General features: G+C 39.6%; 2 protein-coding genes across 4 annotated transcripts in view; one reads left to right on the top strand and one right to left on the bottom strand.

The window, feature by feature from the left end:
- CHMP4C (charged multivesicular body protein 4C) overlaps positions 1–1666 on the top strand; it is a gene marked incomplete at both ends in the record, with an annotated part of 14096 nt that extends 12430 nt beyond the window's left edge. The window contains one exon of the mRNA XM_080339141.1: positions 1602–1666. Within this exon, the coding sequence (XP_080195267.1) occupies positions 1602–1666 (65 nt within the window). The remainder of the gene's footprint in view (positions 1–1601) is intronic.
- Positions 1667–12483: 10817 nt separating this feature from the next.
- On the bottom strand, positions 12484–42235 carry SNX16 (sorting nexin 16). 3 transcript variants are annotated; one of them, XR_013921906.1, is made up of 9 exons: positions 42086–42235; positions 36828–37288; positions 32993–33079; positions 29590–29738; positions 24073–24142; positions 20327–20463; positions 17988–18104; positions 17464–17718; positions 12484–12666 (listed from the first exon to the last, which is right to left on the bottom strand). XR_013921906.1 is itself a non-coding variant. In XM_080340564.1 (8 exons), exons 2-8 carry the CDS (start codon positions 37197–37199, stop codon positions 17610–17612), a joined length of 1041 nt encoding a protein of 346 aa, XP_080196690.1. In that variant the 5' UTR covers positions 37200–37288; positions 42086–42235; the 3' UTR covers positions 15919–17609. The 3 variants fall into 3 exon arrangements, 2 of the variants coding, with proteins under 2 accessions (XP_080196690.1, XP_080196691.1); XM_080340564.1 differs by lacking the exon at positions 12484–12666 and having other exon boundaries at positions 15919–17718; XM_080340565.1 differs by lacking the exons at positions 12484–12666; positions 42086–42235 and adding an exon at positions 41333–41610 and having other exon boundaries at positions 15919–17718.
- Between the last annotated feature and the right edge of the window lie 29854 nt (positions 42236–72089).

The following is a 72089-nucleotide window of genomic DNA, read 5'->3' as shown; positions in this document are numbered from 1 at the left end:
TGTGTCCCTGTTGTCCTTTGTCAGCTGAAGAGACTTGTCCTGTACTAGTGCTCGTAGAAGAGTATAAATATTTGGTGGCAAGGAGAATGCACATGTGGCACAGGTTGTTTATGGTGTGTTCTGCTGCAGAATAGGTTGCCTAGACAAGCTCAGCTCAAAGACTCTTAGGTGTGTTTTGGGAGACAGCACTTAAATCCCTGAGAAGCAGTTTAAAATATCCAAACTGGTATTGTGGCCTCATCTACTTAAGTAAATTGCAGAACAGCTAGTAAAAAAATGGACTTAGGAAAACCCAGGGCAAACTGCAGTCTGGGCGTTTATGGCTTGTTCATACATCCTCCTCCAGATCCAGCTGTGCTAGCTGACATTTTTATGAAACCCAGGCCATCTCCATGTGCTTCTCACCATCTTAATTTGCTACTTCATCTCTCTGTGTGGCTGCTTCAGGCAAAATTAGCTGGTTATATAGTTTAAGGCCATGCAAAACTAGCTTATCTTTTCTGAAACTGGATGCTTACTGTTTCACAGCAACCACAAAATAAGAATGGTTAATGGTTCTATAATGCTTCTAATTGGTGATGTGTGTTACCCTCCTGATTTTAGAGAAGAGGAAGCTGAGATGGAGTAGGGACAGTGACCTTCCCAGTCGCACAAGGAGCCACTGACACTCGCCTCCAGAGGAAGGACTGGACCCCTGGTCTCCCATGTCCTTCTCCCAGCTTTAGTCCCTGAAGGTGGTAGTTGCAGCCCCTCTCAAGACAATGGCTCCCGGCCATACAGCTGCCCCAGGCGGGAGCCAGCGGCTGCTGTTGAATGCACACATGGGGTTGTTGTACCCAGGAACAGTGTCCACTGGTGTCTGGAGGATGCAAACCCTGACACGCACAACCTGAAGATGGAGGCAGCCTGAGGTTGAACTGGGGCTGTAGGGCATATAGTTTGTAGGTCGATGAATGAAGAGTGTTTGGATGAGATTTTAGTTCAGGGAATGCAAAAGATGTGTGATAGAAGATTTGGGTAAAATATGTGTGGGGCCTGGTAAGAGAGCTGGGAATTGGTGTTGCTGGGACCACAGCAGTTAACTGATGTTACCTTAGCAAAGATAAGTTCAGGAATTTCTTTCTCCCTTTTAATAAAGGACACCTCTCATTAAATGGGGTGAGTTCATTTGAAGGCTGGGCCTGCACATGCAGAACCTTTCAGTGCTATTTGGAAGGGGAGCAGGATGCACAGCTGGCCAGGGCAGGTCACTTGTGCCTGCTCAAGTGGCGGTGAGAGAACTTGTGGCATTCTGGTGCATGCTTGCTCTTTGTGACAGCTTTCAGAGGTTAAATGTATTTTCTGTGGGAGTCTTTCAGCAGGAGTTACATCAGATCTACATTGTAAACCTCAGGGTTATATGTGAGATAGTGGCGTGGCAAAAGAGTGGCATCTCTCGCCAGCTTCATTACTGCATTACCTTTGTTTAGCTCGCCACTCCGTAAATTGATCTGAGATCTTCACACTGAAAAGAACCATGCGGGTCCTAATGCTAACAAACAAATGGTTCTGACTGTTATATTTTTAGATGATGGTTATTGTTAATCTCTCTTTCTGTGCAGCATCGACCAGGAAGAGAGCGGAGGATGAAGATGAAATGAAGAAGCTGGCTGCCTGGGCTTCATAAGAGCATGGTCTTTTTATAACACGAAACATCATAGAGCAGATGTAAAGAGCTGTACTGCTGTTTTATAACCAAACCAATTTAGTGTGATTGCATTTCATACAGACTGATTTTTTTTTTTAATGGCCAATCTTGCTAAAATTAGTGTTACTGCGATATTACAAAACCAGTTTAAAAACAAAAACAAAGAAATGCAATTGTTGCCAAAACCTCTAAGCATCAAAGATTTTCAGCCTTGGCCAGAGACTTGTTTTGTTGTTAGTATCAGTTTTTATTAGGTAATGTCTCACTATATCTTTCCAGTTTGTTAAACCTGTGTGCCTCACTTATGAACACAGCTGGATTCATTATTGAAATGAAGAAGTTTAATACATCATCAGGGCCCTATCCTAGGGGGTTATTTGGTTCAGACTATTTGAACATTAGCAAAACAGCTTTATAAATGTCCCGCCTTACAAGTTCCTTTGAGCCCAAGAGCTAACAGCCATTCACTTGGGCTTGGAGATTTAAACATTCTGCCTGGAGCAACTTACGGTGTCCTAAATATTAAGAGGAGACTCTTCTGTAGATTTTTTGAAGTGGGATAAGTTGCTTGTTTTGTTTTAGCTTTGGCAAGAATATCCCATGCACTTCTGTAGGTCAACTTGAATTGTATTTTGAACTATTTTCAACTTGTTTAAAGAACAGTTTTACAGTGACTGGAGAAAAGAAGATTTCCAAGTTCTTATAGATTCCTGTCAAACAAAACTGATTGCAGCTAACCCTGTCAAAAAAACAGAAGAGATTTGACTTTCTTGTGTTTTACTCCATTGTGTCTTTCTAGGGTGAGTCTTTACTTCGTATGATAATATCCATTCTCAAAGGGGAATTAGTAATACATTTTTTGATTATACAATTTCAAAATAATTTTAATTTCTGAGTATTTGGTTATTTTCTCTTACTCAGTTTCTGAACAGAAATAATAACGTGTTGTATTTAAATGCCTTTTTAACCCTGGTTAAAAGGTGAATCTGAAGTACTTGTAAAGCTGATGTGTTATTGTCCTGCTGACAGCTTTTTAGCCTGAGGAAGAAATGCCACTCTGAGTGCTAAACTACTACATGTATAGAGAAATCACTGCACAAATAGAACACAAAATCTAAATAGGCTGCTTTGTGCTAACAAATTTTACTAAATAAGGCTTAAGCTGTATGCTAGTAGCCTGCTGTCAGTCACATGGAAATAGTAGAACACTGTGGAGCTCCTAGGGATGCGGGAAGCAGAGTCACATTGATCTACGTTTCTTGTTTTCAAGTTAGTTTAAATTTACTGATGATTGAACCACTTCGGCAATAGAGGGAGACTTGTTTTCTCTAGATCTACAGCAATGGAAGACTGATTCCTTCTCCTGCGGGTTTTAGCCTGTGATGTGCTGGGTGTTGAGCTTCGATAGGCTACAAAAGGCTTCAGCTTGTTGGGTTTAGATTGAGCATGAGCTAATGTGTGTTTGTGGACACAACATACTGGTGTGCTGACAAGCTTTCAAGTTGAGTTCCATTGATGAAACCCCAAATTTACAAACCCTGTGGAGAGATTTAGTTTTTCAGGACTTTTTAATTCTCTATAGTGGAATTGCTTTTGGTTTGCATCCATGTGAAAGGAGAATCAAGCCATGACACTTTACTTTGGATAAATTTCTAATTGGAAAGAATTAAATGTGTTAATTCTGTCCCAAAGTTTGGAGGTACCAAGCAAATTGTCCCTTTCTGTTGAGAGTAGAGAAAACTTGGAACTATTCAGTTTTTGTTTAAAAACAATTATGGTTCTGCCTTAAATTTAAAAATACATTTTGAACTCTCAGTAGGAAATGAAACACTGAAAAATGTTACTCAGTTCTAATGCTTGCTGAAATTTGGGATGAGATGCCAGCTGAAAGCAGGCTTATTTAATAAAATAACAAATATCCTGAGTTATTTAGAATCCCTTTGCTGATCCTTTGGGCTGGATTCCCGTTTTCAATATATGCAGTCTATACAAGTCTCTGAGTTGCGTACAGGAAGCGCTAGTGTACATGGATTGCATCACTGTGCAAGGCTGGCCATGTGATGGTGGACACATCTGGTATTTCTAAATGCAAGGCTGTGCCAATGTAGTCCTGTGCTTAGCTTGGAAAAGCTGGCTTCCAGTAGCTGTTCTTGCTCAAACTAGTAATTTTCCAATACTTGGCACTGACTTCCCCGTGACGGTAGCACCTAATGTATTTGAAGTGCTCTACAACCTAACCAAAATAGGTCTCTAAGCTTCCAGTTTGAAACTGAAGTCAATTTTAGTCTGTTTTAGAAAATCTGGACCTGCTGGTTTTGCAGAAGAACTTCCCGTGTGAACACCCTGCAGGGAGAAGAAATCCTAGGCAAGCTATTATCCTTTGCAAGCTGGTGTCTGGCTGTTCATCTCCAACAATGTTTTGGCCAAGTGTTGATCCTGGGAAGCTTCAGGTGTCTTCAGCTTATTAATTTCAGACCAAGCACTTAGGGCACAAAATTAGGGAAGAGTGAACAAAAGAAACTGTGGTCATTTGAGTGAGCTTCTCTAAAAGCTTTTGTGTAGTGACTGGTGATTCTGGAGGACAGTCACATAGCAGTTCACAGGCTGGGACATAGCTGGTTGGGGAAGTTGCACTGAGAGATACTGTAGTCATGTCTGCAAACCAAAATGCAGTGTGGACCTCCAGAGCTGGAGTGCTTGTTGCCATATTTGTTTGGGAAAGCAGAATTGCTGCCCTGGATTTCAGTAGGGCCAACTTTGGCCTGTTCAAGCAATTGGTAGGAGAAATCCTGTGGGACAGAGTACTTGAAGGTAAAGGAGCCCAAGGTAGTTGGCTGGCATTCAGGGACTGCTTCTTCCAAGCTCAAGATCAGAACATCCCAACAGGTAGGAAGTCAAGGAAGATAACCAGAAGACCTGCTTGGTTAAACAGGGAACCGCTGGGCAAGCTCAAGTGGAAGAGGAGAGTTTATAGATCACAGAAGGAGGGGCTGGCCACTTGGGAAGAATATAAGGCTGTTGTCAGATGGTGTAGGGAGGCAACTAGGAAAGCTAAGGCCTCCTTAGAATTAAACCTGGCGAGAGGGGTCAAGGACAACAGAAAGAGATTTTTCAAATATGTGGCAGATAAAACTAACACCAGAGGCAGTGTAGGCCCACTGATGAATGGGGTGGGTGCCCTGGTGACAGAAGATACAGAGAAGGCAGATTTACTGAATGCCTTCTTTGTCTCTGTCAACTCTGGTGGAGGCTGTGCTGAGGAGCCCCGTACTGCTGAGGCCCCAGAGGAAGTCAGGACAATGGAGGAGTTTGCCTCGGTTGATGAGGACTGGGTTAGGGAGCAGTTAGGCAATCTGGACATCCATAAATCCATGGGTCCGGATGGGATGCACCCATGGTTGCTGAGGGAGCTGGCTGAGGTCATTGCTGGACCACTCTCCATCATCTTTGCCAAGTCTTGGGAAACAGGAGAGGTGCCTGAGAATTGGAGGAAAGCAAATGTCACTCCAGTCTTCAAAAAGGGCAAGAAGGAGGACCCAGGTAACTATAGACCGGTCAGCCTCACCTCTATCCCTGGGAAAGTGATGGAACAACTTATCCGTGGTGCCATCTCAAGGCATATCAGGGATAAGAGGGTCATTAGGGGCAGTCAGCATGGCTTTACCAAGGGGAAGTCGTGCTTGACCAACCTCATTGACTTTTATGAGGACATAACAAGATGGATGGATGATGGCAGAGCAGTAGACGTGGTCTACCTTGACTTTAGTATTTGACACAGTCTCCCACAGCATCCTTATAGCTAAACTGAGGGAGTGCAGTCTGCATGATCGGCTAGTGAGGTGGACTGTGAACTGGCTGAAGGAAAGAAGCCAGAGAGTCGTGGTCAATGGGGCAGAGTCTAGTTGGAGGCCTGTATCTAGTGGAGTGCCTCAAGGGTCAGTACTGGGACCTGTATTATTCAGTATATTCATCAACAACTTAGATGAGGGAATAGAGTGCACTGTCAGCAAGTTTGCTGATGACACCAAGCTGGGAGGAGTGGCTGACACGCCAGAAGGCTGTGCCGCCATCCAGCGGGACCTGGACAGGCTGGAGAGCTGGGCGGCGAAAAATTTTATGAAATGTAGCAAGGCCAAGTGTAGAGTCTTGCATCTGGGCAGGAACAACCCCAGGTTCCAGTATAAGTTGGGGAATGACCTATTAGAGAGCAGTGTAGGGGAAAGGGACCGGGGGTCCTGATGGACAGCAGGATGACCATGAGCCAGCACTGTGCCCTTGTGGCCAGGAAGGCCAATGGCATCCTGGGGTGTATTAGAAGGGGGGTGGTTAGTAGGTTGAGAGAGGTTCTCCTTCCCCTCTACTCTGCCCTGGTGAGACCACACCTGGAATATTGTGCCCAGTTCTGAGCTCCTCAGTTCCAGAAGGACAGGGAACTGCTGGAGAGGGTCCAGCGCAGGGCAACAAAGATGATGAAGGGAGTGGAGCACCTCCCTTATGAGGAAAGGCTGAGGGAGCTGGGTCTCTTAAGTTTGCAGGAGACTGAGGGGTGACCTCATTAATGTTTACAAATATATAAAGGGTGAGTGTCATGAGGATGGAGCCGAGCTCTGCTTGGTGACAATCAATGATAAGACAAGGGGCAATGGGTATAAACTGGAAGGCAGGACATTCCATTTAAATTTAAGAAGAAACTTCTTTATGGTGAGGGTAACAGCACTGGAACAGGCTGCCCAGGGAGATTGTGGATTCTTCTTTGGAGACATTCAAAACCCACCTGGACACCTTCCTGTGTAACCTCATCTGGGTGTTCCTGCTCTGGCAGGGGGTTGGACTAGATGATCTTTTGAGGTCCCCTCCAATCCCAAACATTCTGCGCGTCTGTGAGAAAGTAGATGACTGGTTTTCTGCAAAAGCAAAGGGGTTTTACAGATTTAATTCAGTGGAGGAGGTGGCTCTTTCCCATGTAAATTCATGTGACACTGAGACAAACAGATCTTCCTTTTTGAACATGCCAAGGTGGTATTTGTTTGGTGTGTGAGCAGATGAGGGTGAATAGTGTCAATGCTTGATTGTAAACGTACTCTCTGTTAACTGGAACGTGTTTTACAAGAGGACTGTGGCAGCAGATGGTGCACTACAGCTGACTTCCTTTCTCGTTTCTTATTTATTTTGAGAATGTTTTCTTCTCTTAGCCGGCTTGGACATTTCTAATCTTGATAGCTTTAGAACGGGAAAAGTATTAATAAAAAGTGAAAAGAATTGATATATATGCTGTAAATAAATATTTTGGTGTCCTATGTGTTATATGATTGTATTAAATTTATTTTCCTATCAGGCAAAGCTGTAAACACTCTCTTTACACTGTCATTAAAATACAGTGCTCTTTAGAGGATGCGAGGATATTTTGAAACATGTTTTGATGTATTTTTTGATCTTTCAGCATCTGGTTAGAATTGAAGTATTCTTCAGAGGTTATTTGTTTTAAAAATACAAACAAACACACACCACCACCAAAACTCCAGTGTATGCTATGGTGTTTGGGCTGCATTCCTTGACACTTAACAGTTGTGTTGCAGGAGATTGTTATTTTAATGTGTCCAAAGTATCTGCCTCCTCTGCCCTGAGATATTTTCATTGTTTCAGAAATGTATTTTACTTTCCAGGCCTTAGTTTAAAGGAAGAATGGTGAGGTCTTTTAAATACGAAAAAGAGAAATTACTGGGGACAAGGATGAATTAAAACAATTAAAATAATGCATATTTTCACACTTCTCATGAGAATCTCCTTGTGTGTGTATAGTATCTCAGTATCTCACATTTTATGTATGCACATATGGATAAAGTGTTGGAGCAGAGATTTAAGGCCATCTAATCTTAAGTAGCAGTTGTATTTTCTCATGTATCCCCATTGCAGAGGCTGTTGCCAAACCCACCATTGTAGCACTGTCCAGTCAGATGTATATTGTAGGGCAAATCTTCCCGGTTCATGTACCTTTGATCATGGTTTATGTGGTTTATTGTTTAGTTATCAAAATGTAATTAACTGGCCGTTGCTGAACTATACGCTTGGGATCAATATCTGCAGTGCAACAGATAAAGCTGGACAATATAGTTAGGAAATGTTAATATGTGCCTGGAAACTTCTAAACATCATGTTTTGCTGGTATGTTTCCTTACCTGTTTGTTTTGGTGTGGTGGTGTGTATGGGCTTTGTTTGTTTTTCCCCCCAAATTGTCTCCTGGTAGTTCCTCAGTTGCTGTTTAACACAGTTGATCATTGTCTTGCTCTTTACCAAGATGAACTTCGAGCAAATGCCATCAGGACAGTGTATGCATCCCACTCCCCGACCCCTTGCACCCCTGTGCTGTCTCACCAGTGGTGTTACCCCGTTTTTAAGGCAGCCGGGCTGTGGAGGAACCAGCTCAGCTGGATTTCTCAAAAATGTAAGCATCTGATTCCTCTAGACTGGAATGGCAATGTGTTGTCTAAATTAAGGATCTGTGGTTTGTAAGTGAGCTAAATGTAATAAAACAGGTGGGAAACTACTTGGTCTGAGCCAGTGGTCTTATCCCATGTCTCGATCCCTCTCCTTGGTCCAACACCAGCTTTCAAAGATGTATGGCCTTGGTGGGCGAGGGGTGTTTTGTGGATTCCAACGATTTACGTGAATCCCCCTCCACCCTGAGTTTAGCACCCTTTCCACAGAGGAGAGAATGTGCACGTGAGGAGGAATGGAAGTCTTCAGATCTATTTAATTTGTAAATATATTCAGATGTATTATATGCACTTTTGTGATTGGATTTAACTTCCAAAGGGACCTCGGTGCAGCTGCTGAACTAACTGAAGTCAGCTAGGGCTGCCTATGTATAGGCATCTGTATGGTTACGATATTAACCCATATGTACCTATTGTACATACTCTATATGTATTTGGGGTTGCTGATGCTGTTTGTGCCAGGCAGCAGCGATGAGCTCTGTCAGTGGCAGGGCTTGGACTCTGCAGCCCTCCAGGAGGAGCCCTGGGCTCAGTCTACAGCAAGAAACTCCAGCAGGCTGGGAAGGCTGCGATTTTCACACAGGACCTGATTTCAGTCTTTCTTACTGCTCATGCTGGAGAGAAAAGGACATGCTTTGAAATGCTGCTCAAAAGCCAGGGGGAAACCCTTCCACCTTTCCCACTCTCCTCACAAACCCCCACTTTTTCAAAGCTAAAAGGCTCCTTTAAATACTAACCACCTTCTTGGCTGCTTTACTGGCCTTTTCTTTTACCTTCTCCTGTCCTCGGCAACCTTGGCGCCCAGCTCTGTTTCCTGCTCTGGACTTGCAAACATGCAGGACAGCAGGACCTCAGAAGCAGACCTTCCTCCAGAACTTTACCAGCCCCCTCCTTATGCACTCACACCATGACAAACTGGAGCTAAGACAAAGATTAAATCAGTTAAAAGTACCCATTTTTGAAGAGAAGTTCAGGCCAGCTCAATGAAGGGATTTAACCTCTTTAATGATGGTTCAGCTAATTGTGCTCTGCAGTGACCAGCTGCAAGCTGGAGGTCCTCGCAACATATTGAGGATACTGAACTCCAAAGAGGAATTTCTCGGTCAAGTCTCTGTCCTTCAGCCCTTGCTGGGGTTCAGCACGTCTGTAATTGTGTAGTAAAATGAGTGCTCCATTGAGTTATATAGGAACATATGGGACATAGCTATGGGAAGGTGTTGCAACTGTTGTCTTTGAGGCTGTTGAAGATGTCGTTGGACTAATCACTTTGAGTTACTGAGGATTTGCATCTTAAAGTAATTTTACCAAAAACTAGAAGTCTTATTCGTCAAAGGAAATTCAGCATGAACTGGCATGTTGAGCAGATTGGCCCCGTTTTCAGGACTGGCAACGCACTGGAGCTGAATTGGGTTTGGGCCACTTGTCCTCTAAGGAACAAACTCTGCAGCCCTGTTGGTTGTTCTAGTGCTGTGTGTATGTGCAACAGTGGCCGTTTACTGAGCTCTCTGGAATAATCATTATGACACTTAAAGAAATATTGCCGTACTCTGGAGCATCGCATGCCTCCTCCTTCAGGTATTGCAGTGTTCCTCCTGAAGGAAGATAATAGGCTGGAAAGAGAAAACAATAATAGGAGAATATAAAGAACAAGGAGAATAAATAATATAGAAAATACTTTGATTCTTTCACCATACCTTGCAAATGCAATTTTAACACTGCACAAGCAAGACCTTCAGAGAAAAAGTCCTTTGGATTTTCTGCAACAAGAGGTTGTTAAGAGTGTCTTGACTGAGCTAGAAATGGTGACAGTGGCAAATGCCAAATTTGGTCACAAGAGCAGCTGAAAAAAAAAACCCACTGCCTTTGGCTCAGGTAATTTCTGCTAAAACAAAACCAAATATAGTGCAAATTACATATGGATGCACAAATAAAGTGGATTATGTTGCTAATGACCTTCTTAGGGCTGTAATGCAAAGTTTTAGCAGTTAACAGCCAAATGTGGGTAACAGAGACCACCTCATGCTTTTCAGGGTAAAACCTTCAGCTTTGCAAGCTCTGTCAGCAAGATGCATCTAATCCATTTAGTGCCCAGAGCTAGGAAAAAAATCCTCCTGCTTAGACCAGGAAATTATGGGAAAGGTTTGTAACAGCATTAACCTGACAACAGATCTTATCTGTATGTTGTATCAGACACTTGTGGTTGAACACAAAAGGTTTCGTTTCACAAAGAAAACAAAGGGAGAAAAAAAGAAATGATGAGGGGAAATTATAAGTAGTTGAGATGTTAATTTATGTGCCTGAGAATCTGTCCAGAGCACACACTGTGTCTGAATAAACTGAAATATGAGCCAGCGGCTGCTGCACCAGAGCAAACAGAGCAGCCTCTTTGTTAGGGGAAGAGATCTTGAGCTCTGACCTTTGGACAATTATTGTGTGCAACTCACACATCATTTGAGAAGTGAAAGATGTTGGTCTTTCCGTGATTTTCTAGATTCAGAACTGACATGCATATCCCATGGAGGGTGCCAGTAGCGGGCTACAGCATGCTGACAGGAAAGACAGAGAAAAGTAATTATTTGCATGTGTTCTGTTTCTCAGGTTAACTCGCAGCAAGGTTGAGCTTAATTTTTCATTGTTTAATACTCCTTCATAACACATTACTTTGCACATTAATTTTGCAACACTCTCAACTTATTTTTTAATTGCCTATTTAAGTAGGGGTGATTGAGTCAGAGCTAATTGGTGTGAGATGAAAAAGCCGTGATCTCCACAAGAAGCTGGCTTATCTGGGCTCTTGTACACATAAGCAGAGATAACATCTCTAGAGGCACATCAACATCTTATTGAATGGCTGATTTTATTGTTTTTTTCCAAAAGATTTCATAGAGTGAGACAATTTTCTCATCTGCCTCTTCCCACTCAAGTTGTTATTCCCTTGCCCAATTCAAATCTAAGAGGAATCGCATGATGTTTGTTTTGTTAGGTTTACATTATCCCCCCCAAAAGGTATGTTGTAAGATTGCCAAGTTAACACTGCACATCAACACACAAAAAATAAACAATCCAGGGCAAGACTTTGTCTAAAAGTACAAAGTAGTGGCCACAGTGGGGTAGATCTCTTGCCTGATCTGCTTGTCCCTGTAATAGTAATTTTTCTACTACAGAATGAGGGGGAAAGGGAAGCCTCTCCACCCCATGACTCTGTCATCAGAAATGCTGAGCACATTTAGGAAAGAGCAGCAGGAAATTTGTGAGGAGAGACCCTGTAGGAAGTTTGCCACATGTTGCACCTGCTTCCTAAACTACATCCATCTAGCTATCTGTCTATTTATTTATTTTTCAAGCATGCAAAGCAGTAATGAGATCTTGAAAGGTCAATGTGCAAGCTTGTCCCCATCTTGCCAGATGAGCAATGCTTGACAAACCCACATTAACTGTCAAACAAACAAATGAGAAGCATTTCATAGTCATCCTCAACGTTTCCATCAAACAGCTGTGGCAGCTATCATTTCTTCCAGATGAAAAGCATTAATCCTCAGGGGGTTCAGAGAGCAGAGGCTTGTTTCTCCACATTAATGCAAATGACCTGGTGTTTTCAGTTTGAACTGGTAGAAGAAAGGAATATTATAGAATCTAGAAGATGATGCTAATAATTCATGAGCAAGGATATTTAGACCTACTTGAAACCCAGTTGAGATATCCCAAGTCACACTTCCTGTATCCAGACAGGAGTCTCACTGGATCAGCGAATCATCTAATTTTAACCTGCTGCCAGGTCTGTGGGATCAGCAGTAACACTCGGACCGCACCAACTCAGCTCGCAATTAGGGTGAATCACATAATTGCTTTCTTCCTCATTTCCCTTATTTGCAAAGCAGAGGGAAATACAATATGTATCACTCACATACAAAGTGGGGACAAAAATCATTATCTGAAGAGCACCGTGGTGATGGAGTCACAGGAGTGCCGAGTACAAAACAGCAAGCATTTAAGATCTCTGTGAAGAGCTTAAAAGGGATAAAAGGGGCAAAGATCTCCAAGAAGATTGCATTGAAAACCATGAAAACGTAAGTTAGAATACTACTCCTGAAGGCTTAACAAAGGGTTGTGCAGAACCTGCTCTAACTTCCCTTCAGACAAATGAGACTCAGCCAGTGCTGGGAGTGCAGAATCGCATTTATTAGGCCAGTGCTTTAATGAGATGAGGCACAGCGCACACTAGCAGGAAGACCCAGGCTGGTGTTGATGTTCCCTCATTGTGGAGTGAACCTCTTCTCTGATGACACATGTTCCTGTCCCTTGAAGCTGGAGGGTTCAGCTCTGGCCAGCAGTGACAGCACTTTGGAGGACTGAAATAATTTCTGAGGTTTACCACTTCCATGTCTCCTCCTCCAGAGCCACGCTGCTCTGCTTGCAGTTTGGGATCTCCACATGCAATACCAGCGCTCCAGCCTGGGCTGGACCCCGACCTGACTCTGTGGTACCCTTGATGAGACAGAAAAGGCACAAGTCACACAAACAGGGACAGGTGGAGGGTAAGGATCTGAAGAGACAACAGGAGACACAAGAGACACACAAAAATAAAAACAAAAAAAGAGAAACTTTTCCAGTTCAGCTAGAACACCATTAGCTTTCCTGAATCTCCATTTTAGCATCAGGTGCTGTTCTGCTGAAGAAAGACTTCATGCTAAAAATTTTCGGTGGATGTTAAGTAAGAATGACGTATATCAGGCTTTCTGATTTTTCCAGCTACACAGAATTATATTTGAGGACTCAGTTACTTTGACTATTTGCATAGCTCCTTTAGCCTTCTTATCACTTCTAAAAGATAGTGAAAAATACCTGTCTTTCAGAAAGAACCTGTCTGTGCACACACCCTGTGCTCTGGACATCCTCAATCTAACTCAGACTGACACTTGTTAAACAGAATTCTTTGATACCAGTATCACTTTATTTTGATGATGGTAGATAAAACTGCAGTTGGAGGTTCTAAAATGTGCCCATCAGAAGCAAAAGGATGCTTTGTATGCTTAGACATATCTCGTAGCAGCCTTTTCCTGACTCTGGAACATGCATCAGAATTCATCAACCCAAGGAGAAATTTCAGGAGAAACGTTGCCTGTTCCAGTGTAACACTCACGTTATCCAACTGGACAATAATCCATAAAGCAACAGCAGGATAACTATGGCCAACAGTCACTATTAATCTAAGTGGGGATGACATAAGTTTGTCATTTGTACTTATTGCAAGATAAGAATACATTAATATTTTATTGTTAGAATAAAGGGCTGTGTTTTCTCACCTTTGCACTCTTCCAACTTTGCATCAGATAACCAAAGATACATCAAACTTCGGGAGAGGATTGAAAACATTTAAGGAAAGCCCTGGCTCAATTTGTTTTCCTTGCAATGTACAACTGAGAAGGATCAAATACACACAGCTGCCCTTTGAAACAAGCTGAGGATAAAGGTCAGCACAAGGGATTGCAAAGAAACACCCGTGCTATGGAAGAAGAAACCTTAGAAAGAGGTTCCTGAATGGGTTAAGATAACACAAAACCTAAACCACTCCCAACACAGACACTAACATTTAGTGGAGAAGTGCTTCTGCTTAGCAACTGATGAAACAATTTTCACTTTGAAAGGGGAAAATGCTCAAGTGTAAACTATGGACAAGGCAATCCCCTCTTCCTCCTCTGCCTTTTCCACTCTTCTGCTCATAGGGTTGTTTGTGTTTTTTTTTCCTGCTATGAAGTTAAGGTCTTATGAAATAAGAATGTGATGAATACTCCAAATATAGAATGACAAACTGCACTGGTCAGTACACTGATCACCCGGACTACAAACTGTTCAAAAGAGGGGACAGCTGCACAATCAGTGCCCCAAGTTCAAACAAAGAAACAGGGATTCCAGGGCATAATTTGGTTACCCGCATCCCTTAAACCAAGCCTTCTATTTCACAGGAAAACCTTATATCCAGTTGTGAATGTTGGACCTCTCTATGCATCTTAATGTACTGATCTTTGGGACAAAATTTTAACTGAGATATAGAAAAGAATGATAGGAAGAAATACCCCTAGACCAGGTATTCCATAAAGGATGTACTCCCTACAGGATTCTTCCCTTCTTTGGTGATTCATGGCCTTGACTTGTGTCTACATTTCTTAAAAAAAACCTGATTGCAGCCACAGCTTCAGGGTATAACTCTTCAGAATCCCTGCCCCAATGTGTACGGGAGCCTGCTGTAGCACAGGAAAAAAACCCACAGACAAAACCACATAAAACTTTCTACAGAAAGTTGCATTTGTTACCAGTTTTACTAGAAATGCAAATTTCTGGCAGGACAAGCGCCAGTGCTTCATAGCTACGTTTCAATGAAGGGACAGAAACCACAGAGAGAAAAATCGAACTACTTAGTGGTCTAATGAGATACACAGAGTGAAAACAACCGGAGATTTCCATGTCCCTTTTCTCCACAACTATGACCTCTCAGAACAACAGGGAGATGCTGAACACAAAGAGATGCAGACAGCAGCCTCCTGGAAAACAGGCTGCGTAGGCTGCTCCCGCAACCGTCGGCACCAGTTTTGTTAATCACTGAGTTTGCTCCGTTCCTTGAGCTGGTTCAATGGGACTATTATAGTCACAGTAACTGATGGGGTCACAGTGGGAAAGGTATGAAGTGGGAGTTTTACATGGACTCGATTACCTACCAGTCAGCATTTTAGTTGATTTAGGAGTATACAAATCAAAAGCAGAGAAGTGGCGTGGGCAGACCGCAAATGCTTTGGAGGATAAAAAAAATCCTGCAGGATTATTAAATTTTATTATTTAAAAAACCAAACCAAAACTCCATTAATATGGAGGTGGGTACAATATATTAAAATCTAAAACTAAGGGAAAATAAAAACATTGTAAATCAGCGGCTGAAGTATTAAGAAAATTGCCTTTGGAATGATATAACTCCGACAGAAAATAAAGCGTTGCTGGTTGCAATTCCTGTAATTACAGTTCACTCTGTTACAATTCCAGTTTGAATACTTCTCTGCTCGCTGTGAAGAGCACAGAACTCCACTGTCAAACTCTCGTGAATGAAATAATTGAAAGCTGGCTTCTTCTGTACTAAAACTGCAGCAGTGAGTGAAATGAGAAGAAAATGGGTGGAAATAGTGCCAGAATGGAAGCAAGCACACTAGAAAAAAAAGTCAGTATAGGACAGACTTGAAAATGACCTTGATCAAGATTTCAAGGCCACCATGGGTCCTACACCTGAAACTTCACCTGTTCCTTGCAGGGGTAGCCATTCATTAACCGATAACTCAGGCTAAGGCCACATGGCCACTCAACAAATTCACATTTTTCAGCTCAGTTTAATTAAAAAAATCAAGGTCTCCCTAAACAAAACTGTCTATCCATGTGATACTAAATATTTGGGGTTAGCAACGTACCTTATAAACCTTAAAGACAGAGCACAACAAAATTTCTATTCCTTTGCCCTCTCATGACTAAATTGTAAATTATATTCACGCTTTCTTTAGTGACTAGATTTGCAGATTTACGTGAGAACTGCAGAAAGTATGACCCAAACACCTTTTCAAGATTTAAAAAACATTTATATAGATAGTTGTGAAGCTAACACTATTTTAATATACACAGTTCAACCTTCTCTTCAAATGTGACATCTGACAAAAGATCACATGAATTTTCAGTAAGGTGCCAAAATTTTATTGAGTTCACTCAACACCTATGAGGATTCACGTAGAATGTAAAAAGAAAATAGTTCCTTTATCTTCAACAGAAGTACAGTAAGTTTTCAGGCATCTTATTACACAATTCTCATTCATTTTCATGCAGACAATTTTTGGTACAAACAGAACTCAGACAATAAATTGAGTAACTGTAGGAAATCGCTGAGGTAAGAAATATCTCTTTCTAATAGTATTATTATCCTTTTACTAGACAAGGCATGGAACATTTTTTCTACAATGGAGAAGACAGGTGTTTTGTCCATAGTTTTATTTTACCAGGAAGGTTTATACAGTTCTGCATGAAGGTCATTGTATTCACAGTCTGAAGTACAAAGCTCCCTTTGAAAACTCCAGCACAAAGACACTGCATATTGACAACATTAAACAACGATGGGGGTGGTATAGGGGCGAAAAAAAAGATTAAAACAGAACAGCATTCTTCCTATTGGAAAAGCAGAATAAAACAAGGCACTTTCAGTAAATAACTGAAGAACAGAAACAAGCTGCATCAAAGATTCCACAGAGCTGACCCAGAGCACTGTAACAAAATTCTGCAGTAATGAACAAGTAAAATACAAAAAGGCACTACACAATCCTCTCCCTGCAACTCCCCTTTCTCAACCAATTAGCCAACTGAACTTGGCACAATGGGGTCTTAATTATAAAGTGCATCTCCTGTCTTAATACATTTTGAAAAATAGGCTATAGAACACATGCGGAAATATATCCCCATGTGTACAATATATTGAAACAAAAATACATTGCAACTAGATTCAATCTAGCTACGAACTGCACAGGAAAAAATATGGCTTCTTTACAAGTCTTTCACACATCTCCATACAATCAGGAGTATTTTTAAACAGACATGAATGTATGTTAGCAAGATGGTAAGAGGTAGTGTTCCAAGTAAAAGGCAAGCTCACCGATTTTATTGTTAACATGGGTATATGGCAAATGTATCCCAGATTTTAAAAGCAGCATTACCAAACAAAAAGTATTACAGCATGCTATCTTGGGATGAAAATACACAGTGTTTTGGGGGTCTCATATTAGTTCCTTCAGCAAATACGATCAGTTGTTTTTTTTTTTTAATGTCCAACTATAATCCCATTTTGTAAGTACTTTTCTCTTGGTACTGTACGCTTTCCTATTGTATTGCATTAAAATTTCCAGAGAAATATTCTTCAACTTTAGAATTTAAAACCAACACATTCTACACTCTTATTAAATGTAAGATGAGTCCATTTTTACTTCAACAAGCATTCATTTATGGCTATAAGAATATGAAAACACAAATACCAAACAGATGAACACATCAAATGTGTCACATCGGCAGTATGACATGACATGCTAGTTGGATGTGTTTGGTGAGTCAACGTGAAACTTTTGTCACTCCACTAGGAAAGTCAGCCAAATTGTGTATGTACACTTTCTAAACTTCAGCTGATTTTAGCCCTTATTAGACTTCAATGTATTAAATATATAAAGGCTAGATAAAAACTGAAATCAAAGCAGCACTGGGTATATATCTTACATTAATAATTTGTAAGGATTTATGTAAACATTCAGTATGTGCACTCTTGCTGTTTGCTGAAAGTTCTTCGCAGCTACTCCATGTCCCCACCCACAGAGTACGTCCCAAACAGGAACCTTTCCCAGGTAACAGCAGCCACTGCTGCCCTAGTGTTCTTCATCAGCGGTATACGCTACTTCAGCAACTTCAATTTCTGGTACAGAATTTTCAGCCACAGGGCCACTCCAGCACACCTCATGGTTTTCTTTATCTGAGCTGCAACAACAGATCAATAAGCTTTGTCAAATGGGAACTAGTATGATTCTCCATAGTCTTTTTATGCCCACAATACATTTACAAAGCTTGTTCAACTTATTCCAGATCTGAAATTATCCATCCTGAGGACCTTTATGAGATATAGGATAGCTAGAGAGAGATACAATAAAATGGTGAAATCCTCAGCTGTGCAAAATTTATGCAAGACCAAACATTTAAAAAATATACTTTAAGACAAATTAAAATATAAGTAAAATAAGAGTATTTACCAGCTGTCCTCACCCAGCGTTCCCTGGTCAGCTTCTACTGCAGAGGACTCCACCTCACCACTGCACTCACTTCCTTCTCCTGACATTTGTCGAGTCATTTTTCCTAAAGATAAATCCCTACAACAAATAAGAACAGAGTACCACCAATCTGTACAGCAAATGTTTGTCACTGAAGAGCTGTTTGTTTCAATTAAAACTGTGCAGTTTCTGGGAACCTATCAATCTCACTCCTACATGCCCCATTTCTTTTATTACTACAGAGGTGCAGGGCTTGCACTGGTTTGCTAGTTAAACCCTTTATTTGCTCCAGCTGCTTATTCCTAAACAAAACTCAATCCTCTCACTGCACCACAATTTAGTGGCTTTACAGAATTCAAGTTCCAGAGGAGTGACTATGACTTCAGGTAAGAAATTACAAGCAGATGATCTAAACTACACACCTCTTGCCTGAATGGCAGGTGGTTTATAACCAAAACATAGTCAGATGGAAGACAGGCAGGATGATGAAAAGAGTTCTTCAACACTTTCCCAAGTCTCTCATTGTAATTTTAAAGTCACCCATTAGGTTTCAGAGCAATAAATTTTTCTACTAATAAAAGATGAGTAATAATATTTTTCCTAACAGCAACACAAGTTGGCAGCCCAACTGGCTAAAAATAGGAATATAGTAATGAAAAACTATAAAAAACCCCTTGTTTCCAAAGTATTGCTCTGTGTGGAAGCCACACACCATTTTAGTGTTGGGAGTTGCCATCTGAACTGGAAAGAAAATCTTGTGAACAATTTTGTATTAAAAGTGATACTACTGTATTTCACATGCTTTTAAAATTACTCTAATACTATTGTTTCTATAGTTTTATCTTAATGCACTCATTTTAAGTAATAAGTCAGCAGTATTCTGATTATGTGCCTATGATTGGGCCAAATCCAGCATCACAAGTACAAGTCCAATGCCTGGTCCAATTGTCCCTTCCTACCTCACATATATTTTAGGTACTTGGCCTTTAGAGCTGTAGGCCAAAGATGCTTAATTCTTGTTGGGCAATCAGATGAAAATTCCACTTCAACAAGGCCAAAGGCAGACCTGTTTCATTTGGTTTCAATTCCCAACAGACAAGCTGAATTTCTTAAACAAGGTCACAGGTTCACTTGGAAACTTTTACAACTAAAAATCACAGGAGTTATTTTCCATCCAGAGTTCAGATACTACTTGACCAACTTGCAAGTAATTTTAAATGTCCGAGAAACTGGCAGAGTGTTTGTGTGTTTAAGAAGAATGTCTGTCTTCAGGAAAAGTAATAAAAAATGAAATCCCTTTTTGTTACTCATGCCTTCTTCTTTCTAGTCACACAGAATTTCTTATAATGACGTTTTATCCAAGTGCAAGTTATTTAATTTTTATTTCACTGTTTAAAGCCAGCAGTACGTCACAACCATCTCGTCAAACAGGGAAAGCATCTTCCAAACAGAATCACTTGCCTTCAGGAGCAAGTGACAAACTGAATATGGTATTCAGATCAGAATTTTCAAACTGCAACAATTCAATTTAAAATTGTGAACTACATTTTCCAAATGTAGTTCACTTAAATCTTATAACCAAAGATGTCATTTGTTAGTCAAACAGGATATGCTAGACTCACCAACCCAAGTAGTATTACAATAACTTCTAAAGGGACCACGGGAATTTACTCCTTTGCTAAGGGAACCCCGGAATGAGTGACTTGGCAGGTCTATCAGGACACTGAACAACCCAACATCAACTCCTCTGGGCCTTCTACAAAATTTAGCAGAGCAGCACCATAAAGTTTTATAATACAACTCCACCATTTTTGCCTTAGATTTACATGGACGATCTCCAGTGCTATTTAATGCTGTCTGTGGCATCACTGTGGGCAATTCAGAACAAAGTTACACATTATTAATACAGACACATAACTGCTTGATCACTGCGCTCTGTCAAAACTTTGAGTACAGGTGGAATTTTATAACTCAAAGTAATTTTTCCACTTTTCTCATCTCTAGCAGGGCATTTCACATATCCAACATTTCAACACCAGAATAGAATATTTGCCTTATCTTTACAGGACTTAAAGGATCAGGAAACATAATCCCTGTTAGCTCAGAAGAAAAAAGATGGGACAACACTTTCTCAGTCACATGTACTAAACAACAACTTTTTAGCCAGCATATGAGAAAGAGCCTACTGAAAATGTTGCTTTGTGTGTGGTTATTTTGAGAAAATTTTTTCCAATAATACATTTAAAGCTGGTGTTTGTGACTACATAGAGAAAATACCTTTATGGAAATAAACTTCTAAACCCCGTACAATTTCTACATACCTAATTCTTCTTTCAATAGCATCTATATGAAGTTGCTTTTCACTTAACAATTTCTTCAGCGATTCTACCTCCCTTTGTTTTTCAAGCAGTTCCTTTTGTAGACGGTAATTTGTTTCCTCCAGAGTTTCACAGAAAGCCTAGAAGATAAATTTAAGAGCATCTTCCATTTAACTTCAGTGGACTGATGTTATTGATTTTTCTTTTAGAAACATCAACCTATAACAGAATGGTAGCTGCTTTTCTTTGTATTAATTTTCATTAAAAGGTAGAAAAACCTTTTTTTAAAAGTTCTGTCCTTAATAAAACAATGCTGCTTTGCTTTGAACAAAGAATTTATTATAATAAACTGCAATGAATATACTCTATCACATCATTTGTTTGTCTCACAAGAGACTTTAGAAAGAGGTGTCTCTCCTTTGGTGCACAGTCCCTACTTTTGAACCTTTTTGCCTATATGGAACATCATCTGAACTCCCCCCTTCCCCTCATTTAAGCTTTGCTTTCATATGACTTGGAAGTCAATTTCTAAGATGACAGAAATATCTGGATAAAATGCACGTTCTTCCCTTACCCAGGATAAATACAAAAATGTACAGTTCTGCACCAAACAGCTGTTACAAATTCGACAATCATGAGAGTAAGAAGACCACCGCAAAAAAAAAACCTTTGAAAAGGTTTAATGAAACGCAAAGAACACTAACTGCTCAACTGTGGTAAGGAAACTGTGTTACTCTGCTGAGCATGACAGGTATATATAGCACACCCTGATGAATGTCACAGGGAGCAATCTCAAAGCTTAATGTGAAGAGCCAACGTATAATGCAACATCCACCGCATGCAGGGAGTGACAGAAGTGCTGGCACAGAGCCTGCTGCTCTACTACTGGGAAGAGTAAGTGTACCAACAGGAACGTGCAATTCTGATTTAATAGTTTACGCATTCTTGCTAAACAAGAAACCAATATAAGAGGCTTTCTTGGCTTAACATTACATGCAACGAACTACTAATTCACAGAATACACTGACTATAAACATTTCATAAGAACAAAGCTGTTTTTTCAAAGTTTAAAATGGGCTACAAACATCAAGAAGCTACTATTTTCTTAGCTTTAATTGAAGCAGACTTATCAACTTCTTGAAAATGTTAAGTTTTCCTGTAATCACACAATTCAAACAAATGCAGTGTTTTTCAATCCAATAGCCTTTCTTTTTTCCATGGAGTTTTAAATTATTTTATTGCCTCAGATAGCAAATTTATCTTGGTTAACAGGCACTGAAGACCAATCATCAGTTAAGCCACAGCTTTATTCACATCTGCAAGAGCCAAGAACATGTGGTATGCAATTTATTCTTCACACAGCATTTTTAGTGATTCCTTTAGCAATCATTCCAGATAAGCAGTCATCCAAATAAGTGAATTTTAGTGTATTTCGTAAAGCTGTTGAGGATTGCTGATGCTCTAAGTGAAAACTGGCCATTATTTCCTTAAGAATATAGTTAAGTTACATCACTCCTACCTTTAAATTTATGCACAGCTTAACTAAAAATATTCCACGGGCGTTGTGAAGTGTTTCAATGTTCTGAGAACTAAAAAAACCCTTTTGGAAAAAATCATCTCTAGTTGCAATCTGTGTATCAGCTGCCCAAGGAAAGGCAGTCACTGTTCACAACTGAATAGGAAAACACTCTTCTCAGGCTCTTCTCAGTGGCAAACAATGATAGGACAAGGGGTAATGGGATCAAGCTGGAACACAAGAGGTTCCACTTAAATTTGAGAAAAAACTTCTTCTCGGTGAGGGTGACAGAGCACTGGAACAGGCTGCCCAGGAGGGTTGTGGAGTCTCCTTCTCTGGAGACATTCAAAACCCACCTGGACATGTTCCTGTGTGACCTCACCTAGGCGTTCCTGCTCCAGCAGGGGGATTGGACTAGATGATCTTTTGAGGTCCCTTCCAATCCCAAACATACTTTGATACTGTGACACAGTCTGAAGGATGCCACCACAGCAGAAAGGTGAACAGAAGCTGAGAAAGACCTATCAGGGAATGGTGTGTAATGAGACATCTTGCACCTTGAAGAGCTGCACACCTGGAGCCTGGTGCAGTTCTAATACTCAGGTGGGACCAATTTTCCCTGTAAGTTCTGAAAGGGCAACAGAACCAGGCCAGCTGGAAGAGAGCTTCGCTTCCTTCTTCAGTAGATCATGAGGGAAGGAACTTGTGGAAACAGTTGCAAAGGATATAACAAAAAAAAAAAAAAAGGCTTTAGTGACTAACTATTTTGCCTACATTTCTGTGACTGTTGTCCACCAAAACCCCAAGGCTCAGGATTCAAAGATAATTAAGGGACTTGAGCATCTTTCATGTAAGAAGAGGATAAGAGAGCTGGGACTTCAGTTTGGAAAAGAGAAGGCTTGGGGTGATCTTATCAATAGGTATAAATACCTGATGGGAAGGGATGAAGAAGAGGGAGCCAGGCTCTTACTCAGTGGTGCCCACTGACAGGATAAGAGATAATGGTCACAAACTAAGACCCAGGAAATTGAACACACAAAACTACTTTTTCACTGTGATAATGATCAAGCACTGGAGGAGGTTGCACAGGGATGCTGTGAAGTCTCCTCTGTAGAAAATACACAACCTGACTGGACACAGTTCTGGACAACCTGCAGTAGCTGACCCAGCTTGCACTGAAGGGTTGGAGTAGATTCTGATCCCAAGAGGTCCCAAGAGGTCCCTTCCAACCCCAACCATTCTATAATAGCGAGGAGTATCGCCTGGAGACCAGAATTTCATGACAGCTGTATCATAAACTTTACAGAAATGGTTAATAGCTGAAACTATAATAGTGCAGCTATTTTAATAGTTTGCCTAAAATCCTATGAGATTTCGCCAGAGTATGCAGGATGAAAATCTCTATGAAGAAGGCACTTAAGTTTAATTAATTATCTGAATAGCTATGTATAGAGATCAAATATGAGCTCATAACACAAAAAACACACCACATCCTTCAGATGTACATAATAATTTAACAAGAGCCAAGGTAATCCCACTTAAACAAAACAAACTGGTAAATATAAATTTAGTTGAAGGAGCAGCACTTAACATCCATGATCTCTAAAAACATATCATTACTCTATAAAGCAAGAAAACTAAGATGACCCATTCTAGACAGACTTGATATAGCTCTGCATGCCAGTGAAACATACTTCAAATAAAATAAGCCGCAGCAAACAGTATTATTTGTTCAGTGTGCTGATTTGCATGTCAAAAGGTTGCTCTTTTACAACCCTACTTGACACTATTCAATTATCTGCAAGAACACTGTTTTTCGTGGTCAGAATTAAACTTTCATTACGTTCCACAGCAAGAACATTTTACTGCAAGACCTGAAGTCCAAGTTATACAGATTGTAACAACATGCTGAATGTAAACCTACAAAACCTCTCCTTATATTTAATAGTTGCCTTATATAAATAGTTGCCCTAAAAAAAAATTTCATCCATTGGTCATAAAAGGCAAAAAGGGAAAGATGTCTTGGGAGAGGGATCAGTTACAGCAATCAAGGATTATCAGTGTGCATCGATAATCAGACTGTGTCAGTTTAAGAAATACATCCATCTGGAAATTCTTGTGAAAAAGCATAAATAAAAATGTTTCATTCCACACCATTCAGCAGATTTTACAATATTCTAACAATAACTACTGCTTTTTGCATTCTCCTTTTATCATGTCACATACCACTTACCCTGCTCTCTTCTAGACTGTCAAAAGGACCTGGAGCATCATCCAGACAAAGAAATTCTCTCACTGCAAGGCTTTACCAAGTAAAAGAGAGTAAATTACTTTAAGTACAAAAAACAACAACACTTACATATGATCATACAAGGGCAGTATTTCTTTAAGGGGCACAAACATCTATCCTCAAATTTACTCCCAAGTATTCAAAATAATGTTAAACTATTAAGTCTCAGTTGTGTATGTTAACAAGGGACAGTATTTAAAATCTGACTTAAGTTGCACAAATACACTTAAGAGTTTTCAAACAGCAAGTAAATCACCTTTAACATGATTTTTCAAATATTCATAGAATTGTATGCTACATGACAAATGACAAGTTTATCACTTTGGTAGTGATGAGGTTTGAAAAATTATCCTGGTGAAATATAAATATTAAAAGATGGATGAAAGAGTATGCTGCTAAAATCCATATGCAGATCCCTTCAGGAAAAAAAGAGTGGAAGTAAGCATTTTTCAGTACCTCTGCTTTGTTAAGATCACAGTCAATTGATTTATACACAGTATATAATTTTTATACATACAGTATATATTATATATACACACAAAAATAAATTATAAAAGAATAAGAAGTGACAAGGTTAATGTGCCATGCATATACTACATAGCATCTCTAAAGATGCAGGTCAAACTAACGCATTCAACTTAAAATAGTGTAAAATTGTGTAACAGTTGCCATTCCCCTCTGTGCACTGTTTTGCAAAGGCCAGAAGGGAGTATGAGTCATCTCACGGTTTACTAGAGTCCTTTGAGCGTCTTGCTCATCACTTTTCACAGAACTCTTCAGTATCTTCAACCATGTTCCTTCACCCACCTTTCTAAGACTTGCCTGCTCTGTTGTATTCATTCTTCTATAAATAACCTCCAATCAGAATATTCTATTCACAACTAATTAGTGAGTAGCAACATATTGGGATTCTGTGATTTCACTCACTACTATAAGTCTCTAAATCATCTCCTACTGCAACAAATGCACAAGAATAGAAAATGCAAATCCAAACTAATTCCCTGTCTCTTCATCCCACCCAAGTCCCATGGGAGGGTGAGGGCAAAAGGAACTAATCTTCTGGCTTCTGATCATTGTACTTTGCATCTGCCTCAAATGCAGAGAAACACAAGAAATGAAACTTATACCCAGCTACCAATCTAATAAAACAGCTTTAGGTTTGGCAAGCAAAATGTGGAGAGAAATTTCTTCACCTAACAGCAATAATTGATTATACCATCACTTTTAGTTTCAGAAAGGCTCTGAAGAATATTTATCTAAAATACATTAAACTTTCATTTTGTTGTTGTATTTTTGTAAGCCTGCTTTCAAGTGTTCATTGCACATGTGAAGACGGAGGTATTCTTTTTGAGCCAATGTTTCATGAGAATTCTTCTGTTCATATCCACCTTTACCTCATAAACATTTATACTAACCTGAAAAAATTTCTCCTATAATCAATCATCATTCCTTTCCCCACTTCATCTACATCACAAATATGATAAATTTTTCTTTTTTCAAGTACTCTCCACTGTTTTACATTAATCAACCCATGACCTCTGCAAGACATAGTCTAAACCTGTACTATTAGAACACCTTCTCCCACATACTCAAATAAAAAAAAATCTGCTACTTGAACCAAGATTAGCACTCAAAGTCATGACTTAAATTATTAGAAAACAACCTCAAACCAAATGAAAAGTCATTCAGGCATATAAAGCACATTTTCAAGAAGACCGGGGTTGTTTTTTTCCTCTCCAGTTTAATCTGCTTGAAGAGACGCTTTTCCAGTGTGATGCCCAAGTCCATTTTTTAATGGTTGAATTGTTCTTTTCATAAAGATGCTGAATGAACTCACATATGCCTAATGCAGAAGAATTCATTATGTGGAAACACTTCTGCTTGACATTTTCTTCAATACCTTCATCCTTAGTCACATAGCTCAGTTCAAACATATTTTTAAAGTATTTAATTTCTACATTTTGCTAGTAATTTTGCGTTATTAAAGAATAACATTAAAATGGCATAACATGTAGTTATGCTTGTGAGTGAAAAATGTAACATCCAGAAAAATAAATGTGCAAAAATATCTAATCTACATATAACATCTACTTACATCAAGTTAACTCCTCCCTTTTTCTTCCCCCTACAGCTGCTGGCAAAAATCTGTATTTTTCCATAGTTTTCAAAACTTCTTGACATTGAAAGCTGTAGATTCATTATTTTACATAAGGAGGTAAAAAAACTGAAGCCACAAGTCCCTGAAAACATTTTATCTAAAATATGCACCTGATGGCATAAATGTTAGCATCACGTAACAGAGATTAGTGTACATGGCTTCTTTCTTGGCTCTTGTGCCAGCCAACATCCCCCTCAGGAGCGGTGGCGCTGCTGGTGCACACCAGAGTACACCAGTGCACAGCACACAAGCCCCAGCAGCTCAGCCAGTTTGTCCCTTTCATGCTGCTTCTGACACAGCGTGGAGGCAGAGGAGAGCTGTGTCATCTACAGAACGTCAGGTGACACTTCTGTTTAGCAGGTTAAACTTCTTTCTCCTACTTCATGGGTTATATGAAACTTCCTGGATAACATTAAATCTGTGGGTGGATTTCCATTTCATCACTGAATCTTCAATACAAGGCAAAATATGAGGAAAAAAAAGACATAAAACACAGACTCCAAATTTAGTCACCTGCATACCATCCTATATTGTACCTTTAAACTACTTTGTGAACCTAGTTTTATTAAAAAATAGGTATACCAAATGAAATCTCCTATCCCTGAAGTGTGTATTGCTCTCTATCAATAAACCTCAACGATAATACATTGCATAAAGAGACGTGAAAGAGAATTCTCTGCAAAGAGAAAAGGCTCCTTCCATTTTGGTGCAACCCAGTTTGACTTACTTCCAAAACTGTAGAAGGAAATAGTGAGCTTTTAAGGAGGAAGCTGGGTCAGATGCTCACCACTGCTCATGTAAGGTGCAAATATTAATTTCCATTAATAGTACCTTTTATTCTCTAATAAGTGGGTGAAAAAAATAAAAATCAGATCAAATCTCCCTAGTTTTAATAGTTTCCTGAGGAATCCAGACATTCTATAGATACAAATATTAGAACATAAGCCATACCAACAAGTTACGAACTTATTAAAAAAAATTAATCTTCATGCAGAGCCTGACACAGCCAAGATGAGAGTTTTCCTCAAAACCACATTTAAGTTAACTAGCTCTTCATTAACCAAAATACAAACTGATTCCACGAACATTTAAATTCCCTTTTGGATCTGATAAGCCAGGCAGCCTACAAGTTATGTTTTGGGTTTTTTTTGCCTTCAATTATGAAAAACACTGTTTTGTCCAATATGCATCATCATCAAGATACAAACAAGCCAGCTGAAATATCAAACTACCTGCATCAAAATGAAGCAAAAAGCCTTCAGATCTATTTAAGCAGACTAAACATCAACATAGCTCGCTAGTCTGTCTCCAGCAGCATAACATAAGTGACATTTAGAGAACAATTCCCTTTTTTTGGCACAGCTGTTATTCTGTAATTTAATAATCATGAAGTTCTTAAAATTCTCAGCCACATATTTCAGCCATATAATAATGTTTAATAGCCACTTAGAGAGAACTCACATGTTGATCCCAATTTCTTTTTGAAACCATTTAAGCTTTCTGTCTCTGACATCTCCCAACAAAGCTTCACAAGTCAGTGTGACATACTGAGAGATGACTATGAATCATCCAAAATATTAACATTCTTTACTCACCTTCCCTATCCCTTTGATGATTTCATATGCCGTGTTTAGCCAGCCCTTTCTCAAGACAGCAGACTAAAGAGAACAGAACTCCTCTTGCAGGGAAGTTCCTCAGTAGCTTCATCTGCCCTAGCTTGCCTTCTCTGTTTCTAGCAGATCCTCTTTCGAAATCAAATGCCATGTTTCAGCACTGGACTATGTGGAAATGCAATTCATATTCCCACAGCAAGAACATTTTTTCTTCTTTCAAGTTCCCGTTCAACAATTTTTAAGCAACTTTTTGACTACTGTTGAATACTGAACTGGTTTCAGAAAACTGTATCAACAGCAACACTTATTTTTCAGGTTGTAAAAACCAACTGATTTTATAATTCTGTATGTATATACTTACTATCATCTTGCATTTCATGACATGACAAGTGATATTAGTCACTCAGTGCCTTGGGATCCTTCTGTGATACTTCATGATCTCATTGTTCATTCCCTTTTCCAGATAACTTCCAGATGTCCTGAACACCAGTGTCCATAATTGTGATCCAGAACTCCGTATGTAATAGTCCTAAATTTCCATCAATCGTTTTCCCTTGTCTTTCAATAATTTTATATGAGCTCCCTCATAACTACTTGTAAAATAGATTTCCCTCTGCAAAAGACATTATTACTTTTCCAAGTATTTTTATTTACCTGCTTATCACTTCAAGTTTTTTATTACAAGCAGCACCAAAAGTCAAACGTACTTACTAATCTCTAGTTCTCAGATTCAAGAGTTAAATGCCTTGTAAAAATATGTCAAATATAATAACAGCCATTCTACTAAAAAGTAAAGTAGATATGAATATTATATGGTCTCACACCACAGCTCACCAATTTTAGTTCCTTTAAAATTGAGGGAATGCTGTTTCCTCCACAGAATTTCATTTTAAATGAAGTTTCAGATGAAAACAGCTCCTTAGACTCACTCCTCAAAGAATCTTTGGTACAGCAACCTCATAGCTTTACTTTTGGTGTTGGAAAAGGTTTTTAGAACTAACTGCTCTGCCTCTAGCAACTTGCTTACCAGAATTATCTTTTGGCCTATATTAAAAATATCTTATATTTCATTTGACAAAAGTATACTCATGTTCCAGCTCTGGAAGAATTTCACACTTCGTATGAAAAAATATAATGTTCAAAGAGACTTCTGCACTTTGTTGCTTAAACATATTATGTTTTTCAGACTCTTAAGTATTTTTTGATTTGTGGTTTACATTTACATAAGTAAAACAATCTATAAAGGTACTTCTATTAGTATCACACCATGTCAATTAGAATTCTTTAGTTTAATACACATTTTAAGAACTAATCACATAATACAACAGGTACCTTCCATTATGAAAGCCTAACTTGTAATTTCAATATAAATTAACTAGATATAAATTCTGCACTCAGCACATGGAAGTAATGTTTTAGGAATAAACATGGGACTAGTCTACGTTTTTAAATATTACAGCTTTTACTTAATAGGTAACCACATACAATCCAATTCTCCTTTTTTGCTTAGGTTAAGATGGGATTAATTTAATAGGACACCAAATAATTCACATAATGACCAAATGCACAACATGAGTGTTAATGAAGTCCCTTACTGTGTATGTCCCATACTGCTAGAGCCTAGAAGCCTCTACGAGGACTTTGAACACAAAAAAAACCCCAAGCCCCAAGCAAAGTTTAATTACGTACCAGTTAGCAATATCTTTGTGAGCTACTAGGTTCTGGAGAAATGCTTGTAGTCCCAACTGACGATCTTCCAAGAAGTCAGGATTATAATTATCCTTGAACCAGCGCTTTGGTGGAAGGGCCAACCGAAAGCCCGGAAACATATCTTTTAGCTGAAATAAAAACCAAAACCAAATTAAGAAAACCAAGAAAAAAAGTCCTGATGAAGTACTGAATTTGATGCAGGGCACTGACTTGCTTGGATCCAGCATCTTTTCTACATGTCTCTCCCCTACTTCATCACATGTTTAGTGCTAGATTTAGGTTATGGTTGGACTTGATAATCTTAAGGGTCTCTTCCAACCAAAATGATTCTATGATAGATAGACAGCTTCAGGGAAAAATGGTTAATTTCTTCATTCATTATGTGTTCAACATCTCTACCAGTATAGTAATAAACTTCACAAAGTTCTTCTCCCACCATTTTTTGGGGACAGAAGGGTATTCTTCACATACTTCTCCAACCTACTAGTTGCTCTTAAAACAAAACTAAGCACTATGCATCTAGCCAAATGTCTGTATTTCAGCCTTTGCTCCTAATCCCTCATATTCGGTCATGTTTCAGCATCCACCAAAATGGAATTTTTTAATATTACAGCAAGAAACAGTATTTCAATATTTTCTGTATCATTTGCTAGTTGCTTCCCATAGTTTCAAGTAATAGATCTGTTATTTTACTGCCTCCTTCCCTTACTTCTGGCTCTAATGATTTATAGAACAACATCTATTGCTCTTAGCATTCTGTGACAGTCCATCTTGCATCTCAGCACTTCTGCCTTAGTCTTTAGCAGTCTGTACTACTACCCTTGTGCCAATCTTTTTTTGTTTTTTTAGTTACTTTTGACTTTGAGATCATCATGTGGCTTCTTGTGTACCCATACAGGCAGTATGTCATCTTTCCTTTACATTGGATTCCTTCGCTGCCATCTTTTATTTGTGTTCTTTCAGTAAGTATGGAGTTTTCATAACCTTTTCATTGCCAGCAAAGTAGACAGCTTAGACATTCTAAGAACTTGTTGCTCACACTCTGAATCTATTCAGTTCCTAACCTGGGACTGCACTTAGTAATTTCATTCATAAAAGGAGAGTTCATGGTTTTGAGCTCTTTTACTCCAGTTCATTTCTATTTTACTAGCTGTTCCATACTAAAATTATTTCAGAAACTGGTGGAAGTACAAAACACCTTCTAGGATCCTACAGCTTATCTATGTTGCCTTCTTTATGTTATTTGACAAATCAGGGCAAATAAAGGATATTACGCTCACTAGCTGCTTCTATTAGTTAGTTGAGCTGCATTCACTCAATCGTCTAATCCTTATTTTTTCTACACGTCCCCACTGTGACATCATTCTTATTCTCACATTTTGTCCATTTTTAGCCACTGCCGAAGTCCAGCTCTCACCTCAGTTTGGACTTGAGTGTAAGTAAACGCCTGACACATACAAAACATACTGCTCTTTTGCCTTTGAATGGTCTTCCTGAAAAGCCACTCCCTCTTTGTTAATACTTCAATCAAACTGATCCATATAGCCATGATAACGATCGATTACTCAATTCAGTTGGCATTTAATGCCAAGTTTCTAATACCACTTCAGGAAACTAATAATTTGCCACCAACCTCAAGAAGCATGGTGGGAAAAGGATTTATAGAACAGTGTATTTGTCTTGTTTGTATTGGATTACTAAGAGGTAGGGTACAGAAAATTCTGAAAGCATACGCGCATGCAATTTCATGTCCGTATTTGCTATTAGAGAACAACGAATTGGAAGCGTTTCACTGGGCCTTTTGAACCACTGATGCGTGCATATAACCATTTACTCTTTAGTTCATAAGACATTATGCTTTTTATAATGCAGCAATGTCAGCTCCAGGAACTGAAACATACCATAGTTCTGAAACTTCTAGAGAATTACAGAACAGGAACATAACAGAACTTTTGATGTATACTGAAAGACGAAAAAGCTTCAGTCAGTGACACAGGGAAAATTCTTCCTTTTAAACAGAAATCCTAACACCTATAAATCAAGCTAGAAGCCGAACATTTTTGTCGAAGATTTGACTGCAAAACTAAGGAATTCACGTGTAAAATATAAATACCTAATCTAAAATGAATACACCTGGCATTTTAATTTTTCAAACTACTAACAACCACACTAAAAGTCAACACCTGTAAGCAAGTTCTTGACCTATATATGGCGTAGCTGACCAAAATACAAACTTTTGCATGACTTGACTTCTGAAATAAGTTGAAATCCCCAGAATGTCATTATCTTAAAAGAAGTCAGGCTTTTGCCAATACATTCCTTAACTTAGGATAGACTCAATTAAAAGACAAATTTCTTCAGAAAGAAATCTCTACAAACTAATTCAGATTGAACAATGTGTGGTAGTTTTAGACCACACTGATGTTTTACAGGTAGCCTAAAAAGATACTCAAATAGGTCAAAGCAAGAACCCAGAGAAATGTGTAAGTTCAAGTCCATATTCAAAATTTCAGCAGAATTAAGTTCTTAGTTGATTAGGTAAACTGATCCAAGGAGCAGAACAGGTAAACAAAAAATCCCTTACTATTGGTTAAAAAAGGGAATGTTAAAAAGTCACAAGTTTGAACATGAAAGAATGTAATAGCAGAGAATACGTTAAACTTGGAATGAAAGGGAACAATAGGACAAGGAAAAGTGCAATTCTGTTCTTCTACTTCTATGCTTCTATAGAAATAATGCTAAATGGGATAGCCAAACACTATCTACCAATTAAAAAAAACCCAAAACCTTGTGCTTTTTAGACAAACATTTTTGGCTTTCAAGTGTTCTAAAAATATTAAGTTGCTGACCCAGAACTCCTATTTACCCAGCATTTCTGCCTTCAGCTTCAAAAATCTAATATAATATTTCACAACTTCAAAGACACTGAAAATAAATGAAAACTGACTATCATATGAAGAACTTGTTACATTCATGAAACCTCAGTTATATCATGAAAAAGTAGAGTTTGTTGCACTGAAAAGGACCGAATAATTACTGGATCATTCCCCTGCAAGAGAATACAGGCTTCTAGTTCTATTTCTATGCAGGGAATACAACTATTAAAGAGTTGATTTCCTTTATCACAGAGACTAGGAATAAAGTATGAAGGACACTAACAGCTTCAGATGAAGAAAGACCTTTTTTACACCAGCTGTGGCTATTTCATGTATCTTCGAAAAAATGTGGAATCATATGTTTTTCATTCGTGAATATAGTATGTGTTTTATATGCAGCAAAAAAAGCAAGAAAAGGAAAAAGTGACAAAAAACGTTAGACACAATGAAATATGAAAGAAAAGTGAGGCAATTTAGCTGAGAATTTACCAGAATATAATTCTCACCTTGTCATTAAGTCTGGAGAAGTCAGTATACCGTCTGAAAACCACCCAACTTTCCTCTGGACTTCGTTTTACCAGTATTTTGTACACCTGTGTGCAAAAACAAGAATATCAGAAAAATGTGCAGAACTTCATGCTGCCATTGTCTGGAAGGCTGAAATTATCCTTTATTTCTTAATGAAACAAGACTCACAGATTAAAAAAAGTCCTCAATTGGATTTTAAAATAAAACAAAAACCCCCGCCCCAACTTAATTATCAGTACAAATAGTATAAATTAATTTCAGAAATTAAAGAAGCTTCAATAATTCCTAAATACATTTAACTAAGTTTTCTATCTGTAATAAAGGGTTTGTGAAATTGCATCCAGATTTCTTCCCCAGGAAAAAAAACAAGTCTCAGCTCTCAAAGAGGTAAGTGAAGTATGTTTTAGCGATCTACTTCAACCTTTGCCAAATTTTTTACTCTACTAATCCTTGAGACTAACCTGTGTTTGAGATGACTGTAATAATCAGGTACTGAGTGTTATATTGTTTTAAAATGTCTCATCTGACTTGTTTCACAAGGAAAAGTGATACCAGGATAAAAATAACATCCTCCTCTGGTTCCATTTGTCTTGAGTATTAGGTTTTGTCTTTCCACGCAAAATACAACCACTTCCCGAGATAACTGCATCAGAATGATTATACTACCACTGTAGAACAGAAGTAATGGATCCTTTGAATCAGATTTAGCAAGACAACAGCACAGCAGTACCATTATCCTATTTAAAAGCAAATGGATAAACATTTTTTTTTTTTTGTAAAGCAAACCATTACCTTTTACGAGGACTGATATTCAAATGCCTGAACACAATGAATCTAACAACACACAACTTCAAACAGAAAAATATTGAACAGTGTGTACAGAAGAAGGGTTCTCATTTTACAACCTCACTTTCTGCATGGCGCTAGCTTTCCCAGTCCTGGTGTTCTCTAGTTAAAAAATACAATGAAGAAAAAGATGGTTTTGGAATCATAATGATAAACAATCCCTTTCAGGCATTCAACCAAATTCTATTTAAAACATGTTCTAAAGTGTTACATAGTAAAATCTTCTCCAGTATTTTGTGTTTTCACAACAAGTTGTCTTAACTGATAAATGTATTTTTCTTGTTGCAGTCTCAGCATGCGATAATCGCAGTGCTATCCAACTTCTGTACACATGTGAGGGTGCTTTTAGCTTTTTTGTATTCCATGATACATTATATTGCAGACAATAACACAAACTACAGATAACTATGGTGCAAATTGAAGCAAGTTTTCAGCTAGCGCTTCTCTTATCTACTTCTTAAACACAGAATTCCACTTTCAAGCAGTATCATCTGTGGAAGTCATGGACTCCAGAGGCAATATTTCAGTCATTAACAAAACGCTATTAGAGTTTAAAATCCAAGCTGCAAGACATGTCTGTGAAACCAGCATTGAAACTGAACTCTTCTGCCTTCCATTTTCTGTGTGTTTGTCCAAATGTTTTACCAAAAGTACAAACATTTTTATTTTCTTAAAATTTCACAAACCAGAACTGCTATATAAAATTGTCAAGGTTCTTTGCTAGTACACAATAAAACACAGAATGAGAAGCTCTGGAATATACTTCTGAATTTACTTGCTAAAGGTATTTTATTATTTTGTTCTACTAAAAGTTCTGCAAAGGCATTGCTTACAAATGCATACATGAAAAAAAATCCAGTTAGTCTGACAGTCACTTTGAATAGTTAGACAACTTTTTATGTCTTCACAAATTATGGTTGACTTAATTATAATAAGGAGCACAATTGGCTCATGATTACTGGTCAAAAAAAAATATGGTCAACCTGAAACAAACATTTTTTCTTGCCAAAGCTGAGAAAAATGTGGGGTTTGTTTTTTCTTTAAGATTTATAATTAATAAAGAAGAAAAACTAGAATATCACAAAATCAAGTGTCAATTCCTTCACATAAGGTCTTGGGGGAAAAAGCCTACATATATCGACAAATTAACATAATTCCAGGCAATCCTGAATTGCCTTATTCCATAAGTACAAAATATTCAATGAAGATATGTCAATATTTAGTAAAAATCTCTGGCTGATTGAGCTTCTAATTATCATTTCTAGTTGGTTTAAATAAAAAAAAAAAAACAAAAAAACAAGTGCTAATTGACCATTCTGGGATTGCTAACTCATTTGAGACTAATTGCTTATAAACATAGACATTTTTCAGCCTAGGTTTCTTCTCCCATAAGCTTCAGCAGCCTTGTGTTCCAGCATGCACTAACATTTAACTCTTGAAGTTAGTACATCACCCAGCTTAAGTAATTCAAAATCATACTCCTGGGAACTATGAGATGCTAACAAGCAGTAAAAAAATTTCAGCAACTGAGTCTCCCTCTCTTACAGTTGATTTCAACTTAATTTCCACTGTCTTCTGTCTCACTGATTTTGCACTGCAGAAGCAACCAAAACTTCTAGGACTAATTACTTGCTGGTTTTAATGCACAATAGCAAGCTTATTTTCAACATGCAACTGAAAGAAAACCCAGTTAATTATGTACTTCAGAAACAAACATAACAACAGACGTGAATTCAGGAAGAGCAAAAATGCATCCAAGCACTTTAACAACATAGAATGTTTCATGTGTACTGTAACCTGGCCTTCTACATAAAATAAGGAGTCAAAGTTGTCACAGTAACTACAGTTGAATAACATTGTACATGCGAACTGGAATATGCCGTGGCATATTTTCAGACTGACTCTTGTCAATTTAATAATAACATAGTTTTAGTTTTGAAGGTATTATTTAAAATTTTAATCTACATATAAAAAATTATTGGTTCTTATGCTACCCTGCACGAAGATGATAGAAACTGAAAACCTTATGACAAGACAAACCATCACTCCTAAATAATTAAAAAACAGCATCAATTAATTTTTTGCAGAAAGAACTTGATGATTTTATTAATATTTCAACATTAAGGACAGCAGATTCCACAATTCTCTGAAAGAAAAAAGGAGGAAAAAAAAAGTTGTCTGCTGTTTCCTCCTCCTTACCTATTTGTGACTGTTGCTCTCCTAAAGTATCACTATTAATAACTAACTAGTAACAACCAACCTCCATCAGTGCCACAAGTATTGCTTAGTTATCTCAAAGAAATGTTTCAATGACGAAAACAAATGCACAAATGTGTTAATATATTTATGGCATGTAAAAAAAAAATCTGAATTGCCACCTACAGTACATTTTGAAAATCCATATAAATCAGTTACACTGGTTTTCTGCCATGAGCTATTGCAGATGCGACATATCACTCTGCTGTTTTCAGAACATTTCCCCACGTTAGAAACTAAACATAGCAATGCAAGAAGCCAAAAACTATATGTCTGCATTTTAATACAAATGTTGTATGTTAACAATAACTGTCAGAGGCAAATATCAGCATGTCTTACCATTCATTTCAAATAAAAGACTACATTTTATTTAAGATATTTAACAATCCAGAGCTTCTACAAGTTCAATTTCACAAGGACTTGTAATTTTGCAGGAATTCCTGCCTTTTCTAGCAGAAATTGATACCTCAAGTAGAATGAATTCCTTCTATTCCACGTACACAATTAGAAGAAACACTGCCTCCAAGTTTTAATTTTCCCACCTATGTAACAGGAATGATATTCTCCTGTACTTGGAAGTTAAACTAGTATTTATAAAGTACGCCAATATCCCTGAACTGCAAGATTGACTACTAAAAGAGAATGTAAAGTATATTCAATTGTTATCTTGTCATTAGAATATGAACTATACTATCTATCCCCAAAACTTACAGTGAATTTTGCCCTTTCCTCCATCACCTCATAACCCAGTATCGTAGGTGTGGATGGTCGATCTTCCCAGGTCCTGGAATCTGAATTCTGCTCTATTTCTTCTACGGGCTGAGCAGAGTATTCTATGGATGTATCCATACCTATAAATTTAGTCCTAACAAGTGGACTACTACACGCAGATGATGTAGAACCAATCTGGTCAGGCACGCTCATCTTTTTAAAACTACCAATGGCAGAGTCCTCTAGCTGTCCTTTTGATGAGCTGGAACTTGTTGAGATGCTCCCAAAAGAAGAACTTCTTTGGTTTCTGTTTGTAAAGCTGGGTGATGAACTTCCAATAGGAATTGGAACAGGTACGTATGGTGTTGCCATCTTTCATGAAAGAAACCTGTTTTGGGCCCAGGAGTTTAAGGTTCATTCACTGCATAAGCCATGTTTTCTCCTCTTTTCAAGAACAATACCTGCAGTAAAGGAGAGAAAATATTGTTGTAATTTTTAAGTAAAAGCAACACTAAGATACTTCTTTGGAAAAATTTGTATCAGTGTTGAGATGGTATTGACAGGTACACATTTTCACAAGAAAATTGGCTTCATTTAAAATGCTGCTTTTAAATGGTGTATCTACGATTTGATGGATAGCCTTACAGACATTCTCTGTCTTTCACTCTTAAAATTAAAATTTACTAAGTTAGATTACAAAAGAGAAAAATCTTTTTGTCCTTTATGATTTAAGTGCTGTTTTGCTTTATTGAAAAAGTCAGCAATTTTTATAAGCAGCTGGTGTAGTTTTAGCAGCTGTTTAGTATAAACAGTACAGAAACTTTTCTCAGAATTGCTTCTGTAAGACATCCAGAGCAGACTACACGAGCTAAACATGCATGCAACAATATACATGACATAAATCAAAAGACTACACAGTAAACAACTTAAATGAAAAAACCTATTTGCATCTATTACTTATTCACTGAAGTTTAATGGATCTGTTTTCAAACAAATATTTTTTCAAAACAACTCTGTTGCACATAATGCTCCAGACATTTGTAACAATGTTAACTGAGTGCCATTTCTATAGTTCAAATTGGAGCAATTAGGTTTTACAACCATTTACATCAAAAGCAGGGTTATAATAGCAGCTAGTTTTTCATTCCAGCAGATTAAAATGGAAAAAACAAGTTCAGGGAAAGAAAGATAGATAGAAGACTTTGTATTTTTCTTCAAGAGAACCATTTCAAGCAAAAATTAATCTTTCGTGCACACGTGTGTACATTTCTTTAAAAAAGCAGAAGAAAACTAAGATGACAGTAAACTGCCAAAAAAGTACCATCTCCTTATTTTAATGAAGTACGCAAAGAGGAGCTCTTACAAGATGCAAATTAGAGGTCACCTCTTTGGATTAATAGGATTTGAGTCACCACCCATTTCACTCAAGAGTATTCCAATCAACCACGAGGCTGCAAGCGGCCGTGAAGAGGGAAACCATCAACCTGATTCATGTCATATATACAATCAATCATCTACTGGAGCAAAAACCAAATGAGTTTCCTAATTGCCAGGGTGAAGTGATGCTTTCATTCTCTTGCTAAAATAAATCCTAGCGAATATGAATAAGGAAATACATATCAAATGAACCAGCTTCAACAAGAAAGAGTGAAAAATGTTTTTGAAAGAGTTCGAGTGAAGGGGGAAGAAAAAAAAAAAAAAAAAAAAATCAAACTTCTTCATCCTTTCAGCTACGTAGGAAAATCTTCACATATTGTGTATGTCAGAAAGCTCAGGGAACTTAACCAGCAAGAACAATTTCAAACTGTCAGTGACTCCTTGGGAGCAGCTCTGCTTCACTGTGGGATGAGGCTGGACACTTGCAGCATCTGAGGGAGCAGAAATGTCATTATTGTAAACTCCTGTTGATTGACCTTGCTGGTCAGGTACAAGATTTGGACTTTCCAGCAGCTTCTGTTGCAACATGGTCTTGTGCTTGGTTGTGTGACTTAACTGCACATGTCAGACAGCTGATCATATAGTCTGAAAGCATCAAGTCACATCTGTCTTGGAGACAAGACATTCTCCTGGAGTTAAACCAAGATCTAAATCCCTTTTTCCACCAATATCTCAGCAAGTGAATCTGTTTTCTGCCCCGAACAATGAGCTTCACAATAATTTTTTTTTTTTAATAGATACAGAAATATCAAGACAAAGTATTCTCTGATTGGTTTTCTCTAGCAATATTCTCTTCTGCATAAAACACTAAACAGGGTAACTCCTTTTTCACTTGACACTTCACTGACTTTTCCATGTTACCAGAGTAAGGAATTGAGAGCATCCCCTTAAAGAATCACCCACCCAGCTATGTTCCTGGGACATGTGGGATTAAATCACTATAAACAGAAGAACCCAGTTGAGTTCAAGTTAGCAAAAAAATCAAAGGATCTGTACTTTTTTTTAAAAAGTGGTTATTATGTTCTACTACATGACTTTATGACTCTCAACCAGGAAAGGAAAAGGAGCCCACATCTCAGGGAATCTTGTGAAATTCACTCAGGAGTTAATCAGATTTCGAAAAGAAAAAAAAGCCTGTGCTTTTCAGGATTTTTTGGGAAAAACAAAACAAAACAAAATAACGACAAACCATGACAACACTTTTACCAGTCACACTTCTGCACAGTGTCTCTTATGGAAGAACTTCTGTCTTTAAAAGTGAAATGCCAGTCAAGAACTTATTATCTTGAGCTTGTATACTTACTACTGCTCTTAACTGCACATATGTAACTGAAAGGCTGTAGAGCTCCACAGAGCAAAGCACTTGATACTAAGAATCCGACATCTATACTGCACATGCTTCAGCAGCTTTTATGTCAGACAAACTGTAATTTGGTACCATTGACTGAACACTCATTAGCAGTGGGACTGCATTAGGTCTGCTCCCAGGATACATTTTCTGTTTTTCTTTAGTACTCTGCAAGATCATTGCAAGTTGTGACCCAATGCATATTAAATGGTCATGATATTTGCTTCTAAAGGATATTCTGAACTCAATGTGACACAGTAAGCATACCCATAGATAAATAAGTGGGAATGATACTACCAGTGTCACACCCAGATTCCTATAAACTCCGAAGAGTAGCATAAGAGTATTCTTTGAGTAACAGAAATGGCAGGCCAAGTGAGAAAAGGCCACATTGTGTAATTTATTTTATTTCCCCAGAAAACAGAAAAAAGATATTACATCAGAACTCAGGCTCATAAACACATACAGTAAAAATATAACAATTTCTAAATATCTAAAATATTTACATGGTATGACTGACAGCAGGGCTTAAAATCACATTAATTTACACTTTATGAAGACTAAACATTATCAAAAGAATACAATGCTCAAATGAGTGTCACAACCTTCAGACTCAAGCCTTTTCTATTAATATATAAGTTTACTACGAACTCATGCAATAAAAGGAAAAGAAAACCATTTGGTAAAAGAAACAAACTTCTGGGCAAACCATACAGATCCTTGTTTACACGAGTGCAATGAGGATGGAAGATATAGGTGCACAGTCTGCTACTACCCAAGCTTCACCATGGACTGGTCTCACATGTCACTGCACTAAAGCAGTAGAATCATTGCACCACACCAGCTTCCAGAACACCCAAGAGATAATCCAGCAGCTGCACTCTTTTCCTTGTCTAGGTATTTACTTTACTTTTTGTAAGAAATTTGTTCCCTGTTCTGAACCTGTATTCAGTTTAGTTTGATGCCCAACTGTAAGGTAAGAATGAAATAAAAACAAGAGAATATTTGCTGGATGTACTGAACTGCTCCATCTGAAACAGGATAGGGCCGAGTCCCAGGAACCCTGCTGTCACATGCTACAAAACAGTATGACACCAACTTACCCTACAGGGTGTTTACAACAGCCGCCTCCCTTTTTGCGGGTGAAGCAAATGGACTATAATAAAAGCCACTTAAAAATGGTTTGCCTCCACCTTGCAGCTATCGCAATTCCAAACCCTTTTAAGCTAATGGTTTGAATGTTCACTGACAAACACGTAAGCCACGCAATTCAAGGATAATAGATTAGAAACAAAACAATCCTTATTTAACAGTTCTAATTGGATTTAGAAGACTTTTAGCTATGCGATACTATTTGTGATCTGGTTACATGTATTACATCTCTGGACAACAGTCAGGCTGGCTTTTGTTTAGAATTTAAGTGCTACCGCGGAAGAAATAGTAGAATATTTAAAGAGAAAACCTGCCGAGTTAGGTTTAAAATTAAAAACAAAACAGAAAGCAAAACCCCAACATTTTGTGCCGACTTTAATCGAGTTAGTTTAATGACACATTTCATCTATTTATGAACTCAAAACTGGGGTCTATTTATTCACACCTCGCATGCATAAGAACACAGAAGAGGGCAATTCCTGCCCCGAAGAGTCTGTCACCAAGTTGGAAACAACCGAGGAGAACTCCCCTCCCAAATCCCACAGCAGGACGTGTTTACGTTGCCTACCTCTGCCTACAACTTCATGGTTCTGAAACAGCTGGAAACCAAACAAAACCCGTCGGTATCTCAGTCAGCTCCCAGCGCCCGGCACGGCCCTGGAGTGGCGGTCCCCGCTGCGGGCGTGGGGCGGGCAGCGCCGCCCGGAGCTCAGCGCTCCCGCCGCCCGGGCCCGCCCGGCGCTCGGCACCGCCGCCGATGGGACGCAACTCGTGCCCTTTTACGTAACTTCAGGAGCGGCTGCCGAGCCCGCGGTACCGGCGGGTCGTGCTCCCTGCACGGCTTGCGAGCCCTGCCCAGCCGCACGGGCCCACACACCGGCAGGTGCCACAGCTGAGGCACCACCTCGGAGGTGCGGCGCCGCTTCTCACCCCCGCCCTGCCTGGGGAAGGCGTTTTCCGTCCCCGCCGTTCCGCCCTGGTGTGACCAGCCCCGGCCGCGCCGCAGCCCAACCGCCCGCGACGCCCCCACCGGCAGGGCCCGGCACAACCGCCTCCGCACAGGTGCGCGGGAGCTGCGCCGCCGGCGGGGGCCGGCGCGGGACGGGCGGTGGTGGGACTCTGCTCTCCCGGCCGCCCCGGCCCGAGCTCCCCACTGCCTCACTGACTGACTGACTGACTGACTGACTGACTGACTGCCTGCCTGCCTGCCTGCCTGCCTGCCTGCCTGCCTGCCCTCCCGTCTCCTCACGGCGCCTCACGCCTCCTGCCCTGCTCGCCCCTTCCCGCCTGCCGGGCCGGCAGGGCGAGCGCCCCCACTCACCTGCTCGCCGCGGCGATCGCCTCCCTCTGCCGTGCTGCCGCTGGGGCCGCCCCTCCCCCTCGGCCGGCCCCGCCCCCCGCGCGCGGCGCCCCGGGGCTGGGGGCGGGCTGGTACCTGCGGCGCGCGGGCAGGAAGCGGGCAGGGACTACGAGTCCCGGCGGCCGCGCCGCAGGTAGAGCCTCCGTTTCCCGGCAGGCAGCGCGGCAGCCTGCGGCGGGACGCGGCCGCGCTGCATCTCGGGTGCGGTAGTTCCTTGGCCTCGCGGGGCTCGCTGGGACCTGTAGTTCCGCGCGGCGCGGATGGCTGCGGGGAGCGGGGAGCGGGGAGCGGGGAGCGGGGTGCGGGCTCCGCGGCGGGGTCAGCCCGCCCTCGGCGGCCCCGCTCCGGAGAAGCCGGCGGGCACGCAGGGTGGGGCGGAGGGGCTGCGCCCTCCTGGCTCCCGAAACCCCAGAGCTGTGTCAAGCGCGGGGTGTTAACGACCTCGAAGTCCCGCTGTACCGTGGGGGCTTCTCATACGGCAGCCGAACAGGTGCCGTGGTGGAGCGCCGGCGTAGAAGGGATCAGAGAATTTTCGGGGGTCGGGGGGGGAGCAGGGGAGAGGAGGCGGAAATCACAGTTCTTACGTTCTTAAATAGCAGTGGGAATAAAACAGTATCTCTCTACACGGACAGGGACTGAATGAACGCAGCATGGTTTGTGGTAAAGGGTGCATTTTCTTCATATATTTTATATTCAATATGCATCTATATTCTATATGCATAGCATATATACGCATAGTATTATATTACATATTATGTTATAATATTCGAATATTACATATTATATATGCATCTATATATATATTCCATATACACCACATATGAATGGGATACATGGAACTTCCGAGAAAGTCTTTTCAATTTTCATCTCTAGGCTACCACACACTGGCTTTTCTGGGATTCCGCCTCCCCCCCCTTCCCCCTTGGGATCTTTTATCTGGAAAATACTTGAGCACTTCACGATTTTAGGGTAGCAGCCTGCTAGAACAGTAGCTGTGACTGCTGCCTGACGTCTGTCTCATAGTCATAGGTCTGGAAGCCCTTAGATGCAGCTCTTGATCAAATGCTGAACAACTGATCTGCTTGTTTGTAGTAAACCTGATACTTTTTGCAGGGCACGGGCACACAGTGTGGCAAAACCCTGCTGGGAAGGTGGTCTGCTCTGTGATTGCAAACAGTAATATGGGCCTGTTGCATAACTCTTGTCAGTATATACTGCTCTGGAGGCTGTTGTTGCCACCACTGGAATCATATTGTTAGGTTCTTAGGGATTTTTATCTTTCCTGTGTCATATTGCTTAAGCAGTACATCAGACTGTTTGGAATTAATTTTGAATTTAGTGGTTTTTATGGATGTTGCTCTTTCAAGTAATTTCCTCAGATTTGGCAGGGTAGCTAGCATTCATCATGAGTAGAATTAATAGATTTGAAAAGCATTTGTGAAAGACTAGTTCAGAAGCCATGCTGTGGGGAATTTTTTTTTATATAATTGTCTCTTTAAATTCCTTATTCTGTTTTAAATATGCACTCAGTAAGACATAACACACTAGATTTTTGGAATGTGCTATATTAATGCATATATTAAATCAGAGGAAATGTAGTAAATTGCATTTTGCACTGCCAAACCTGATATGATGAGCATATAACTATTATGAACTTTGTATCACTCAAGATGAAAATGTCCTCTAGCATATAGGGGCAGAAAAGAAAAAACTTCTAGAAACAAGACAACCTTAACTTCCAATTGTTCAGAACAGTTTGTTTTTCTGTATAGTAGCTGATCATGTCTGAGCATTACGATAATTTAGCTGTATATTCTGTGTTTTTTTTTTTTTAATGTTTACTGTAAATATTTTTTAATGTTTCCTACCTGTACCAAGCTACTTTCTAAAAACAAATGAGGTATTTTCAGCTCTAGGAACATTTGATAGTTATAAGTGTATGTTTTTTAGTGTGTTAGTCAGCTATCCTGACAGCTTGTAACATTACATTTATTGTACAGGTTAACATAAAATTTTTGACAGCCCCCACAACAATAGTGATGTCACTTTTCACTACGATGTTGTCGATCAAACAAGAGCCCTATCCCGAATCCTTTGGAGAGAACAAGGCACTGTTTATCGCGGTGAGCAGGTACAGGGATACAGCATGAGCCTGCATTTCTTTGGTCACTTGGGAATTCCAAGGACGTCAGTGGGATTTTTGGCTGCTGAGGAATGTGAGCTCGGTGCCCTAGCGTCACACAGTGCTATTCACCCACAGACTCATCAGGAATGGCTGTTGCTTCGCTGGGGTGTGAGTAACTATGCAAGATTAAGATGAATTGAAATTGAATCTGTGCCTTTTCCTGGTTTTCTCTTTGTTGCAGCTCTTCCTCGCGTACTCTGGCTGTAGCCATCCGCAAAGCTTTGCGGCTGCCTTGCTTCAGCTGCTGGTGTCAGCAGAAAATCTGTGGCTTTCATCGCAGGCTAGACTGAGCCACCCTGTGGCAATTCCGTGCATTTCACCTTTATTGATTCGACAGGACAACAAAACGAGTTACTGAATGTGCAACAGACTGGAAAGTATTTGCTAGGCTGCCCGGGAAAGTATTTGAAGGTTTTTTTTTCTGCACAAATTGGTACCACATGCCTCCCATGTTCTGACTCCATCCACTAGTTATTTGGTTTTCCAGAGGACTGGTATATATATTTTAGTCCTGATCAAAATCTGTGAGGCCATCATAGTCCATAGTGCCAAAGACATTATTTTTGCTAATGCTAGCTGGTTAGCTAGCTTAATGTAACCTTGTTTAGAGGCTGGGACTTGCAGAAAAGCCTGTTAACGTAAAAGAACTTTATGCAACCTCTGTGAGCAATTTTATCTTCTGTTGTAAACAAACAAACAAACAACAACAAAAACAACAACAACAACAAAAAAACCCAACAAAAAACCACAAAAACCCCCAAAGAATCCCATAGGTGAGAACTCGGGGATAATCTGTTATTAAGTAAATGCAATCTCTGCTGTGCTAGTTGAAGCATAATGGAATGTTTTCCAAGTCCCACCTGCCCTCACGATTACGTGAAACACTGAGAGCAGATTTTTCAATCAGGTTGTAGGATTTCGGCACTCAAATCTCATTACATTTCAATTGGATATAGACACTCAAATTCCAGTGTATTTTGGAATAATTCAGGCATTCAATCCCATTATACTTCAATGGGATTTGGGCCTTTCTCAGGATACTGTGAAATCTATGACTTGGAGGATATTTCTTTTATGACAAAAAAGCCAATTTTCTTTCTCGGCTCTAGAGTTTTCAGCATTAGAAATGATGGAGTTTCTCCTAAAAGCAGTTATTTCTCTTATTCTAGAATGGTTTGGATTGGAAGGCAGCTTCAAAGGTCATCTAGTCCCAACCCCATCTAGTCCCAACCCCAACCCCCATTTTTCACTAGATCAGGTTGCTCAAAGCCCCGTCCAGCCTGGCCTTTATCACTTCCAAGGATGGGATATTCACAGCTTCTCCGGGCAACCCGTTCCACTGTCTCACCACCCTCATGGTACAACATTTCTTCCTTACTCCAGATCTAAACCTACTGTCTTTCAGTTTAAAACCTGTCCCTTGACCTGTCACTACAGGCCCTGGTAAAAAGTCTGTCCCCATATTTCTGTAGACCCCCTTTGAAGTACTGAAAGGCTTCAGTAAGGTCTCCCAGGAGCCTTCTCTTCTCCAGACCGAACAACCCCAACTTTTTCATTTTTTCTTCCCAGGAGAGGTGTTCCAGCCCTCTGATCATTTTGGTGAACCTCCTCCAGACCCACTCCAACAAGTCTATGTATTTCTTGTGCTGGGAACGATGGAGCTGGACACAGTGCCCCAGTTGGGGTCTCCTTCCAGGTTCAAAAACTACACAACTTTAAAGAAGTACAGCTGGATATTTTGACAGTAGGCATAAACAGTGAAACTGAATTTCATAAAATGTGGATTTCCAGGTCCTGAGTTGTGATCCTGAAATACTTTAAGCAGTTGCTGTGTCATTCTAATGTGTCTCCATCTCATAGATACTGTATCAGTGTGTGTATATGTTGCATTTTAATACTTTCTATGTCTGTGAGATACTACTTCAGCACATCTTCAGAGGGACTCTGGCTTTTAAAGGACTGAAAAAGATGACATACCCTTTGAGAGCTCCTGTCCTTGGGAGGTTGTACTACAGTTTCAGATATCCAGTGGTCAAAAAGGACTGAGGGAAAGGTAAGCGATGGGATTTAGACTCTGTTGTTGGTTGGCTCTTTGCCTGTTTGGTCTGCCTGTCATTCACTGCTCTGTGGCTGGCTGTGTTCAAGCTTACTTTGAAATCATCACAAGGCATCTCACCTGTGCAGTAGAGGGTCCTGGAAACCTGCACTCCTTCAGAATTTAAAGTATCACGCTGAGGACTAGGCTCTCCCAAATTCCCGTTCCTTGTTAGCTCTAGATCTTTTATGGTTTCTAGGACTTGGTTTTATCTCAGGTTTTGAATTTCAGGCTTGACCCTTGTCCAAAACACTCAGGTGTGGGATACTGATGGCCCGTTTGTTTCCTAATAAGTTACTTTCAGCCTGGTAACATCTATGTGTTATCTTCTGATGCTTGCCATAAGCTTTACTCATAATATAGTTTTATACCTCAATTGGTTTCAAGGCGGTATCTTGATAATAGACTTTTTATGTAATAAAAATAGACTTAATAGACTCATGTTGTGGATACTAGATTCACAGGTATAGTTCAGCTGCTTTATATTATTCTGACAATTCACTGAGGTACAAATGGGACTTACCAGCTTTCTATTCTGTTATGTCTGTTGAGCTTCTCTCAGCTGGGAGTCCTCACATAAGAAAGCAGAAGAACCCTCTAAGGAATTAAAACATTCCTGCCTGTCAGAGTAACAGGGAATTTTTCTCTCTCAGGAATTGCTTCTGAATAGAGGAGCTTGCAGGTCTTATGGCCAGTATTTTCTGATGAATTAACCGTAAGTGTGGATTTTGATTTTGTGTTATAACATTTGCCTCTGTCCTGTGGCAGGTATTGAGATCCCTAGCAAACTGTGTCCTTCCTTCTTCCTTCTCATCCTCACCGTCAGCATTTTGAACCCCTGTCCTAGCTGGGCATATCTTGCTTTGGCTTTAAAATACACAAGTAATTATGATTACTAACTGCTAATACTGGTGTGTCATTAATAAATACAAATATACAGAAGTATTCTGATCATTGATTCTATTGATGCTTGTGCAAAATTGTCCTTGTTGATATCTGGCTACCCTCTGGAAAAGGAACAAAATACATATTTTTGACAATAGGTAGACTTCATGATATTCCACTGGGATCCAGCTTTCCCTATCGCCTTTGCCTTGGTCTTTACTGGTAAAATCAGCTTTCAGGGGCTCTCAGTCCCCTGTGATCTGTGGGAAAGTTTGAAGCAAGGCAATTTACCTTGGTGAAAGAAAATTACATTGGGGAACATTTAAATAAACTGTACAAATGAAAATCCAGCAATCTGGTGGGATATGCCCATGAATTTTGAAGGGGTGGACTGATGTCACTGCAAGGCCACTCCTGATTTTGAAAGTCTGAGAAGAAAGAAAATGTCAAATGACAAGAGAGTCTGGAGAGCTATGGGCCTAATGTTAATCTCTGAGAAGGTCATGGAGCAAATAATTCAGGGAACTGTTTCTGAACATGAAGGACAAAAAGGTGATCAAGAACCGTAATTAGGAAGTAGAAATAATGTCTGACCAACCTGATAACTTCCTATGATAGGCCTGCTGGGTGAGGGAAGAGCAATGGAAGTTGTTTATCTTGAATTAGTTAAGACTTTTGGCACATAAAATCCTCACAGATAAACCAAGTAAGTAGCATCTTGATTAATGACCTTGATGATGGCACAGAGTACACCTTCATCAGGTTTGTGGACAATACAAAACTGTGAAGAGTGGCTGATATACCAGGGAGTTGTGCTGCCATTCAGACAGACCTGGACAGGCTGCAGAAATGGGCTATTAGGAGTCTCATGAAGTAAAACAAAGGGAAATACAAAGTCCTGCCCTTGGAGAGGCAAAACTTCATGGGATAACCAGTATAGGCTGGGAACCAGACAGCTGGAAATCAGCTTTGCAGAAGAGGCCCTGGAGGTCCTGGTGGACACCAAGCTGAACATGAACCAGCAATGAAGCAAAGAAGGCTACTGGCATCCTGGGCTGCATTAGGAGGAGTACTGCTGGCAGGGTGAGAGAGGTGGTCCTTTGCCTCTCCTCAGCACTGGGGAATAACATCTGGAGTGCTGTGTCCAGTTCTGGGCTCCCCAGTACAAGAGAGATGTGGACATGCTGGAGCGAGTACAGCAAAGGGCCGTGACGATGGCTGTGGGCTTGGAGCATCTGACAATGGGGAAAAGCTGAGAGAGCGGGGATTGTTCAGCCTGGAGGAGAGAAGGTTCAGGGATGTCCTGTCCTTGTGCAGAAATACCTGATGGGAGGGTGCAAAGAAACTGGAGCCAGGCTTTTCTCAGTGATGCCCAGTGACAGGACAAGAGTCAGAGGGCACAAATGGAAACACGGAAAATTCCATCTGAACATAAGAAAGTACATTTTACTGTGCGGGTGATCAGACACTGGGATAGGTTGCTTGATGATATTTAAAACCTGATTGGGCACAGCCCTGAGCAACCTGCTCTGGCTGACCCTGCTTTAAACAGGGGCTGGAGTAGATGATCTTGGGAGGTCCTTTGCAACCTCATATCTTCTGTGATTCTGTGAGCCTAGAGGCCCACTGTGCTGTGTTGCTGCAGAACAAAAAGATAACAGAAACAGTTTCTGTTTTCTTAAAAGCATCTACTTTTCGAAGACTATGTGAGCAAAATTTGTTCTCATTTGCTGTTGTGTGATGAAATAAAATTCAGTTTGTTGCAAGCTGACGGGTAATCTTTGGATGTACTTTCTGCTACTTTTATTCTGAATAAGAACATTGTAAAGAAAACCCAGGGAGTAGATAATAAATAATTATTGTTAATTGAATAGTAGACTACATGGTTTCTTCTCAATCTAAATAAAATTATGGCAGAGATTTCAGACACTTTGATTGAAGAGTCATATTTGTGTGCAATAATGACTTCATTACATGCATTTGAAGCTTCAAGTTTAAAAATGGTTAGTTTGCTCTTAGCTAGAAGAAGTGGTTTTAAATGTTCTTTATTTTACTCATTGAAACATTCACTTACTTTCCTTGCATGGAAAAGGCGGTTCTTTCCCAGTAATAACCCTTTGGACACAATGGTACCCTGCGGTGTAATTTGACATGGCAAAGCTTCTGGTTCTTGGTTACAGTCTATGTAGAAGCTTTTGGTTTCCCATCTAATGCTCTACAACTTACTGTTTTGTATGGCACAATGCATTTTACTATTGATTTGTAACAGGTATCAAAACTATTCATTCTTCTGTAGGGTAAAGAAGAAACTGAGTCTTGTTAAAACATGAGCAGACACACAAGAGGGACAGACTCTGTAACTGTTTCAGAGGTTTCTGTGTGGCTTTGGACAAATCACTTAAATTTCACTTTACTGTAGATTCTCAGGTTTTGCTGCTGGCTCATTAAGCAAGCCAACAAACTTACGGTAAATATAATCTTCTTCTAACTCTGGAAGGCATCGCTCTCACTAGCATGACCCTGTGTCCTGAATTTAAAGTGTTGCTTGTCTTTCCTGCACAACACAGCTCTGTTACAGTATGCTTGCTCTGCACGCAACCGCTCATACAGCCCTATAAAGGGCAGTGTTCAGTAAGTGTATCCTGTAGACAAAGGATGTGAGTTTCATTGCTTTTAGCAACAATACAGAAACCTTTCCATTTATTTCCAAAGTTCAAATAGCAGCAGTGGTGTGAAACAGCTTTGTCTTGGAGAAACATGAGGTGCATTGATATGGAAATGAGCTCACCCTGTGCTTCAGTAAGTGCCAAGGGCAGCAGCGCTGGGTCCTGCCGCACTTAAGTCAGCTTTTGCGTTGTGCTCAGCTGGTGTTCAGCTAGCCAAATTTCTAGCAGTGTTTCCTTCTCCATTAGACTTTGAAATACTGTTTTACTTGACACCGTTGCATGTATACAGTTGGATAGTGTCATACTTCCACCCTTTTCTTGTGAAGCAGCAACATATAGTTAGTTATTTTTGGGTTAATATTACACAATAATGTATTTTGCCTATGGTAAAAACACTAGATATTTTTGACTTTTGGCTTTGAAGAGGAAAAGAAATCTCTGTCCTTCAGAAGGACTTGTCTATTGCTTTCTGTTTATTTAGCCTTTTAGTATTTTTCTATTTCAACTCCACCTTGTGAATTGCAATTCAAGAATATGTTGCATACTGATGGGTTAATTTAGCATTAACATTTGCAGGCTATTCTAGGGCTGGAGGCTACTGTTTAGTGATTATTATTATTGCTATCTTGCAGAGCCCAGAAGTGTGCTAAACATTTGCAGACACATAGAAAAATATCATTATTTTCTGGATGGATTTGTAATCTTATATTGAACAAGATGAAACAAATGATGATAACAAATATTTCAGGCAGAAGATGGTAAGAGAGAACAAAGGTTATCACATGAAGATCAATCACTCATTTTAGGCCCTGATACAGAATTTTTTATTATCAAAGAGTGTTTATTGTGATGGATGATTACGTGGAGCAAAGACTTTTAGGAGAGGTGAGCTGTAGTGGGAATGCCTCAGCCAATCTCAGCTGCAGCAAGTTTCACTGAGTGAGCATGGTACAATACCCCCAAATCACAGAAACTCAGAGGCAAATCAGCTGCAAGGTGTGTTCTTCACAACTTGTCTCGCTGTCATCTGGACACAGTCCCAGCAGCTGGAACACCCATCCCTGCCTTCTGAAATGCCCATGGGTCTTATTTCCCAGTGGATGTAAGAATATGGGAAGGCAGCAGAGAGTGGTGTGGTCCCAGTGTGACAGTGGGACACAGCCACGTCTCACACCCTTGCCCAAGATTGGGGAAAAGCTCCCAGGTACCACGGCTTAGAGTTAGTAATAGATATCCAAAATGTCCTTTCACCTAGAAACTTGGACACGATTGATCACTAGCATATTGAAACATCCCCCAAAACTAATAATTTCAAACAAAGGGGAAAATTAGTCACTCGAATGAGTGAATAGCATCTTTTATGTGCTGAGGAGGAAGGCAATCTTCAGGATGCCTTTTGAATGAATACATTGCTGTGGCTGGATGTAATGGGAACAGCAGGTGTTAGAAGTGTAGGCTGAGATGGCAAGAAACATAAGGACAGTTATAAGGTCAGCAAATATCAGGTGGAGTTTTGCTGTCAGAACTGTCAAAGATATTTCTAATGAGACGTGATGAAACAAAGTGAATATAAAATGGTCAGTTTTTAATAAGAAATCAATGTTGCCTTTCATCACTATATGACTGAATACAAACATCCCAGCAAGTGCATACTACCTGTGTAATTTAAAAATGAACTTAATGTTCCTAAATGATCTTATGTGCTGGCCTGACTCTCTCACTGTGTGATATTAAGGACATGAAGTTTTGGCATGAAGACTTTGGCTTACTAAGTCCACATTTACCACTGAAAATTGTTTTAATCTTTTAATAAAGACACAGAAAAAGAGAATTAGTTAGAACAATTAAAGTGCAATTTATTAAGTGAAGTTTAGAAATATATATTTTAAAATAAAACCTGTAACTATAAAAATATGTAATACAATAAAAACTAAAAAGTTTTCATTTCATCAGCATCCCCTAATTGCTTTCCTTTATATATAGAAGAATCCTAGAAGGCAGTTCTTCCACCTGTTAAACTATATTATAGCTGGTATTAAAGACTTTATCAAATGTCATGTTTTTTTGGAAAAAGAAAAAGTTGAGATGGATTCAAGCTATCACTTTTCCTAAGTTTATGCTCTGATAGGGCTTTACTGGGAACAACAACAACCAAAATTAGACACAAGAGGGAGGAAAGCAAAAGCTGACATTGCACTTTAAATAGTTGATGTTGATTTTTTTGGCCTGCAGCTTCACTGGTTGGAATTACAGGCACCCGGTGCCATGTTAGCATCCAGCCTGAGACCCAGCAAACCTGCTTTGGCCACTTTTCAGGTTGACAGCGAAATGAAAAGAGGTTGTGTCTTGGTTGACTAAATCAGATTTCTTCCACACCAAAGCGGAAAAGAGAAGCAGGGAAGAGCAAAAATAAACCAGAGCAAGAAAAAGAGAATAGAGGAAATGTTACATGTAGAACGTAAATCTTATATTCTGGATGATCTTACAGATTAATCTAAACAGCAGTGAAAAATTATGTGGCAAAGGGAGCCAGACTTCTCTTACTCTGTACAATGTAGAATACAGGATTTTACACCACAAAGTTTCGTGTATGAATTCTCCTTGCCTGGTATTAAATGGAGTTTTTTTGGTGGAGAATGAATTGTGTGCTGTAATTTGAATGTTAGCAATCTGACTTCTGTACAAGAGGGATGGTTGAGAGGAAGCATAAATAATACTTTACCATTTCTTTCTGACATGTAGATCATGCTGCACATTAGATGATGAAGATATTTCTGTTCTTTGATATCCTGTGTTCTCACAACAAATTATTATACATCAAAGAAATGAGCTCTAAGTCAAAATGATAGTAAAGTGATGAGCTAGAAAATAATGTAAAGAGCTGGTACCTATGAAATTACTGCAAATGTCTGAAGAAATGAGGTAAAGAAAATTGCTCACAAAGTTGTTCAAATCACTTAAGCTGCTGTCTGAAAAATAAATAATCTGGGGTATGACTATTAAAAATGAAATGTGGTTAAAAGCTGAAGTTTCTGAAGCACTGTATCCGATGCTGCATTACAAGCCTTCTTTCCTTAACCTCCTTCCCTGATTAAAGTTTTAGAAAGATTGTAGTGAGGGCAAGTAGAGGGCAAAAGGATTGCCAGTGTAATAAAAATCTTTCTTATCTAAGTCATTAGTTCTTTTCCAGCCATGTCAAAAGTGGGTTGAAGTCATTATTGCCAGAAGACTATTCAGTGGTCTATGTGAAATGAACTGTTTAGTTCTTGTTCCTGTTAGATATTTACACCACAAGAAAATATTGCTAGGATCAATACCAGCCAACTGATACCAGAGACAACGTAGCACTTCAGGATTCATTACAGAGGGAAAATTGTAGTTAACATGATGGATGATCCTTTTAGCAAGGGGTTAAGTGAGTCCCTTTTTGCTGACTGGGCTCTTGGATGACCTGGTCTAGTCTCACTTCAGTGGAGTGTCTTTCCACACCCACTTGGGGACAAGGCTTCTTCTTACCTATGTTTACTCACCTAAATTTATGTTTGAGGTGGTCATCTAGGATCAGACAGAAGTGTTTTCAGAGGACTTAATTTATCTGAGAACCCCATTTTGGAGATTTTCTGGATGACTTTGCACAAGTTGTTCATGCAGTAAGAAAGAAAGAATTAAGAAATGTTGAACTTGGGTTGTCCCCTCCTGTGGAAACGCTTGGGTCTTGGTTTTATTCATATGCCCAGAGAGGAAATAATAGAATGTCCTGAGTTGGAAGGGACCCACAAGGATCATCGAGTCCAACTCTTGTCCCTATATTGGATAATGTAAAAACTCGCAACAAAATGACACATGGGTTAACTTTTCCTTGATGTCTACAAGATTCAGAGCAGAGATGAACAGAAGACAAAATGTTATGTATTCTGGGAAGCTCTGCCCATGAGAAAAAACAAAGGAGAAGAATTTTAGCGGGTGTTAAATATTCACACTGAAAATGTTAATGATGAAGCTTACTCTGAAGGCAGAAAGCAGTGTTTCCCATTACTCAGAGCACAGACTTTCCACAAATTCCTGCAGCATAATCTTGTCTTCGATAGCTCTTCATTCTGGGCCTCAAATTCATTACTTAGCTCTCTATTTCACTTCCTAAGTCAATAAAATGGGGATAACAGTACTTTCTGTCTCCCTTGAAAGATGTTACTTAAGAGTTCAGTGTTGAATTATATATGAACAGTGGTAGGTGTGTGCTGAATGTGCTGAAAGGCCCAGAATAGCACCAAGATCTCTTAAAGTGAATGTTACAGACTAGACTTAGATATCTTAGTATCACAGTTCTATCAGCTGATAGTTATAAGCTGTACATAAATGTTTCAGCTGCAGCTTTTGAGCCCTCTATTGTGCTTCCTTTTTGCTTGTGACCTTATTATTTATTTATTTATTTATTTATTTATTTATTTAAATTTCCAAAGGGAAAATACAGAGCAGAAGGGTTACTGTAAGCTGTACTCTTGGTGATATATTTGGATGTTATGGAAAATTGGAAAACAAATTATGGCCATGTCTTGTTAAAGATCCATGTGTCTGGACCAGATGTTTGCTCTACAGCCAGTCCTGCTAATGAGGAAAAAAGTAACTAACCATAAAATGATTGATTTCTGGGTGAAGGTCCACCTTTGCCTCTAACCCTAGCAGATGTGTGTATTTTCTGTGTTTCAGAGAACACACATTTTTTACATTGTAGAGAATATTATATAGCTTGTCCACTACTAGGACTTACAAAAGAAAATATGTTGGTAAAGACCAACAGATCAGGACTCTTTCTTTAGGAAAAAAATCACCCCACATTATTTATTAAAAGTATCAAGACAAGTGGCAAGTGAGTTACTTTGATTGTAGTTATTTTACTGCTTCTGTTGCCTTGAATTGTGAATTGTGATTGCTTAGATAAATCCACTGAAAGACTGTCTGTTCTCACTTTGGCTTCCAGAAATACCTCTTTATGTTTTTCAGTGAGGTACTGAGTTGTAATTTACAACATGAGTCTCATTGTGTGAATCTCTACAGATGTCTCAGCAACCTCTTCAGGAGTAATACAGTGCGGGTACCATTTCCTCTGCTTTCCAACAGTGAAAGAATAATGCTCTCACAAAGCGGTGGTAAATTAGAAGGCTAGCTTTTTGTCTGCTAACTTCCTATTGTTATGTACAATTTTAGTCACTATGGTTAAAGAAAAGGATGAAGCACTCCATCTTTCTGGGTGGTCTAAAAAATCTATCATCTCTCCTCAGGTTTTCCTACAAATGTACTTGAGCTTTTCTTTAAGTCTCATGTCTGAATTTGAGAATCCTCAAAAAGGGAAGATTCAAGCAATCTCTGAAAGTAAATTTCAAAAGTTAGAAATAGGACTAATGAAATCTCAGTGTGTGTCCCTAAAAGATAATTTAGTGGTAGGTACTGAATAGAGCATGCTGTGTGATTTGCTGATGAATCCTGAGATTTACTTAGATGCAGGTTCACCCACACTGAGTGCAGAGCAGTAATTCAAGCACTTCTCCTGGGTGACAAAATTGCTGTCTTCCTGTTGCTGATTTAGTGCTGAAATGTGCAACAAGCTAGCTCATATATTTTCAATAGGAATTTTTTTTAATAAAAGGCAATAAATTTAAAGCACCCAGCTGTTCTGTAAAGGCATCATAAAAAAGAGACAGTGTGTCATAAATTACCTGTCATTTATTTTAAAAAAGGGTTTATAATGAAAGCTTAGCACTAATTGGATCTAATGACACTGGGAAAATTTGGCTATTTTTCAAGACATTTGGATCCTGTTCATAGCTATTCTACTTTAACACTTTCTAGATTCTTATCTCATCTGCAATATGTCCACTGTTCTTCAAAATCTATTTTTCCATAAAGACCAGAGACTTCACATCCTGTCATAAACTATAACTTTCTGGAGGCATGCAAAATTTGAATCTTGCCTAAATAGTCCCATTTACAGAGTTATCCTTTCCTTTTCACAACAAAAAGGATGTATTACTTCTAGCAATGTGCATTTGCTCTCACAAGTCATTAATCTTTCTCCATATTTTCTTAGCTTAGTTTTATGTTTCCTGTTCAACAGAAAAAGTTTTGATTTGTGTGTGTGTGTATGTGTGTTTTCTTTTTTTCCCCCCGTCAGTCTCATTTTCATTTGTCCCCATTTAACTGCATATGTTGTCTGCTTGCTTGAGGATTTAGTTTGAAGCTCTTTTGTGTTCTCTGTCATCATTTGCTGTGCTTCCAATTAAGTGTCATCTGATAATTTGGCCATTTCCAAGACATTTAAACAATTAATATTTTTATTTTTGCCTTCTTTCTGTTCTGTTTCTTTAAAACTCCTTAAAAACTAAAGCAAACCTGGTCTTTAAACAGATTTACATCCCCAAAAGGGAAGAGACCTTGTTAAATAAATGAAGACATGTTATTTCTTGCAAAACTCTCTTCTGTTCATATTTAACTTATTTCATTATGTCTGAGTCAATTCAATGATTTCTAGAGGAGAATATAAAAAATACATAGTTTAATGCAGAGTAAAGACACTGATACACATAGTTTTGCATTTAATACCGTCTAATGTCCCCTGTTTTTTCCCTCCATGCAAACAGAGGAGGGTTTTAAGGACAATGACCATACATGGAAGTGGACTGTTTTTCCTTTTTAATAATTTTTAAATAATTCTTTAGATAGTCCTGTTCTTGTGGTCTGCAGGCTGAAAAGAAGACTTGTATCCTCAAAACTCTCGGCAGTATTTGATGGGGAAGGGATGGTGAATTACTCAGATGATTGGACAAGTCACAGTCCCAAGATTTTAAGGTAGAGGCAAGAATACTGCTTTTGTTAATATTTTCTCTCTCCTCAAGGTTCTGAGAAGTCAAGTGAGGTGAAATCAGTCTTTTATAGGAGAGAAGCTTGCCTGAAGACACTTCTACATTTCTAGCTTATACTTGATTCATGTTTAACTCTTTTACTTTCATCTAAATAAATGTTGCATATCATAGGTAGAAAATGAATTAATTTCCTTCAGAGCCAATCATCTCAGGTGGTGCTTTGCATAGTGCTTTTCCCCTTTTCTGTGCAAGGATCTGTGTCTGGCCATTTGAACCTCTGACAAGAAAGCAAGGCATGGATGATTGCTTTTACTCTTAGTGGCATTTGGTCACACACACCCATTCAGTCACTCATTGTCTGGCTTCTGTGCACAGGAACACCACCTGCATCTCCATCAGTCACGCTGTGCACCTTGCTAATGGCTTTGCAGCATGCACACATAGAAATGTGTGTGGGATGTGCCTGGTTTTGATCTAACATTCATATTTGTGCCCCTTTAAAGGTCCTTTCATACTGCCAGAGCAGTGTAAACAGGCAGTAGTGGTGTGTACCTGAGAACTAAGCCCTATTTAGACAGGAAGGGCTCAATTCTGTCACCCTGACTCAATTTCATGTAATATCTTCCTGTACATGTACTATTAGATTCAGTGGATCTGTTTATGTGACAAAGTGTTGTTTATGTGAGAAAGGACAGCAAAATCAGGCTGCTTACACTTGAGCGCAATGGGAAATAGAATATTAACTGACCCTGTTAGGGAAGAAGAGCTGTCGTAAAAGAAATATTTGACACTGGGAAAGAAAGAACAGGTCAGCAGGACAGCACACCTTGAAGAACACGAGCAGTGATTTTATGTCATTATTTGTCAGTATTCCTCTTCTGTAATCTCAAGCAGCGTTGGCAAGGTTGGCTGCCGAGCTTGGGAGTAACTCTGATGGGGCATTGGTTTAAGTAGTGTGAACTGAGCGTGATCTACCTTTATTGGCAGCAGGCAAACAGAAGGCAATTTGGTCGAAACTCCTGCCTTTATAATTTGAAGGATGCTCTCAGTAGAAGAAAGCTTTGCTTTGAAATATGTTTGTTTTGAAGAACTGATATTCACAGAGCTCATATTACCACTGAGAGCTCAAGAACAAAGGTTTAAGAAGGACCTCTCCGCATAACAGACACTATACTCATGAGCTACATTTTCCCAGCATGCATAACTCTAAATATTGAGTGATGGCAATTACGAAGGGCATTTGAAGAGTGGGACATTGAGGAATGTTGTCATATTGTATTAGTTATGGGTAATAGCTGCTGACTTTGGAACAGTGATGTGAAAATCAGACCACTTCAGAAGCTCAATTTGGAACCTGGTAGAGTCATGCAAGGTGACAGATCAGTACTGATATAGAAAATGTCTTAGAGGCAGATAACTGCTGTTTTATGCATAAGTAGTTAGGGTCCCAATATTTTTCCTATGCAAATCAATGTCAAAATTCAGGTTAACCTGATTAGAATTGTCTCCTTGCAGAGAAGGGTTGTCTGTTGATATATCACAGAGAAGAGTTATAATTACATTTTAGATGGAGAAAAGTTATGAATTCCATCATTTGCATAATATGTTGAATGTAGCGCTTTCTAGGTAAGTTCTTAATATCAGTTATTGTCTATATAGAACAATTCTTGTTCAGAGAAACAAATGAGGAAGGTGCTTTTTGATGAATTTAGGAAGGCATTTTGAATTGCTATGTATGGTATGCATTTGTGCTGATCCTGCAATGTGCATTTCTCATAGACATATTCCTAACTCGCACTTATTCCTGGCTCGTACTTACATTTGGTGAGAGTACATTGAACATTCCAGCAGACTGCTTGCTCATGTTCAGTAGTTTGCCTAAAATAGTGTGATCTCCATAGCTAATGATGCTTAAGGTTTTTTGTTGCATCTCATTTCCCATCTACATGAGGTCACCTTTGCCATTTTTTGTAGAAAGACTTCTGCAAAAGAAGGGTGTTGAGGAGAGATTGGCAGAGACCTGCAATATGTCTTGGGGAGGAAGGAAGATTCCTTCTAATCTGTGCTATAAATAATAAAATGTGGCTAGGCAAATAATTCTTCTTCTCTGGAAAAGTTCAAATAAACCATAAGGGAGATATTATGAACTCATCCAGCATGTAAAAAAACTCATGTTCTCATTCATTCATGAGGCAACAATAAAGAATTTATTTTGTGTCTTGCATATTTATCATTTTTGGATGTCAGAAGTATTGCTTTCTGTCATCACTCAAAAAGATTTTCTAGTAAACCCCTTACATCTTCTAAGAAATAAGAATATTGTACTGGAAAAAGAGTTCTTCTGCTATCACAATATAAACTGTATTTTAGAATGGAATTAACTGTATTTACAAAGGACTGTTTTTAACATCTGGGTATCTAGATTGGGAGTATTGCCATTGTGAAAAGAATTTCCATATGGGAAAATTTTATGAATGTGGAATTACTTTGGACTATGTAGTGGCTTACTGAATGTAACAACGTGTATCAGTCTCAAGATTTTAATAATCTGCACTTAGTTAGCAAGAATTATACAATCATAGAATCATTTTGGTTGGAAGAGATCCTCAAGATCATTGAGTCCAACATAACCAAACTCTGGCACTAAACTGTGTCCCTAAGAACCTCATCTACATGTCTTTTAAAGACCTCCAGGGACGGCGACTCCACCACTTCCCTGGGCAGCCTGTTCCAATGCTCGACAACCCTTTCCATGAAGAATTTTTTCCTAATATCTAATCTAAACCTCCCCTGGCACAACTTGAGGCCATTTCCTCTTGTCACATCACTTGCTACTTGGGAGAAAAGACCAACACCTCCATGCTACAGCCTCCTTTCGGGTAGTTGTAGACAGTGATAAGGTCTCCCCTCAGCCTCCTTTTCTCCAGGTTGAACGGCCCCAGCTCCCTCAGCCACTCCTCATCAGATTTGTTCTCTAGATGCCTCAACAGCTTTGTCGCCCTTCTCTGAACTCTCTCCATTACCTCAATGTCTTTCTCGTAGTGAGGGGCCCAAATCTGAACACAGTATTTGAGGTGTGGCTTCACCAGCACTGAGTACAGGGTGATGATCACTGCCCTAGTCCTGCTGGCTACGCTATTCCTGATACAAGCCAGGATGCTGTTGGCCTTTTTGACCAACTGAGTACACTGCTGGCTTATGTTCAGCCATCTGTCAATCAGCACCCGCAGATCCTTTTCCACGAGGCAGCTTTCCAGCCACTCTTTCCTGAGCCTGTATCTCTGCCTGGGGTTGTTGTGACCCAAGTGCAGGACTCAGCACTTGGTCTTGTTAAACCTCATCCAACTGGCCTCAGCCCATCAATCCAGCCTTTCCAGATCCTTCTGTAGAGCCTTCCTACCCTCGAGCAGATCAACACTCCCACCCAACTTGGTGTCATCTGCAAACTTACTGAGGGTGTAATCGATGCTCTCATCCAGATCATTGATAAAGAGATTAAATAGAGCAGGCCCCAATACTGAGCCCTGGGGAACACCACTTGCGACTGGCTGCCAATTGGATTTGACTCTATTCACCACAACTCTTTGGGCCTGGCCACCCAGCCAGTTCTTCACCCAGTGAAGAGTATGCCCATCCAAGCCATGAGCTGCCAGTTTCTCCAGGAGATACAGCGTCAAAGGCTTTACTGAAATCTAGGTAGGCAACATCCATAGCCTTTTCCTCATCCACTAAGTGGATCACCTTGTCATAGATCAGGTTGGTTAAGCAGGACCTCCCTTTCATAAACCCATGCTGACTGGCCATGATCGCTTGATTGTCTTGTATGTGCCATGTGATGGCACTCAGGATGATCTGCTCCGTGACCTTCCCTAGCATCAAGGTTAGACTGACAGGCTTGTAATTCCCCAGATCCTCCTTCCAGCCCTTCTGGTAGATATGTGTCACATTTGCCAACATCCAGTCAACTGAGACCTACCCTGTTAGCCAGGACAGCTGATAAATGATGGAAAGTGCTTTGATGAGCTCCTCTGCCAGTTCCCTCAGTACCCTTGGAGTGATCCCATCTGGCCCCTTAGACTTGTGGGTGTCTAAATGGTGTAGCAGGTCACCAACCTTGGTGATGGGCCTTGTTTTATTGGCAATGTGTCTTGGGCTTCTTTCTGCTTTTCATTCCTGTCTTCCGGCTCAGAGGTCTGTGTACCTGGAGCACAACTGGTTTTACTGTTAAAGACTGAGGCAAAGAAGGCATTTAGTAACTCAGACTTTCCCTCATTCTCTGTCATTATGTTTCCTCCCACATCCATCAAGTATATGTTGCAGTGAGATTGTTTTAGCAGGATGTTTTGCTCATATATAGGAACACTCAGTGCTCTTGGCAAGTACGTAATTTCAAAGTTAGTTTCCCCAGTTTGTCTCTGTCACCTCATTCCCCCTCTTCAAAAAGTGAGGCTTCTATTTCTATAATATATCTAGTGTCATCACCAGCATTAGTTTTTAGCTGATAAATCCAAACACTAATGCAAATTTTTGGCCATTGAAAATGATAGAAGTGTTTTTCTGTATGTACTCTTTCAAAGTTATTTCTTTGCTTCTTTGTTCCAGTGCTACATTTTGCTTTTGTACAACCTGATTTTCTCTAAGTGGTTTGACAGAAATATAAATGTGCCGCTGTTTAGATTATTACTCATATTATTTTAGGATTAAGAAATGGATTGTTGTGCTGTGATGTGTTACTGAATATTTACAGTGGCATGCATCCTTGATCATTAGGATGAGAAGTGTTTTTGTTGTTATTGGTTTTTTTTTTTTTTTTTTTAAAGACTATAAAAGAAAGGAGAACCAGAAAAGTGCAACATTTTTGAACATACGAATTCTTATTATATTTTGGATACAGCCCTGTTCTCTAAGAGGTAAGGCTCATGCTGATTGTAAGTACAGAAGAGCTGTGTAATTTTTAGTGCTTAAAATAAGATCTGGTTTTGTGTCTTTTGACAGTTCTAATCCCTATTTCTTCTTAGGCATTGCTTTACATTTCAAGCAAAGCATAATGTAAGTGAACTGAAAATCCAGAAATAAAAACAGCATAATATCCTCTAAGTCTGAATCCATTATGTGATGGTAGGTGTTGCTTTTGATAAGAGTGATTGTATTATTACCTGACCCAGACTATTTTTTGTATAATTTCTGTATTAATTTTCATAAGGTTTCCCTTTCTAAGTACTCTTATAAAAGGCATTTTAGAGACAAAATAGTGGGGGGAATGTTTTCTTTCCAAAGCAAACAGTCTGACGTCACTCCTAGGAAGTGCTACTGGTGTCTCTGTCTTCCTCTTGATAATTCCGGGGAACAAAAGTTAAATTGCAGTAAATCTCAGTTCATATTACATGTTATATATTTAATTGTCCCTGTTCCCAGATAGATAAGTAATGACTTTGACATTCCTAGGTCTGTAATCTAAAGTGTTTTTTGTTTGTTTGTTTGTTGGTGTTGTTGTTTTTCCAGATTTTTTTCTTAAGTGATACAATGGAAGTACAATGTAGCTTCCTTTCTGGAAGCAAGATGGTGATTTTTTCTACCATTCGAGAAACTTCAAAACCGTAGGAAACTCTTGAATTTGGTGCATTTGCATGTACTTGGAAGAAGTCTACTTTTAAATAGGACAGCACTGTATCATTTTAGAGCACTGAAGAGTAAGTAATATAAAACCAACCGAGAGGATAATTTCTGACATTTACAAACATTTATAATGGCGTTGGTTCCAAGTAAGTTAGCTGAGGCAATTTGAACCTCTAGACCTGAACAAATAAATAGGCATGGCTTGCCATCAGCTATTTCAGAAACATACCAGTATTGCTGTGGAGCTTTCTGCATCCAAATCAGCAGAGAGGTCTACCAGATTTATCTGGGGCTTCCTTCAGTCAAGACATTGACCACTTTACTGGGAAGTATTTCACAAACAGGTAAAAATACTGTGTTGAAGAAATTTCTGGCCTTTCTGGAGTTTCTGCTGCAGTGCTTTAGAGCTGGTCTGAAAATAATCGGCTTTCAAAAGACTCAGTGATGGGGCTTAAAGGTGAAATCAATTTTGATGAAATGTCCCTGATGGGCGGATCTGGCTATAGTTTCCCTGGTTCACCTGTGAAATGAGTCTGTTCTTTATACAGCTCTTTATGCAGTGGTTAGACTGTGTTGCCAGCACAGGCCAAAGCTTGCACTTGATCCCAAACTGCTTTGTCCAAATTCTCTGAACCCAAGCCAATGCCAAAGCAGCTTTCTGCTCCTAAGGAGTGCAGGAGAACAATAACTGAGCCTGTGCAAATTTTTAGCATGGGCAAAGTGTGTGCTCAGTATCAGGAAGGAGAGCTAAGTTTAGGCATGCCTGCTCTTACTTATCCTTTGTCCTCTGCCACCAGTGCCAAAGTGACTTACAGTCAGTCACATAATATGGCCATGTGTGGATCAGGAAGACTGATATTATGGTCAGCAAGCTCTTATGGGAAATAGGTCATGGAACAGAATTGTAGAACAGTTTGGGTTGCAAGGGACATTTAAAGGTCATCTAGTCCACTGCCCTGCAATGAGCAGGGACATCTTCAATGAGACTGGGTTGCTCAGAGCTCCGTCCAGCCTGGCCTTGAGTGTCTCCAGGGATGGGGCATCTACCACCTCTGTGGGCAACCTGTGCCAGTGTTTTACCGCACTCATTATAAAAAATTTCTTCTTCATGTCTAGCCTGAAGCTCCTCTCATTTAGTTTAAAACTGTTACCCCTTGTCTTATTGCAAAGGTCACTGTGGCACAAGCGACCTCGTCCGTCTGAGCCTGCAGAGTGTGGCTTGAGGAACACGCCGTGCTTCAGCCCACTCTTTGGTCCAGCAGGCACGTAGCAGGGTGGACACAGCTGCAGGGCTTTGCTGTGCTCCCTTGCCAGCAGTGTGTCATGATACAAGGGACAGAAGCACTAATTCTCATTCTGGACTGAAAAAATAGTTCAGTTCCCCACTTAATCGCAACCTGTCTTTAGGAGAAATCTTATTTGTTAAAGGTATCTTCCACATTATTCCTTGGGGAAAATGTGAAGAAGAGGTGTCTGAGGCAGCAGTCTGAGGGACAAAGGAGACTGAAGGTTGTTAAGTAGGCATCCCAGCAATATCTGCTCAGTCACTCTGCTTGTGACTGTGCAGAGTGGGGCTGACCAGTGACAGAGACCCCTGGTAGGACAATATTCATCAGAGTCCCAAGTCTCTGCATCAGCAGTGCTCAGCTAAACCTCTAGCCCTCCAATCTCAGCTCCAACAACTTTAAATATTTGCCTTGAGAACCATTGACGGCAATTAACCTGATGTGATGTTCGAAACCAAAAGCTTGATTTAAAAGTAGGGAATTTACAGAAGCACAACTGAGAGTTAAATTTGGCTTGTGAAGCCTTTATTTCTGGTACTAACATTTAAGATGGAAAAAAGCCAGCTTGACTTCCAGTTCCCCAAAGTGAATTTGTAGGCCTGAGATTTAGAACAAAAAGCCCCTTTACTGGTATATTGATGTATTTAACCTGCAAATCTATGTGAGAAGAAAAAAATGCAATTCTCATAATGCTTTGATTGCATTTTTTAGGGGAAAACCACATTTAAAAACTGGAAACAGCGCTAAGTGCCAATTGGAAGACGCATGCTTTAATGCTGATTTCCTGCTACCATCTGTTCTGTAACAAAAAGGCAGTCTTAGTTTCTGGGTCAGAAACAAGGCTCTAGTAGTAACTTGGTGCTTCTTGGAGGATGTCATGTGCTTAATACAGTTCACTCCTGTGGTGCTGTGCAGTGGGAGGTCATCTGAAAAGTTTAAGATAACCCAGGACAATTTAAATCACACAGTTTTAGCAAGGGGCTGTTAGTTTTAAACACTAGCACAGTTTGGCCAAAGACTATGTGTAGTTTGATTCTTCAAAGTTGAGTGCACATCTAAGTAAGACCTGGAGGCTTGCTGCAAATAGTTTTATGTTTATTCTTTTTCAAGACTTCTTTTATAAAAGTTTCTGACTGAGTGACACTTTTTAGTTTATACCAAAGTTTTGTAATGGTAAAACTTAGAGTATAGGATGATCACTCTGTCTGTAACTGCAACTACAGCCTCATGGAGTGTAAATCTGTTATCTCATTCTCTACATTATTGTTCTAATGAATGCCTTTTTTTTTTTCCCCCCAAAGATGTGACAGAAGTTATTTTCTGAGTTAACAATATATTATATTTTCAAAACTGTTAAAAATTTGAGTTTTTAAAAGTACCTGAAATAGTTATTGACCACTGGTAAAAACTGGTAAAAACTGAGAGGGCAAATTATTGGTGTGCCCCAGTGTGTAATCTAATGCTTTTGTGTGTATGGGGTTTTGTAGGAGATAAAAGACTTGCTTTTTGTTGCCAACTTTCTGAAATTACTCTTCTGCCTTATTTTTTGTCTTATTTTTAATCTTTTTCCAGGTGAAGTTGAAGTTCTTGGAAAAAAAAAAGATAGCAGCTGGTAAACATTTTCATCTGTTAGAATATCCTGTTTTGGCAGGTTTGGTTAGTGTTGTTTAGAAGAAACACTGGAGATACTTAAAAGTCTCACCATTTTGGAACTGCACATTGAATATTACATGTAAGTCTGGAAATGTCTTGAAACTGGCAAAAGAAAAACCACCACCATTCAATGAAGACCTTGTTTTCCTAATGTGTCTTTCTCTCTGCACTGCCGTTGTAGGGAATGTTCAGTTAAACTGAGGCACTTCAGCTGGGAATACAGGACAGCCATAGGACACACAGGGTGGCCCCAGTCACCAGTCTGGTGTTGGCATTGCCACCCACCTTTACACAAGAGTCAAGGAGCACCCTAAGAGAAAACTGACATTACAGGCCCTGCTCCTGGGGACAGGCATGTGCTTTGTGTGTCTGGGTCACCAGATAAGCACAGACGTGATGTCCAGTGAACGGACTTCGCTGACCGCTTTTCCACTCTTCCATGGGATGAGTGAGCACCTAGGAAATCCTGCTCCCTGGCTCAGGGGCTCACTCTTCCTGGGACAGTGTCCTATGGGCTGGCTCACCATCCCAGCACAGGGCAGCCTTCCCTCCCGTGTCAATGAAAGTCAATCACTTGTAACTTTTTTGGGGTCTCCTCATGCTTGTCTGCCTTGTCTTGTCCTGCCCTGGATCTTCACTTTCAGGTTCAGTGATGGGTTCCCAGTGTGTTTAGCAGCCTACAATGTTGGTAGGTGTACTTAGTCACTTAATAATAGATTATGCTTGAAAGTAACTGCTTGTATTGCTGTCTTGGACATTCAGTGGGTTTTCCAGAGCTTTCCAAATATTTTCCTGTCCTAATATTTGAAATCCCCTCTTTATTCAGAGAAACATGGGCAGTGGCCCAGCAAGCCTGCACATATCACAAACACTTGTAATTTTGTCTTGCCTGTAATGGAAGCTGAGGACAGAATCTAAATGGAGAGATTAGAGTTAATCCTTGGAAGTAAGATGAAGTTCACAAATTGTTTATTTGACAACTTAGTTTATTTGTGTAGCTGCTGCTGTCTATATAGTCCACCTATCCCTTCTTGATAAAGAGATCATTTATCATTCAGAAACATGGCTCAGTTTTTTTCTGTGCTGGTGCACACCACTAATGCGTGTCATTAATGCAATCCAGAGGGAGCAGTTCAGAAGATGAGAGGATAATTTACTCACCATGTGCATTCAGTCCTCGGCCTCCTTGCTGAGATTCCCCTGCAGGTTTGAATTCTGTTTTCTGACATAAACCTGCCATACCTGTAATAACCAGAAATCTAGTGAGCCTACTAGTTTAATTCAAGGATAGAATGGCACAAATTCTGTTTAAAACCTTTGGAATTCAGAAAGCTCAATTCTGTTTTAATCTGCAGACCCATGCCTAGTTCTGGCATTGCTACCTTTGTATTAGTTGAGAGCTACGTCAGGAAAGACTGTGAGATAATTATAATAACTAAAATATGAAAAAATAATTCATGTTGATTATACTGGAAATAGTTCTGGTTTGACTCCACATTGAGAAAGAAAATTCTCGGGGTGACAATGGATTTCAAGAAGTGCTGTGCTGTAGGGGTATTGCAGGGTGCTGTAGGTACCCAAGTGCCTTGGCCTTAGCAAAAGCCTTCTCTTTGCAGCTTTGCAGCCTCCCCTGAAGAGGTGGAGCTCTTAGCTGGAGCCTCTGTGCCAGCTTTTCTCCATTATTGTTTTCATGCTGTTATTCTTGCAGCATTTGTGTGGACTTGCGGCTGCAAATCCTGACAGTGTTGTTACAGCAGGCTTTCTTGGGAAGTAGCTACCACTGGTTTGAGAAATACTCCTCTTTTCCCTCTTTCTTTCCCTCCTGTTTTAAAGATTTTAATTTATATTAGAGAAACCAAACACTCTGCACAATGAAGTAGATAGTAGTCATCCGAATGTTCAATAAATGTTATCCAATAATATATATGGACAAAAGCTTAACAATCAGTCAATGTACTGTGCTTGCAACTGATCAGTGTGCTCTGGTCAGTGCTAACATCATAAGCAGGAGCAATCCATAGGGAATTTCAGTGGATCTCAGTGAAATGTCTAGAATGAGGGGCAAACTCCTCCTCCTCTTCATCATCCCACCTGCCTCCATCACCACTGGAGACACTGTCCAAGGATGATGCTCACCTGGGATCCCATGGCTGCCCTTACTGACCTGCCTCTAGGGAGTTTTTCCTCTTCTCTGCATTTCCTCTTCTCCTGTCCTCTTTTCTCTGCTCTTTTCCTCTGCTTTTGTTTTTGTTTTCCCCCCCAAATAGCTTTGTCTGTTAGAGTCAAGGCACGTCATCAGCAGTGGATCCTGCTAATAAATCTTTGTGCACATTACCCTGCCTCAGCATCCTTTGTGCTGCAGGGGAACTGATGATCAAGGCTGAAGTAGAAAGCTGTAAGAGAGAGTGAAAGCTTGTGACCCAGGCAGGTAAAAGAGTGGTTGAGCAGCCGGACCTTAGGCCCGATGGATATGCTGGTGTGATTGTGCTGGTCTCTGCTATCGAAGTGCTCTTGCTGAGGTTACAGGTTGTCACAGGAAAATTCTTGTGTGCTTTCAGCTGTCTCTGCAAAAGTTCAGTTTTCCTGGAATAATTGCAGCTGTGCAAGGACTTCACTGGCACTGATATGTCAGTCACAAGGACTCTTAGTGCCAGACACCAGAGTGTGTTTGTGCATATTGAAGAAAGAGGGATGTGCAGAGGCACAGGCTTACACCCCAAGCTTTGTCTAGCACATTTCCTCTGACAAAATGGGATGCAGAATGTGTCAAAGTTCTTTTGCAGACCATGAATGATGCTGGTCTTCCTGCAGTTCGCTTATTAAAAGTTTAGTAAGTGTTTCTCCTCCTTCTTGGTACAGACGGTGCTGGAAACTACGTAATTCCCCATACAGCTGGGCAAGCATCCCAGGCAGTGAGCTGTCTCAAGGGTGCATTAGCATGGGGTGGGCTGGGCACTACCTCACACCAGTGGTCCCTGCCTCTGCCCATCACCCCCATCAGAGCTGCCAGCCCTTATCAGCAGTTTGTCTGCAGATCTCTAGGGCCAGGAGACTCTGTAAAGTGACCTATTTTCACATTTGCTACTTCTTTTGCTTACAAAATCAGATTTATCTTGGTCCTTATTTTGTTTTGGTTCCATTGCGTGTATACTGATTTTATATTCCATGGAAAAATATAACTAGCTGAGTTATTCACAAAGAGATACAATATCAAATATAGTGTTATTTTTTTCTATTCATAGGTAATTGATAGAAAACAGCAGGTGTTATATTTTGTCTTGGAACAGATAACATTCAAGGAAGAAAAAAGGAAACCTCTTCTTTTCCTATGGGCAAGGGACTGATAAATTATTCCATGACAGATAAGGACAGAACTCATATAGGTAACAAAGCTTTGGAAAAAAACCACATAATAGTAATAGTGATAGTAATAATAGAAGATGAATGTATGCTTACACTGCTAAAAACTTGTTTGGATGCAGAGCTCTGAAGCTTTCCATATTATTGAATCTAGAAGAAAAGCTTTTTATTGCTCTTAAATGAAAAAAAAACCAAAACAAAAACAAACTACTGTACAAATGCAGTGGATTTGAGTCTTTGACAATACATAACCCAAGACTCTCTTATTTTTACTTGTTGTTCTACATTTATATGTGACACAAATTGAAATTCCAGTCTAAAAAAAAATTGAAACTCCAACTGTCTTTGCATCTATCAAATAGGGGGGATAAACATGTCAAACCCTTCTAAAACACCAGAAAGTTCTTCTGAGAGGAAGCTGAAGTAAGATAAAAAGGGGTATCATGGTACCTTACCCATTTTGGTGTCTGGCTCTCCTGTCCATCTCCCCTTTGTTTCCATTGGCTTGTTCTTCATCACAATGTTCCTTCAGCATGTTTCTCTCATTGCTCTTGAGCTGCAATTAGTATTTAATAAGTATATCCTATCCCCAATGAGGTGTCAAGTTTCCTGGTCACATAAGATCTCTAAGCGTGCTCTCAGAGCACTTAACTCGGGAACAAAATCAGAGTTTCTACCTGTTTATTGGTTCACACTGAACTCTCCTTATTCTGGAGCTCCTCCATCTGTTCTTGGTGACCTACTGAATGGTTTGGTGGAGCTCTGCTCTGTGGGAGGCTCTACTTCATGTCTGGGTCTGCTGTGGCAGCCCCACGATCTGCTGACCCGGGACTGCAGAGCTGCCGGGGCTGCTCCAATGGGCCAGGGGAACCGTTGCAGAAATAAAGGTGGAGAAGTTTACCAGCGAAATCCACACCTAGGCCATGGCCATGACAGTGTTTTCCAGTGTTGGGTGTTGGCTAGAGTCTGTCGTTGGAATAATTCTGTCAAGAACACAGCAAAAACATTTGCTGATTATTATGGGCTAGATCATGGGCTCTGTGCACACATATACTGCTTCAAAAGTCTTGTTATTCCATCCAATTCATCAGTATGTAAAAAGTGAAGAAAAGTTTAAAAGTTGTTTTTTATGAAATACAAGAGAATTAACTCACAAAATGTGTCCACATTCTTGTATTTCATGCAGTCCCCTGCTGATTGCATCTTTTATTGATATCCATCTGAGTTGGTGATGAATCTCTTCACTCCTCCAGTGTAATTGAGCCTTACCTATCTGAGGTATATTTAGATAACTGACTGACTGTGGTGCTTTGCAATTGACTTTAAATTGGGACTGAATAGTGGAATTTTGTGGTACAAAATAATAAACGGAAGCAGCTCTGAGGTCTGCTCCAGAGCAGTATAGAGATCAGGGTTAAATTGGACATTGTGAAACTGGGCACAAATCTACGCAGGTTGATGGAATCACTTATGGCAGGGCTGAGTGTGGCATAGTGAGCTAACAGCTGTGTTTGCAAAGCTTTCTGGGTACAAAAAATACCACTTGAACTGAGCATTTCTCATTGGTCTTCATCTAATATATGGAAAACTTCAGCTATTTTTAAATTTGCTAGAAAATAATGAGAGCAATAATGGAAACCTGCTATATTGGAACAGAAACTATTCAGGTATTTAGGACACTAGAAGTACATTATGTTAAATAAAGGTCTGAATCTGCATTCTCCGGCTTGGAACAAGGACCTGAACATAGTTGTCCCTCTTTTTAAGGGGCCAACACAACATAATTTGCCATTTAGCTCTCCTGTTAGGTCATCATTCACTCATCCTCTGAAACGGCAAATGGATCTAAGACATGCTTCCAGCACAGAAGTTGCAAATGCCTCATTCTGGAAATGTTTGCATGAAATGAACTGTTGTCAAAAATTAAGTTATGCTTAACATTTCTTCACGTAGCTCCTTAGTACATCCTTTTACCTGAGAATATGGCTTGGCCTTCAGCCAGCTCTCTGATCTGTGTCTTCAAATCAACGGAATTTTGTGTTAGGTATCTAATCATTCTTTGGAGGTGAAAGAGGGTTATAACTTGTGATTTTAGAAGCTGGAAATTTTAGTATGGATGTCAAGAAAGATGTTTAGACTTGCCGATATGGTAGGTAGAAGCTCATTGCAGTTTCCCTAGTTATGTAAAAAACCTTTCCATTGTTTTCATCCTGGGAAAATGGCACCTCTCTGCTAACATCTGCATGTCAAAGACAAGGAGGGGCTTATTTTAGCCTTAGCTTATTAGCAAAAAACTCAGGATCTACTCTCTTTCTTGGGCTGATGGTTTGTAAATAGGCTCAGAGCTGAATCATAGATTTTGTATAGTGTTGCCATTCATTAAGTACTGAAGTAAAAGAAAGGGCTGTAGGTCTGACTTGCTTGGCAGGCAGCGAGGAAGAAATCCTGAGCTTGCATCTCTGCCATTCAATTTAAAAGTGTTGAATGCGTCTGATGAAATGGAACATTATTCCTGCCTCTTTTAATTCTCTCTAAAACTTTACAGACTGACTTTCCACGGCAAAATGTGAAGGTTTCTGTGCTTCTCTGGACATGTCCTGGAAGATGCCTAATGTTCCTAGCTACCTTTGAGCTAATTGAGCTGCAGCTCAGATAATAGGACTCAGTCTTCCTAGTTGCAATAATTTGAACTTGTCCAGTAGGTGAGAACAGAAATAAAAATAACTGAGCCAGGATTACATTTTCTATGGCAAAATTTGACATAAGGAAAATGCTCTTTTACTGGTTTTAGCTGAAGTGGAAGGTATATTTTACAGATGCTAAGGAATTTTTGCTGAAACCAGTCTTGTCAATTTTTGTTGAAGTGAAAGAATGGAGTCAAGTTCTGAAGCAATTTATTTTAAAATCAAGAACTCACTTGCAAGGAATAAAATATTGCAAGGAATGAAAAATAGTAAAAAGCATGTCTGTGGACTAAGTTGCACACTTGGAAGCTTTTGTCAGTTATTTCCTTTGATGTGGTGTTTTGTTTATTTGAGATACTATATAGATAAGAATGTTTCAGATTCTTGACACAACAGTAGTACAGATGTTTAATATACTTCAGAATTTTTTAAATAGCGATATTTTTAGTAATATTTTGCAGATTCTAATGATGATTTTGAATTCTTACAGTCTTCCTCTGTTGACTGATTTTATGGTAGCTTTTTCCAGTGGGCTGAACATTATAAACTGGGGATGCCCTAGTAAAATATTTACATTGCTTTTCACATTCCTTTCAGTGATGGAGGCATGCTTTCTTGCTTTTAGAATATTACATAGCTTTCGCCTAGGTGTTCTCTCTTCTATCCAGTTACATTCTA

This window comes from Nesoenas mayeri, assembly GCF_963082525.1.
Source record: "Nesoenas mayeri genome assembly, chromosome: 2".
NCBI classification, from domain to species: domain Eukaryota; kingdom Metazoa; phylum Chordata; class Aves; order Columbiformes; family Columbidae; genus Nesoenas; species Nesoenas mayeri.
This window is presented reverse-complemented; position numbering and strand designations above follow the sequence as displayed.

Coding starts and splice junctions, on each gene's coding strand:
- SNX16 (XM_080340564.1), bottom strand. CDS start 37,199: ATGGCAACACCATACGTACCTGTTCCAATTCCTATTGGAAGTTCATCA. Junction 33,080..36,827: donor AGGAAAGGGCAAAATTCACT/GTAAGTTTTGGG, acceptor TTTTGCACACAG/GTGTACAAAATACTGGTAAA. Junction 20,464..24,072: donor ACAGTCTAGAAGAGAGCAGG/GTAAGTGGTATG, acceptor TTTATCTTCTAG/GCTTTCTGTGAAACTCTGGA.